This window comes from Mytilus trossulus, chromosome 7 (genome assembly GCF_036588685.1).
Source record: "Mytilus trossulus isolate FHL-02 chromosome 7, PNRI_Mtr1.1.1.hap1, whole genome shotgun sequence".
In the NCBI taxonomy this organism is placed as follows: Eukaryota; Metazoa; Mollusca; class Bivalvia; order Mytilida; family Mytilidae; genus Mytilus; species Mytilus trossulus.
Window position 1 is genome coordinate 13,726,434 of NC_086379.1, and position 72,089 is coordinate 13,798,522.

A 72,089-nucleotide genomic window follows, 5' to 3' on the forward strand; every position below is an offset into this window, starting at 1 on the left:
TTATAAAGCCAAACAAGTACAAAGTTGAAGAGCATTGAGGATCCAAAATTTCCAAAAGTTAATTGTGCCAAATACGGCTAAGGTAATCTATGCCTGGGATAAGAAAAGCCTTAATTTTTCGAAAAAATTGTAACAGAGAAATTTATAAAAATGACCACATCATTGATATTCATGTCAACACCGAAGTGTTGACTACTGGGCTGGTGATACCCTCGGGGACGAAACGTCCACCAGCAGTAACACATACATTACATGTGACTAACATAGTATACATAACATATACATAACATATACATAACATATACATAACATATACATAACATATATACATAACATATACATAACATATACATAACATATACATAACATATACATAACATATACATAACATATACATAACATATACATAACATATACATAACATATACATAACATATATAATATATACATAACATATACATATACATAACATATACATATACATAACATATACATAACATATACATAACATATACATAACATATACATAACATAAACATAACATATACATAACATATACATAACATAAACATAACATATACATAACATATACATAACATATACATAACATATACATAACATATACATAACATATATACATAACATATACATAACATATATACATAACATATACATAACATATACATAACATAAACATAACATATACATAACATATACATAACATATACATAACATATACATAACATAAACATAACATATACATAACATATATAATATATACATAACATATACATATAGATTCTACCACTGCATCGAGTAAAAAACGATATTTATCCACTCGAGACAGTTAAATTTTCAAATTTAAAGTCCGAGCCGCCTCGAGAGTGGATAAATATGGTATTACACGAGATTTGGTGGTGGAATCTGTTTCTCTAATGATTTTCTAACATTATACATACATATACATAAAATATACATAACACTATATAACAAACATAACAACATACATTGTATACATGTATAACACATACAATGTCATACATACGTTCACACAAAAGTCGTACATAACATAAAATAATGACATAACATATGCATAACACATACATATAACATTAGAAAACACATCATGCACATAACTATATGAGCAGTAAGTTGTTTCTTTTATAATAAAAAAGTTATGTCTTTCGTTCGAAAAAGAAATTGTAAACAGCCACAAATCTGAATTTTGAGCAAAAATACAAAATTTCAACCTCATTTTACTCAAAAAGTAGCAAATGAAGGTATATTTTTTATTTACATATTTGATTTAATCTTAGCCTATAAGGAATGTTCACGAACTTGTAAACACAGGATCAAAACTGTATCGTATGCCCTTAAATATATATCAATAGGCTTAGTGTGCACCATTACAAGGAGGAATATAAACGCTTCGGATACGAATATTGTAAATATTGAAAATATTATGTTCGTCTTTGTCCCCTATCTTCAAATATCCGGTCAAAAACTAGAACGCTTCACCAACCTTTGAGAAAAACTTCAGTTCGTTTTCTACTTTGTGAAAGATGACACACTATACAATAAACGAGGTGACATCAGAAAAATCCGATGTAACATTTCGTGGAATACCTTATGCTGACGCCGATAGAACCGGACATTGGAGTATATGGGCGATATCATTACTCTTTCAAGCGAACAGAGCCGTTAGTATGACGAATTCCTTTATGCATATGAACAAATTGCTCATGAAAAACGTCGGGCATGTAATAACAAAACAGATATTAGACATCAACCCATTGCTTTATAGATACACATACAAGACATCTATCAAGTTGAGATTTAAAATGGAAATGAAGGAGATCGGAAACTCTTCCATCATCTTCAGAACTGGTCTATACGACGGAGAGACCGGTTTAAAACTTGGTCAGAATGTACTTAAGTTTGTGCAGATCAACACAGAGACCAGGAAGTCATTGCCATTTCCAGACTGGTTTCAAACAAGTTTGTCTCACTTGAAAATGACCGGGAATTCAAAGTATACCAGCCTGAACAGAGCCACCCTTCCTGAAACACCTAAAAACTGTTTCCGATGGAAAGTTATTGTTCGTTACAGTGATCTCGATAAAAACATGCATTCTAATCAAGCCACTTACTTGAAACTTTTCATGGACTGTGCTACTAAAGCATCCACATCAGGATATTATCGCCATTTTAAAACTGATATGTGCTGGTTTAATGTGGAACATGTCTCTATTAATTATATCGGTGAAAGTTTTGTGGATGACGAACTTGAGGTTCATACCTGGCAAGATAATTTGGAAGATTGTAAAATATTCTTTTCGTGTTGTAAAGACAAAAAACGGATTACCTTCGCAGAGTTTAGATATGGTTTAGAAAGAACTAAGCTTCTTTCATCTCCAAAGTTATAGCTTCATGCATCAATAAACACACAACTATATGTAATTGGATACTTCTTATATACTATTCATTGAATATATTGGATTATAATCAGTTCAATCTAACTGATAATAATATGTTTAGTGCTCAGTCAAGAATTAAGTTCTGCCATGCAATTTATGCACATTTGTATGTAATACTATAATTCATATAAATATAACAATGTATAATGAGAGATAATATATTTTTACTTTACTTACATGTACCTCTGATAAGTTACAATGCAAACATGATATGTTGTGTGCACAACTGTGACGAGAAACAGAGATACTTGAAAAAAAGTGTTTTTTTAAAACAATTGAAAATACTCAGGGTTTATCATGTTTATAAATCAAGATGAGAGATTAATTAAAATTTATGAATACTAACCTGTGTCTACTTATTCTAATATATATGATATATATGCAAATTCCTTTATCATGTTTATTGAATGTATTGACCTCAAGGTTTTTTCTGTGCAACAATGACATGGTAAATATGCAAGCAGCATGATATTGGAAGAAATTTAAAAAAAGGTTGAAGTACTACATTTGTAGTACATGTATTTCCCGAGACTAGAGTATATATATATATCAAAATATTATTGCCAGGACTTTTCCAACTTAGCAGTATTAAAAATCCATTTCAAAGACTTTGATTTGCTTTTTTTGGCTATACATTTGTAAATCTATAAGCTATTAAATGTACATGTATAGTCATGATAGTAATGTAGCTATGTCCAGCATGTCCAGTGCTAGTTGGAACAGGGATGCTATATCTTTCAAAAACGCTATGAGATGTCAGTACTGTAGACAATGGTAGAGACTGTTTCGAAGCAAATCTTACCTTTTTTTATATAAATAAGGCCGTTAGTTTTCTCGTTTGAATTGTTTAACATTCATGACATTGTCTAACAGTCTTATTGTGGCCTTTTATAGCTGACTATGCGGTATAGGCTTTTTTCATTATTGAAGGCCGTACGGTGACCTATAGTTGTTAATGTCTGTGTCATTTTGGTCCTTTGTGGATCATGTGGATAGTCATGATAGTTGTCGCATTGGCAATCACACCACATCTTCTTTTTTATATTTAGCTGTCAGTATTTAACTGCTAGTACTCTAAGATCTATACTTAGTGTCTTTTTGTTGTTGGGATGTATATATATACCCAGTAGAGTCAACATGTTTTTGTTATATTTATTTCTATTTGTATCCATCTGTCGATGAGTAAGTTAGCCTTTTTAAAGTGATTTTTGCAGTCCTTTCTTATCATGCTTAAGCTTTAAGCCTTATGTTGTACTGTTACACCACTGTTCAAGGTTAGAGGGAGGGTTTGGATCCCACTAACATGTTAAACCACACCACATTCTGTATGTACATTAATCATGTTAATCATGATTTTATGTACTTGAGTTTGTCAAGTTGACCCAAGCCAGGATAGATCAGAGTCTGTAATTCAGTGGTTGTCATTTGATGCTGTGTTACATTTGTTTTTTATTCATTTTTTAGTACATTAATTAGGATCATAATAAAATTGTGTTCTCATTTGAATTGTTTTACATTTGTGATTTGGGGGTCTTTTATACATGTTATAGCTGACTATGCGGCATGGACTTTGCTCATTGTTGCAGGCCATACAGTGACCTACAATGTAAACCTGTTAATTTCTGTGTCATCTAGTCACTTGTTTACAGTTGTCTCATCAGTAGTCATTCCACATCTTCTATTTTATATTTAATATGTTTATATCTTTGTGAAAAATATCATGTTTTTCAATGTCAATTTACATAAATTTTCAAAACTCCATCCAAGTCAAATAATTTGCAAAATGTATGTATACTAACTGGTTTATTGGTTGATTTTAGGAATGAAATATTTGCCACTGAACATACAGAGAATGTTGATAAAACAATTATTCAATAAATGATGGTTTGGTTTGGTATATATGATCTTCAAAGATGTCAAATGTACAAAACATTATTTTTTTTATTTTTCTGCATTCTCATTGGCTAAAAGCAATGTAAATCTTCTTCGAAAAAAACGGCATTATATTCACCAGAGCAACAATCCTGAGATGCTAATGTAAGATTTGGAACAATGTCCTCATGCCGGTCAGACAGTTTTCACTTGACCTAGACCTTCTAGTAAGGAGCAAGAGCAGTTAGGTTCACACAGAAAAGATAATATGACAGCATTACAATGTATTACAGACTAGTAAATTTTTGTTAAGCGGCCAGCTGAAGCACAATTATGGTTGCAGGTTTTCTCGCTGTATTGAAGACCCATTGGTGGCCTTCAGCTGTTTTCCGCTCTTTGGTCGAGTTGTTTTTGTATATAATTAGCTGACCCAGTTCACTTTTGCAATTGATTTCAAATTGGTAAACAGTTTCTAGTTAATTTTAGGAATGAAATATTTGCCACTGAACAAAGAGTGAATGTTGATCAAACAAATATCAATTATTCAATCAATGATGGTTTAGATTGTATATATAATCTTCAAACATGTCAAATGTAAGATTTGAAACAATGTCCAGCTGTCGATGTAGGTTTGTGACATTTAAATTTCCATTCAGTTTTCTTTTTGGATTTGTTTTTGGTTAATCTTTTAATTTCTCTTCTTCTTGTTTTGGTTGTATTGTTTTACTTAGTAAATTTAACTTTATTGAATATTTGATGAATATAAGTGTACAAAACTACTCCACAACAAAGTTAATTTCTTTTTAAAAAAAAGCTGGAGTTACCTCCCATTAACCATGTATACAGAAACAAAAAATGAAAACAACACTTTTAAAATAAGTTTGAGGTGCTCTTCTGGATATATCTTCATCATGAATGTTCCCAGCTGATATTTAAAAGCCAATGATGTATACAAACTGTAACAGTTGATTAGTTATATATAACCAAAAAAAAATCTTAAATTAAAAGCCAAATTCATCTAAGTTGCCTGAAAGAATTGATGGTAAAATAATAAACATAAATTATTATTCATGTCTCATTTTGCACTCTCAGTTTTTAGACATAGATTCAAAACTATTTTGATTGTGTCATTGTCCAATTTCATTTATAGAACATTCAGGCTCAAGGAGTCAATAAGGGTCATTATGTAAGCTTGGATTATCCCCTTTATGGAAGCAAATAGATGCTAAACAGTTAAATGCAACCCTTTCTCAATTTTTGTTATAATGATCTATACTTATTTTTATTCCTACTTGTTCATTGAGTATCATGCAAGGTGGAATGAAGAGGGTAAAAAAGAACTTTTTTCTGCCCCTGATTTGCATGAACATAAGTAAGAACTGTATAAAGGAAATTATGAGAGATTTTATAGAGTCTGTTACTTTTGTGGCAGTAAGCTTGACATAGGAATAGTGATCCGGTGCAATGGCCTTTACTAAACTTCTTAAAAGCTTTATATTTTTATAGGTGGAAGACCTGGATGCTTCATACTTTTTATATATAGATGCCTTATGTAAGGAAGTTTTTGTCTGTCACATGCCCATTGCACTTTACACCTCTTTTTCATGGTGTAGCGACTTCTTGAAAAGAAAGTTAAAATTTATGAAATGTTAATTTCTCTCTTGTTATACTATGAGTAATAGGATAACTATATTTGGTATGTGTGTACCTTGCAAGTCCTCATGCCCGTCACTCAGTTTTCACCTGACCTAGACGGTCTAGGCTAGACCTACTAGAAAGGAGCAAGAGCAGTTAGGTTCACACAGAAAAGATAATATGTCATTATTACAGACTAGTAAATTGTACACATAGTTGTTATTAGGGGCCAGCTGAAGCACAATTCTGTGAGGAAAGTTTTCTTACTGTATTTAAGACCCATTGGTGGCCTCCAGCTGTTTTTCACTCTTTGGTCGTGTTGTTGTCTCTGACATATTCCCCATATCCAATCTCAGTTTTATTTTTAAATAATCCTATGCTTTATGAAAGCTTTGTGTAAAAATGTTCTCCGTGAATTGATGTGATTCTGACATTCTCATTTTCCCTGTGGATGGATATACCTAGACTAATACAAATATTTTCATTCTTGAAATATAATAAAGATTACTTTTCCTTGTTTACTTTTGCAATTGATTGGTAATCAGTTTCTGGATTTTTTTCGACATTAATACACCATGATTGCTCTTTTCAATTACAAGAAAACCAAATTTGTTTTTCAAATTTATATTTTATTAAATATAATGTCATTTTCAATATATATGTATATATATCACCAAAACATTAACAAGATATCTTGTCCAATAATCAACAATATAATTAAAAATTTCAATCAAAGTTTTAATCAACTTGTGAAATTTAACAGTAGAAACATAATGATAAAAAAAGACAAGCCTGAAAAAACTCCCACCAAAATTGGGAGTCGAAATGTTTCTTAAAAATTAACGACTGCTTCATAACTTTAAAAATTTGAAAAAGAATTGTCACTTTTAAGTCATTTTCACACACAATGATTCACATTACCTGTCTAAATTTAAACCTTTTAGAACAGCAACAATACCAAATGACTTTTACATTTATATCAATGATGATACATCTATCGTCAGATTTGTCGCTGGGTGGGAATTTGGGGGAGGAGAATTTTTAAATGATGGATTTCTCTTAAGATTTTTTTTTGAAACAGACTTCCTGAAGTATTTTTTTTAAACCTTCCATCAGGAATAATAAGTAATCACATTGCCAATTTAAATTAGAAACACATATAAACATCTGGGAAACGCACATTGACATATAAAATAAATTGGGTACAAATTGGAATTGAAAACATGAGACAATTTACAAAACTAATATCACCTATGTAGAAAAACAAAACTACCATGTAACAATGTAACAATGTAAAAACTAATAAATAACTAAAACAAACGACTAGATGTACAAAAATATAGGCAATTGTGAATTCATCATAAAATATAATATATCAATTTTCACTGATTTACTGGTAAAAAATCCAGTTTTTAATTGAAGTCTTTGAATTGATAAGCATACATTTAGATGAATACTCAATACACCTTTCCTTAAAATATTCTTTGTTGGATATAGTTTGTTCATCTCAAAGGTTCAAAATGTTCCCTTCTGCTTTTCTTGTAATGAAATCCCAGGTGTTAAATATCATATTTCATTATATACTATATAGTAGACTAAATATGATAAAAAGAACTGTTGACCATGTTCAAGGATTTCTCAAGTAAAGATAGTCTATGAAATTTAAGTGTAGCCTAAAGAACAAACTTTCTATAGACATGAATGCAGAATTTGTAATAATCATGGAATATTTTTCCCCCCCCTTATTCCAATAAAACTTGAACCCTGGGATATACATATTTATGAATGCCTAGTATTTCAATCATAGATGTTCCCTTGTTAAAACCTACATCCCACTGTTACTAGTTTATACATGCAATAATTTTCAACCTCTGACATCCAACAAAGAACTAATTTAAGGAACGCCCCAACATTATAACTATTATTTGTAAAAGATGTATACCCACAGATAAATTGTATCACAGATCGCATTTTTACATACATATATAAAATCTAACAATTAAGTTATAAACACATAACACAGAAATTAACAATTATGGAAGCAAATTGTAAGAATTAAACATCAGATGAAATAGAAAACCTAGCAACAATTAATGGACTCCAGACATATATACAAGTTGGTATATTTGAGACGGCAGATGAGTATTACATGTACAAGGGCAGATTCAGCCATTTTAAAAAAGGTTGTTCAGACCTTAGGAGAAAAGGGGGGTTCCAAATATATGTCCCAATTCTCATGACTCTCATTCAGTGATAATAAATGCCTAAACAATGATTCCCTTTCTGCATCACAATATAATAAGATCCTGAATTCCCACATTCTTGACTATTTGGCTATCTAACAATTCCCAAAAATAGGTTCTTCTGCACCTCAACCTATGAACATTATTAAAGTCTCTCATATTTTCAGTAAGCCTTTAGTGTATGTAACCATGTTGCTAGACTTTATGTAATTGCCACATTAAGTTTCATCCTAGAACAGGAAAAAATGTGCATTTGAATGGTGAACGAAACAAAAATTTCAAATGCAACATATATCTGTTCTTACTTCATATAACAGAACTGACTAACAGTTGTAATAAGTGCAACATGTAAATAAACTGAAGTACAACCATTTTCTCTGTTAAAAACTGGTGCAGAACTTCTAAAGAAAACAAAATGCTTTCAAGTCAAGCTTAATGTGCAGTCATAAATTTTGGAATTCACAATGCAATTACGAATTACATACAAAACAATGTTTAAACAAATAACAAAATATGAATTAACAACATGATAAAATACAAAAATAATGCAAAAATTACAATAATTGGATACTTTTTACATAGTAACCTTAGTCATACAAAATACTATCTAGCACTTATAGAAATTAGTATTGACACTTAAGAACAAATACAAAATGTTCAGATCGAAACAGTAACAGCATACAGACTAATACAATGTAACAGTACAGACAATACAAATAAATTATGATGCATTGTGGTAATAATAGAGATTTAACCACATATCGGCCTTTTCAAAGTCAAACATTTTTTTTTTCAAAATAAGAAGCATTTTCATTTTAGTAGTAGGATTAAACTGCTAAAATAAAAAAAAATAAAGGCTTTATTCAAAACAATTAATTTGATTAAAATGCTAAAATGCGTTTTATAAAGTAAAGATTATAAGAAGACAATAAATAACATAATTTCTGAAAATATAACACAACTGGAGAACTTATTTTGAGAGTATTTTTGAATTGCTTTTCTCATATGACAAAATGACTCATAATGATAATTTTACATATATACCAATTATTACATTAGACATTATCTTCATATGATTAAAAGTTATATCAAAAGTTGTAACCATCAGACTCAATTGATAAATTACTTCTCTATAGGCATATACCTTTAGCAAGTTAAAAAACACCTCTTCTGTCAATTAAACTATTAACTGTTAAATAATTGAGAAGCAACAATTAATCTTAAGATCACAAATTCCTATCATGATTAAAATGATGAAAGTCTCTCTCACTTTCAACATGCACAAACTATGCAGTTTTATGTTTTTTGTGTAGTTAAACTTAATATAATAATAACATCAATTTTTACAACCTTCTTTGAACAAATTTGATAAAGAAAGGTACCAAATATGCCTGAAGTACATATTAAATGCATGTCTATAACTGAAATTGTATAAATTGTTGCATTGATGAGCAGGGTTCAGCAACCAGCAGTAATTATTTATCTTATTTGGCAAGAGTTGTCTCCCATCACCTTGGTACAGCAAATCCAGTGATGGTAATGTCCCCTTGTCTGTATGATGGAATTGTGGGAACATTTTTCTTTGATTTTGATTTCCTTTTAGGCGTACTTGCATTGGATGAATCTAAAACATAAAATAATAAAATGTATACAAATTCCTACTTAGAAATTAAAAATTTGCTGCATATTTTTTTGGGGGGGGGGGTTTGATCCCAGATCCTGCTTACTGTTTTGTAAGTTTCCCGTACCCCGCTTACAATATTTACGTAGGCAATTCTCATTTTTTTGTTATTTCCTGTGTCCCTCTATACTCCATTTCCCATTTTACACAACATAATAATTTGACTTTACAAAAAGTTGGCAATCCTATGTTATGTTTAGACCCCAATGAGACCCACTCATATATATCAGTCCAGATATAATTGAGCATATTAAACTTTTGTTCTATTAATTATAAAATAGAGAATGGAAATGGGGAAAGTGTCAGAGACAAAAACCACATCAAAGAGCAGAAAAGAGCCAAGGCCATAAACATATCTTCAACAGGTTGAGAAAATCCTGCAGTGTCAGAGGCAGCATCAGCTGGCCCCTAAACAAAATGTGTACTAGTTCAGTGAAAATCGTAGAATACGAAAAGAGTTGATTAGAACTGTGTTCATGACATATGCAAAATAACATATTCTTTATTGGATGTATCTCAAAAGCTTTTCTTGATAGTGTGGATTCTTGTATTTCTTGGTGGGTACCTATTTTCCTGGATTAAGGAAAACTTTACACTTTTGTGGATATTTAATTTCGTGGTTTTGTTAATGTCTGCATACAAGTCTAGAAAATTTGTAATTTGTTGTACATTTAAATTTGTGGTTCAGGTGTACCCACAACATCCATGAAAAATTGGTATCCTACGAAAAATAATAAATCCCCAGTAAACCTTAATTACTGTGGATTCATTATTATTCGTGGGATACCAATTTTCGTGGATTTCTTTGGTACAAATTTTACCACGGCGTGTCTGCAGACTTCGGTAATACCACAAAATTAAATATCCACGAAAACGTAAGTTTCCCTGAATCCACGAAAATTGGTACCCACGAAAATAAATGAATCCACAGTAAACCTTTATCAGAAATACACAAAAACAAGTCTTTCCAGAGTTCATTGAATGTTGGATATTTATACTCAAGCTTACCTCTGTATCCCTGTCTCTTTGTTTTGTTTCTGTACCCTACAGGTGACAACAAGTCTCTATCTCCTAGAAACAGGAAGAAAATAACAAAATTATAAAGTGTTAGGAGTTCCATAAATTCCATTTTTTTTTAACGGCTACTTCTCTAGACATGATTGTATTACAAATATTTTTCCAATATCTGATAATTGACAATTAATTCAAATTTAATCAGAAGTAAATTGAGTACAAAATAAGTTTTATTATAACATATTGAACTCTAATTTCAGTTAAAAATAACTGTTTAATCTTTTCTTCAAGACAAAACCACAGTCTAAAAACAGTTATTTAAATAATTCAACATTCAAAATTGAAGTGAAAAAGAAATATCATGGCTTTTAGTTTTAATGAAAAATTAAATAAGTGATAGAATTTGTATATAAAAGCATACAGCTACAGTTACACAATAAATTTACGCAGTGTAAAGTGCCAATAAAAAAAAATATCACCCTCTACCCTGTACTAATTAACTTTCCACCAATCAAAAATTTGTGTTGCATAACTAAATCACCCATATTGTTTTCTAAATACTGTCGACAGTAATTCAAAATAATTGAATGGTGTAAGAACCTTAAAAAAAAAATTGTTTTGGTTTTTAACAAATTCCTGAAATTATCGGTATTTGTTTGAGGGAAAAATGGCATTAAAACTAGATTCTACAATATTTATTTTAAAACCATTAAACACCAAGTGATTATCTGCCCTTACTTAGTGATCATCTACAATAATCCTTGTTCTCTATCCTTTGTGACAGTGCTTTGCATGTGTCTGTCACCTTTATCTAACCTCTAACCTTTGACCTCACCTTCAGTTGACTTTGCCAACTCAGGAAATAGCCCCTTACATGCTGGGGTTAAGGTAGGATGTCCCCACTGTTCAATATCTGATGAACTTTGGCCTATTATCAAAGTTGTGAAATTAACAGTTTTTCTAGTTACACATTATTAATTTTAAAAAACTAGGATTAACAAAGTTAAATGTTCACAAACATACTATATTTGTCTATAAATTCTTATATTAAAAGATGAACTTGGCACATTTGAACATCTTTCGACTCAAAAATTAAAATTAGAAAGTATAGATGTTTGCAACTGCATGTACTCAATTGAATACATACTAATTTATCAATGTATTGGGCCATTCCAGTTTTAAATTTCTGACAGGTTGGGATGGATGGGGAGATTTTTTTTCCATACGTATCAGAAAAAATCATCACGAAAAACTACCTATCAGATCTATAAATTAAGACCTATCAGATGTAGAGTTTCTGTTCATATTGGGTGGATGGGCTTTCATGGGAAAAATTGACCTATCAGAATTTTTTACTGCAAGGATTATACCAATCAAAATTTTAAATACAATACCAGACAATGCATGATACGAAACTGTCTACCTTTCAAAGCACCCCTAAGATCTGACATAGGTAGATTTTGTAACTCCTAAGATGTAATTATTTTTAATTATTTACTGCTAAAGACCCTCAGAAATTTTAGCGTATAATTGTACGTGTCAGATGAAAAAAAAAAAAAATCATCCCTAAGATGTGTAAATTTTACACACCTCAGAAAGGACCATCCATTCCCCTTTAGTAGATATTAACTGGAATGGCCCATTGCATTCTAAAAAAAATTGAATTGAAAAGTTTAACAGGAAAATGTTTTCAATGTATTGCATTAGAAAACAAGAATGTGTCCTCAGTACACGAATGCCCCACTCGCACTATCATTTTCTATGTTCAGTGGACAGTGACATTGGGATAAAAACTCTAACTTGGCATTAAAATTAGAAAGATCATATCATAGGGAACATGTGTACTAAGTCTGAAGTTGATTGGACTTCAACTTCATTCAAAACTACCTTGACCAAAAACTTTAACCTGAAGCGGGTCAGATGGACTAATGTATGGACGGACAGACGGACGCATGCACATACCAGAAACCATAATGCCCCTCTACTATCGTAGGTGGGGCATAAAAATTTATTTACTTTTTGGCTAGTATACCCAAGGCTTAATCAGTAAATACTTAAAATACACTCAGTTTGATTATTCAATAAATTACTGATACATACCTGTGCGGGCAGTATTGACGTTGCTTTTTTCACTCAGTCTTCTCCCTCGTCCAAACTACAAAATTAAAAAAATAGTTATAAAAAGAGAATCTTTAATATCTAGTTTGGTTTATTTATTCAGCTTCAAACTAGTTGATTTTAATTCTATAATAAAATTGTAAATTAATTATTTATTTTTTAAATTTTATATGACAGCACTCAGGAAGAATGCACATTAAAATTAAACAATCCTGGCAACGACTCTTTAATAAGTCTGCAAGTGGCCTGCTGGCTAAATTTTTGTCCCTTCCCAATATTTTATCATTTTATTAGTGCAAATATTTTTTAACAACATGACGTTCATCAAACAATCCAGCATACTGCACAAATCAACATTTATGCTTAGTACATGTATCTCATAATTATCTAGCAATAAAGTTTGAATGAATTGCTGACATTGTTTCTGCTCCACTAATAAATAATTCTCTTTAATAACTGTAATATATCAAAGTTAAAAAAAAAAAATGGTATATATGCAAAATTAGAATAATGAAATAATGGACTGGAAAAGTCTGGATTTTTTTATTGATCAAAATAGCTTTAAATCAATACATACTTGAGAGAAATAATTTAACCATTTTGAAAAAAAAATCAGTATCCAATAAATTCATCTGTACCTGTTGTGAGTAACCCAGTTCATTTCCACGAGTTCTTCTATTTTTCTTTAGATCAGCCTCTCTTTGAAGTGAATTCTTCTGACCTTGTCTGATTGGTGGAAGTGTACTATCAGAAAAAGAACTATTTTTAGTATTATGTGATAAGTTATCATCACTTGGATCTTTAATCATTGGTAAAGTCGTATCCGAAAATTTCTTATTATGTTTAGCTAACATATTTTGCGATAAATAACTATCGTTTGTCAAGTCTTTTTCACTGTTAGGTCTATATAATGACTTTGTGTCGCCATATTTTTGTTCAATTATCGTCCGTTTTTTGGCTGCCAAAGCAGCAATGTTTCTAGTTCCAGTTGCGATAACAGTCCTATCTGTTTTCTCCCCTGGGGTAATTCTAGGAGTTGGTGTTAGAGGAGGGTCATCAGGACCACTCACATTAGAATTATTTCTCCAAATTCCAGATAAAGTTCCTTCTTTAATCCTCCTAGCCTGAGCACTCTGGGAAAAGAGCTTGTCCTCACTTTTTGCACTGAAATGAAAAAGAAAAATAAGTATTGGATTGTTTGTTTCAAGATTGGTTGGAAAAACACTTGTAAAAGATTGATTTTTGTTTAACGTCCAGTGGCAAATATTTAAAGCGTGTTCAGATGAGTCAACGTGTGTAGTATCAAGAGATTAAAATAAAATATGAAAGTGGTATAACAATGTTCCCTCATTTAAACTTGAGACTTCATTCTTGTATTGAGATGTCCTGTTGCCATGCACTAAAATCACCATTCTAATGCAACAACGTTGGTAATGTTCATTTTAATTGGATAATGTCACTTTCTTACATGGCATCAATTGACAATTGATGCTATGGGACGTACGTGCAAGCGCAGACGGCATATGACAGATTTTAAATACATGTTTTAACGTTGTTTTCTGTCAGTTTCATTAGAATGGAGATAACAATATTGTATTTTAAGCTCCGACGGCATCAATTTGGGATTTTGTAGGCTATTCTTGATTCATGTATATACCTTTTCTTTCCTCTTCTATGATCTTCCTCCTCCGTTAAAGCACTCATATGATCTGTTTCTCCATCACCATACAATCGTGTACTAGCTACTGATGGTACCTATTTCAAATATTTATAAATAGCATTTTCAGAAGTGTTCTTTTAAAATTATACTTGAAGTTTTTTTATTTACAAGTATTTATTTTTTATATATACAATGAATGAGAGAATTTTGGGATTCCCCAAAAGAAAACATTTCGGCCATTTTTTTTAACTGCCTCAGAGTTTTACACAAAAACTATTTTGGCAGCATATTACTTTTACAATATTAAAAATTTGTAAGGATTCCGTGGAACCCAGGGTCTCGCCTACTTTTGCCGTTAATCGCACACTCAACAAAAATGAGGAAAAAAATCAATAAAAACATTCGAGTCGAAGGTTCAACAAAAATCCTAAAGATATGTTGATTTAATTGACCAACTATTCAGAATTTATAGGTTTCCATTTTTCATATTAGAAAAAGTCTTTTTATTTCAAAAGTTAATGATTGTCAAGTAATATTTGATGCTGACCATTCTATAAACAGCAATACTGTGGATTCATTATTTTCATGGGTACCAAGTTTTCGTGGATTGAGGAATGCCTGAATTTTAAGCAATATCTGATTTTGTTGTTTCGCAAAAGTCTGTATACAATTTAACGAAAATTTGCAATTCCTTATATATCTAAATTTGTGGTTAAAACTGTACGAACAATTGGTATCCATTGAATAATAATGAATCCACAATAAATTGATAACTTCTTGAAGAATCGCCATACCTTGCTTCTGTATTCTGGAGTTAGATTAAGAAGAGTTTCCTCACTAAACAACATACGATCTTCTTTCTCTAACTTATATAATTCCATCAGTTCCTCTAAATCTCTTGTAAATGGTATATTGTTCTCTGTAGAGGAAGATGTTATACTTTTAAAGTTGGAAATGTTTGATTATGGTTCAATTTGGCCTATTTGGCAATTGATTTAAAATCAGGGAAATCTTCCCTTGGGCCATACTTAAAAATATTTTGGTTTGCCCAAACCCTACCCAAAGGTTGAGACGGTGGGTAGGTAGGTAGGCATTTTCTTTATTTTTCTTAAAAAAAAAAATTGAAGTATCAGATGTTTATTATTCTTCATGCCTATTTGATTAAAAAAAAACTTCTTCAAATCAGGTCAATAAAAGAATTTGAGTAGGCAGCTTTTTTCTGGGTAGGTACATTTGGGCAAACAAACCTATTATTTATTATGGCCTTGTTTATATATTTTGAGGAGGATAAAATCAGGCAGAAGAAAATTCAAAAATAAAAATTGTTAACCTGCTATTAAAACCCCCACTATAAAGCGTTTATTCCTTATCAGACTGAACCCAGAGTTTTTCTTGTACAATTAGGGAAGTTATGAAGTTTACAAAGTCCTCCATAAATTTTCGTAGAGCTTACTGCCCATTCATTTCTTATTTTATCTTTGAAATCACCTTTCCTGCATAAATATGAGTATATTAAACCAGTTAATTTTTAAAACTAGAGCATTTAAAAACAAGTGCAGTGTATTTGCCATAACTTTAATGTGTTACACATATAATACCTAGTGAAAGCCCTTATTTTAATGAAATATTTCTTGACAATTTAACAAACTGTGCTTCTGAATGTCTGATGCACTTAATAATTATGTATCATGAACAAATTAAAATGAATCGATCATAATTCAAAGCTTTACCTTCTAACAAAATTTTCTGTTTTCTGATGATCTCATCACAGAGAGTTCTGTGTTGACGAAACCTTACAATAACCATATCTTTCTTCTTGATTTGAAAGTCTCTGATCAGACAGGCGGACTGTCCCTCTGTATTTTCTATTTCAAGTTCATGTACTTTACACATCAACATGACTATCTCTGTCTGGTCTTCATCGCTGATTTTCTGAGGTACAGTCTGTTAAATAATTAATGAAAATCTGAACAAATATATCTTTTTGTTTTATTACTAGCCAACAGATATTTTCAATGAAAAAGTCATAATTTCTGAAAAGTAATGAAAATAATTCTATGAATAAAAGGAGTTATGGGATATAGTTCAATCAGACAGCAATGCAATCACACAAACATTCAAAAGTTTGGTTTATTTACAAAAAACAAAAAAATTGTGAATTGTTTTGTGTATATGTAATAAATTTGTTCAACAAAAAAAAAATCAACTTATGTTTTATACACTGCATGGAACTTGTTTTTTATTGTAAAATGTTAGAAATGTTTGAACTTTTCCATTAAGGGAAATCATTCAGAGTATCATTGAACTATGTCAAGGGAAGTAACTGCTACTAACCTCTTCTAGTTTTCTTGTTTTTGATTTAGCCTGTTCAAGTTCTTTATACACTGTGGTTCTGATTTTCTCAGTTCTGTATTTTTCATCATGTAAAACTTTGATTTCATCCCTTGCAACTTTAACTTCCTCTGGTTCAACTATCTCATCTGATCCTATACCAGCTAGCTCCATAGATTTAGAAATTTGTCCTGAAAAAAATCAAAATAGTTTTAGCTGTAAGTTTATAGTTATTCTTTTAACTTATTAATTAAAATCAAATATGACAATTCATGACCTTATTTACTATATCCCTTTCAGATCAAATATCAATAGAACAATTAATTCCCCCTTAAAATTCATATAATAACTTTTACAAACCTGCATTGTCACCCCCTTCTTTCCGTAATGATGACTTTGCTCTTTCTGCTTGCCATCTAAAATACAACAAATTGATTAATCTTATGAAATTTCATTAAACTGACAATGATAACCCTTTTCTAAAATACTATTTTCACATACTGTAATATTGAATTCAGCAAATAAACTGGATTATCTCCCATTCAACATATATATATATTACAGACATCCCATCTGAATGGTTTTACACTAGTCATTTTGAGGCCCTTTATAGCTTGTTGTTCAATGTCAGCCAAGGCTCTGTGTTGAAGACCATACTTTGACCTATAATGTTTTTTCTTTTACAAATAGTGACTTGGATGGAGAGGTGTCTCATTGGCGTTAACACCACATCTTATATCTATTAGATTATATATTTTAATGTGCATCTTAGCTAGTATACAACAATCATGCAAAGTTTCATCAATATCCATCAAATGAGGGTTTGTGCATATGAGGTACATAAACAGAGGTACAGAGACCTGACCAGATAGATGTATAGACAGTCAAGGGATATCCTAGATATCCTAAAACTTTGGAGTAATTATTTCCCTAGCATATGTATCAGTCCAGTAAATGATTTTGGAAAAGACCTGCATCAGAAGTGTTCTATGTGTACTGTAAATTCAGAAATTATTGCGAGGTTTTTATTATTGCCAAAAATGCGAGAGTTGTAAACGCAATAATTTAAACTCGCATTTTGAAACATTTTATAGGAGTTAAACAGGATTTTTCTCAAAATCGTAAACATTTAAATCGCATTTATTTCTAAAATGACAAAATCGCAATAATAAATGCACGCAATATTTCTGAATTTACAGTATTAGATACTTATTAACCTGAAAATCAATTGCTCTTGAGACCGATAAATCTACTCACTCAGTAATAATCATCTGGTTACGATTCGTCTCTAAGCTAATCTCCATTGTGGCATTGTTCAGTTCCATCAAACTTTTTCTATAAAAGAAATAAAAGTTATTATATATTGTATTTTTGTATACTCTGTAAGTACTGTTCTCTGCTGTCTTTTGTTTGTAATATATTATATATATTTTTAGTTTGCCATAGCAGGTATATACCTCTTGCAAATAAAGTATTCATTCATTCATTTATATAAAAAAAACTTTCTTGTATATCTATGGTCTGTCAACACAGAGGTTCTTAGTTCACATCCTGCACCTGTCAGGTGTGCTCAATTCCAATCTTAGGATTGTTAGTTGTTCCCATGAAAGGTTAGTGGTTCTCCATGGGCACTCAAGCTTCCTCAATCAATAAAAACTGACCACCAGGTCAATAGCACAAATACTGCTTGAGTGGTGTTAAACACCAATCAATCAATTGTTCTTATTCATAAATACTTCATGAAATCCTAATTTTCAACTCTAATTTTTACACAGTGATTCCTACCTTAATTCCATCTGATCTTTAAATGATATTAAAAGTTGTTCCTTCAGTTTGTTTAGTTCTACTTTATCTAAGTTCCTCTTTGCTTCTAATACTTGAGCTGTAAAGAAAGATACAGTATGTTATAAATATTTAAATTTACCATGATACTGAGGAAGGAAAAACAAAGATGCCATTTTATCTTTTGAAAATTTAGGTGAGTCTTAGAAATGAGACACAATTTCCTGAAGATACTGAATATATACTAACTGTGTTAAATGTGTATAAAAAAAGCCTATTTTTCGGTGAAATACTCCAAAGTTCAAAAGAATTTGGTCCTTTCTCCCACTCCATAGCATTAATGGTCACCCATATAGAGAGAAAGTGCATTTTGTCTATTTTGTTATTATGATTGCACATACAATAACTTAGAAAAAATAAATCAAGTTTTGTATTTCAATTAGCAAGTACCATTATTGCTAATTATTTGTACCTGTAAAATGTGATACAAATTGTAAATTTTATTTTTTACAACAAAATTGCCAGCCGATTTTTGTATGTACCTTGTACAGCCTGTATAGACGATCCTCCATGAAGACTGACAGACGTGGTCTTATCATTCAGTTTAACTCTCAGTCGTCCTATCTCCTCCCGTAATTCCTGGATAATGTTTGTGTACTGGGCTATATGATAGGATACATCAGTCACATTCCTTCTAACCTGTAAGGTAAACAAACACATTAAAGATGTTGCATCATTTCCTCATTTCATTAATTCAAAACAAAACAATTTAGATCATTTGAAAAGAAATGTACAGTTTGGACTTTTTTTCATTACAGACTTAATCAGCTATATAATTTTTCTTCATTAATTTGAAGTTCAAGTGAGCATTAAAAAAAACTGTTTCATTTTGTATCTATGAAAGGTTTAAAAACAAGATAGAACACATATATGTTGTAATATCATTTTAAAATGTTTTAATTGAAGATAAAAAAAAAAAAACATTTAGTAATTTTCTACTCAAAAAGATTTATAAAAAAGAATTTGAGTTATCTCCCTTAGACAATCAATTGATACAGTAAATTTAATCTGAATTGCATGTAAATCTTTACTGCAGATATTGTCCATTTGACTTCTATATATTTGCAGAAAAAAATTCTTAAAAATTCATTTTTGAAAATTAATATTTTTTTTCTTGATGTGTGTTGATATATAATACATACGAACTCTGACTATTAATTTCATAATTTTGGGTCAATAAATAAAAAAGTTTCCCATTAGGTCTCTATGTTAATTTCATTTTTTGAAGTGTTGATTACCTGATGGAGTAAGTATAAGTAGTGTAACGGCCTTCCAACCAAAACAAAAACAACATACATGTGCTTTTAAAGTTTGTTTATTTGTACAATGTGACTTTACCAATTTAAATATTAAAGGACACCAATGAAAATAATCATCACTTCAGATTATTGATTTTATATCATTATATAAGTTGACTATTAACTATACACAAACTTTTCATGCTTTTAGCATGGTGAGTTGCATAAAAAGACAAAGAGGCTCTGAGAAGTGTTATTAAAAAACAGACTAAAGTTAATATACATTAAGGTATTCATTAATGTGCAAAATGCACATCTAGGAAGCAAACAATTTAGAAATATAATTTTTTTTTATAGTTGATAAATTCTGTCATAACTCATGTTCACTAACATAACATATGAAGGTAAACATATAAAACAATATTCATTTTCATATCCTCTGCCTATAATGTACTGTTTTACAAGTTTGTACTATATCTAATGTTTTTTAAAACAGAAAATGGAAAATTCAGAATCTATCATACATGTCATATAAAGAACAATTATAACAATCACATGACATGAAATCTTATTTTGTTTGTTGGTCAGTACAGGTCATCTTTATATTCAAATATACAAAGTCACATGGTACAAATAAACAAACTTTAAAAGCACATGTATGTTGTTTTTGTTTTGGTTGGAAGGCTGTTACACCACTTATACTTACTCCATCAGGTAATCAACAATTTAAAAAAATAAAATTAACATAGAGACCTAATGGGAAACTTTTTTATTTATCAACAAAAAATTATGAAATTAATAATCAGAGTTCGTATGTATCATATATTAATATACATCAAGAAAAAAATTATTAATTTTAAAAAATGAATATTTAAGAATTTTTTTCTGCAAATATATAGAAGTCAAATGGACAATAATTAAAATTCAGTGCTGATAAGCTGAGCCTATTTCATATAAATTGAATGTCAAGAACTAACCATTGTTTGAAATTAATGCTATTAATTATTTTTTTCTTGTGTAGGTGTTTTTTATTCTATAGCTGTTCATATTACTTAAGGATCTGGCATTGATTTATTTCTTATTGCCTTTTTATCTAAACCATCCCATACAAAAAATTTGAATCTGTTTATTTATTGTTGAAATTTTAAATTGTTCTCTAGTTTTTACAAATTTTCTACAGGCAAATATTTTTCTAAACCCTTTGTTCCCTGAAGATGTATACTTGCCTTTGTTTTGATGTGTTTTGCTCGATCTGCATACACCAGTGTATTTCTGGACTCCTCAAATTGTGAAGAGGCTGGACTGATATGGGCTATCATCACAGTTTTACAGTTTCCGCCTAATGCATCTTTAAGTAGTCTTGTTAGTTTACTGTCTCTGTAGTTAATGTACTTGTGTCCATTTTTATCACCTGAAAATAGAGACCAAATTAGACCATTTACCTGGTTTTAAAAAAACATGAGCAACACTACGGGTGTCCCATATGAAGCAGGATTATACCTAACCTTCAAGATCACCCCCAGTTTTTGGTGAGGTTTGTGTTGTTTAGTCTTTAGTTTTTTACATTGTGTCTTGTGTACTTGTATTTGTCTTTTTTTAGACATGGTGTACTCAGTTTATATTTGATCTATGAGTTTGAATGTCCCTTTGGTATCTTTTGCCACTCCTTTACTAAAGGTTAGTTGTTCTTATTCCAAATATTAAAAAGTATATGTTGTATATCAGCTAATTTTAACAGACATTAATTAATCAGATTAAAATAAAGCCTTACTTAAAGCATTGATGCAGTTTCCAAGAGCCAATAGAGACCGGTTTATATGTGCACCCTCTACCATACGTTTGCCTCTATTGTGTGTGGCGGCTGCTCTTTCTGAACCAGCTAAATCAACCATAAATAATTTGCCGACTCGTACTTCTTGCACCGTATTCCGTACTCGGTTTTGTTGTTTGACAATGACTTGGAGGACAGCATGAGATCTGGAAGAAGTTTTATTTGCAGCAGTAGGTTCCTGAGTTCTCTCTTTGTTTCCTTGGAATAACATATCCATAACCTACAAGACAAAACACATCCATTACCTATAAGACAAAACACATCAATTATCAGATATTAAACTATCATTAAATTTAGGCAGCTCGAACAAGGCTTTATGGTTTTAATCGAAAATAAAATCTTTTTGTTTCATACTTGGTCACCATTAAACTGTAATGCATTTAGTTAAAAAAAAAAAAGTTGTTAGGTAGTGAGCTGAGAACAAATGCTTATTGAAACTCTGAGGTAGCCCTTACAAAATATGAAAAACATGTAATACAAATATAAGTTATCAAATCAATAGTTTAAGATTTAAGTTTCTCAAAAACTAATTACCTCATTTGTTGACCTTGTAGTGACCTCAGACAGACCTGCCACCTGGACACCACCCTTAGCATCTTCTCGAAGGTCAAGGATACCTGATGATGGTTTTAACAAGTCTCGAATCATTTCATTATATATCTGAAATAGACAAAGAAATTTCAAATAAAAATCATGACACTTTTCTGCAGAGCTCTTGGGTTATATAAGTGTATCTGGTTGGTACGAATGTGATACTGTGGATTCATTTATTTTTGTGGATACCAATTTTCGTGGTTTGAGGAAAACTTGCATATTTGTGGATATATAATTGTGGTTTTGCATTCAGTCCTCTAGAATATTTGTATTTCGTTGAACATTTGCATTCGTAATTCCCCTGTACCCACATAGTCCTAACAAAATTGGTATTTAACGAATATTAATGAATCCACAGTATCAAAAAATCAAATAACATTCTCTATGTGCATGCATGTAGTTAGATCATATATGATAAGTTAAGAATCTACCAACAGTAAACAAAATATTCCCTTACAGGTAAATTCTTGGTAAACTAATTGCACTCTAGGGTAAATTAAATAGTGATAAAAATATCATTATATAAGAGTTTTTATAGGGTACTAATGATAGTTTGCTCTTTTGGTACTAAGCTTTTTTGCTGATAGCTGCAATTCTATCTGAATAAGTCTCATGGTTAACCACCTATACCAATCCTTGTAACCTCCAGTGGGATTTAAATTGTATACTACTAGATAAATTATTTGCTCTTATAAACCATAGTGCAAATAAGTGCTTTTCAGGCCATATGAAAATCAATCCCTGACCAAACCATATACATTGTATCAGTTTTCAATTTCCAAGAAAAGAATCTAATTTGTAATCGTTTCATCCTTTTTTTAAAAGTTTATAATAGAATATGAACAAATTAGGATTCATAATTTTCTTAAATATTTAATGAACCAAAATTTACAACTTATTGCTATAATTATTCACCTAGAACAAAAACCGATTTTAATCTTATAATGTAATATTCATGTTTATGATTCAATCTCTTGACAATTATCACTATATATGACAAATGGAAATATTATTGTCTTCCTTTCTAATACTTAAAATTAAATATTAATTTTCAAATAATATTGCACTAAATTCTATTCCCTCTAGATTTAGTCATAATTTGTAAAATTCTTTGTTATTATCTCAATATGATAATTATATATAATGAATAAGGAGATATGGTATAATTGTCAATGAGAGAAATATTTAATGTTTTCTTGATGATTTATTCAAAATGAATTTGAACTTATTTATTATCAACTTGATTCTTGCTATAAACAAATAATTTTTATGACTTTGAAAAACAAAAAGCCAAAAGATACCAAGGAGACATTCAAATCTAATGAATAAGTCATAAGTCAAAGAGAAACTGATCATGACAACGCCAATGATGACTAAAAAAAGAGAGGTCTGACAACACTAACATAGAATACTAAAGACTGACAAGAAACAAAGTTTTGTTGGATCAGATAAATGGTAAAACAGACATAAAAATATCATGGTATGAGTATGATAAATTTACATTGTATCACAAGTGATTAGAGTTAGTCCCCTTGAGTAGTACTTTCTCAAAGTCTTAAAACAATTTCAGTTGCTCAATACCATTATCGTCCTGAATATGCATGAAATATTTGCCACTGGACGTTAAGCAACCAACAATCAATCAATCAATCAATACCATTATGGTAATGCTCCAGTTTTAAGACACATTTAATTGGTAGTACTGATCAATATTCTCTACTATTATAACCATTCAGACCATACATTAAGAATCTGTATCACTAAAAGTTTTATATTACACTTAATTAAATGCAGTATTTTTATCAAAACTCCACAGTTAAAGCCCTTTACTCTACCATGTCTACTCATAAAAAATATCTTATTCCAATATTTGCTTTACCCTTTTATTATATAATACATGTAGTGGTAATTTGAAAACTATTCATTAGACATGATATAACTGCACTGATAGTCTATAGCTATGATGTATGCAATCGTCTTTTATTACATATACAATAGCTGTCATTTAACATGCTTAATTCAAATAAAATTTGCAGTCATTTCTTGCCAAATCTTTACAAAGTCTGTATTTTTACTAAGTGCTTTTAAATTTGTCGTCAATTAATTATTGCAGATATGACACAGCAATCCCATTTTTTATCCATCAGTTCTTATGGTTGTAATATTAAAAATAATTAAAAATTCATAAGAAGAATTATTTTTTTCAGATAAATCAATAATTTTTCAAAATTGAAGACAGAGCTATATTGTCAACTCTAAACAATTTATTTATAAATCTATAAAGAATATATAAGAATTAAATACATAATAGCTGTATAATGTTATTTAATCGTCAATTATAATCTAACCACTTAATATACGTCATGTTTAACCCTTATCAAGCCAATTAATGCTTAATACCTATATAAAATAAATTATACTCATACAAATGTAATTTGGAAAATGAATTATTGACTCACATGAAGTGAAAAGATAATTCAATCAAGTGATTTTGACATTCATAAATTGTATATTGGGCACTTGGACATGTGGACAAATATTTCTATCTTTAATATATGGCTTCAATAAAAGCAATTAAGGATAGATTTTGACAAGTTTGAGGTTTATTGTACAAGTAAAATCACTTAGTAAATTCAGCATACTAGGAGACGTTTATACTTTTTGTTAATATAAAAGACCCTGGGGGAAATCTGTATGGTCTGTTTTACGGGGACACCTTAAATTTAAAACACCTGTTCATCTGCACTACTCTGATGTCGCATTAGCATTATTTTGTCTGACCTGCAATTTTGATGAATTTAGCTGGTGACATTCTGAGACCTGACTTCTAATTTTAAAGGACTGTATATGTGACCAGCCTTTGAAAATGTTCAAAAATGTTCAAAACCAAAAATCAGTTTTTCAAGAAGAATAGTTACTAATATTGAGCACAGCAACATGTGCAAGGCCAGCAAATATTCTAAAATACTGACTGTACAGTGCATTTTTTAAACCTAAAAATGGATAATACTTAAAATCAAATTTGAAGGGCCTTAAATTTCCAACCCACCTTTATTTCTATTTCATCTGATTTTATTATTTGTTGAAATCTTTGTTTAGATTAAACTATTATTGCCTTATTTACATGTGTTCTATTGACTTTACACCTCACAGTTCCATTTCAATTTGTTTTTCTTTATTCAGTTTCAGGTATGAAATTCCAAACAGAGAACTTCAATCATTTGAAATTATTGAAATCCTTTAATTTAAATGTAAGGTTAACAAACATTGAATAATCGGAAAGTGTTTGTACTTAAAAGGCTGTTGCAATAATATTGTCCAATACAAACAAATCCTTTAATAAGCTGATAGTGAAAAATACCCTTGTAATTTGCATGGCAATAATATAAATACCACTGAGCCTATATGAAAAATATTTTACATGTTAATAAGATATAACACTTATCAAAAGGTTAGAAATAAAGACCAGTATTAAGTAACATTCCCTAATACAGCCAAATAACAAGTTACAATTAAGTATGTAGTGCTTTGAGCATGTTTTCTTACACTCAAGTCCTGTAATTTCTTTTATCCAATAAGTCCATTTATTTTCTTTACATATATTTATCTTGAAACGAAAAGACTAACGAGACGAAAGATAATCCTGACTAGCATAGAAAAGGAAAAAAAAGTTAAAAAAAAAGGATATAAATTATTGAAGCAAGAGCACATGTATATATCAACTTAGGACAAGGCATCAGTTGGGTGTCAATGAGACAGCAATAAAGAATAGATTTATCAAATTTAAGGTGGTACCTAACACTACAGGGAGATAACTCTGTAAAGTTAGCTAAACGTTTTAATTACGTTGTGTTGTAAAGGGAATGTTAAGCTTCTCAATGATCAAAATTGGTGTTTGTCAAACTGCTATATAACCAGTGTAATTTTTCTGACAAAACAGTTTGTTCAAAATTTTTGATTTTTTTTATATTTTTGTCAAAGGGTCAAAGTAAATACATTGTCAAAAATTTATGAAAATTAAACGAGCCAAATTAATTTTAGTGAAAGTGTTGGGTACCACCTTAACATGAGCTTGTACTCTGCATAGGTGGTCTCACTGTGACTTTGAGATGAAGAACATCATTCAATACCAGCTCCTTTAATGTAATCCATTTGTTTCAAATGTTTGTGCTTTTGATTTTGCCATTTGATTAGGGACTTTCAATTTTGAATTTTCCTCACAGTTTAGTATTTTTGTGTTTTAACTTTTTTCTTTTAGCATTGTTTAGTTTTCTCAAGTGCATATAGAATGTATCTTAAATCCATTTCAATTAATAGATCTTACTAACGCCATACAACATTTGACAAATAAAAAGAGCCCGAGCACTTTATTTAATATGAAACTTATATAAAACATGAACTCTAAAGCTTGACATTAAATAATGGTTTATATCAATTTTCGTCAGGTAATGAAAAGTACTTTTAGAAATCAAATTGGAAATAAACATGGTCCCGATGAAAGCTTCCGTAATAAACAGTACAAAGTATTACACACAGCCTTAACTGACATCAATGGTCGTTAAGGTCAAGGAAAGGTGTTTTAAAACTTCTTATATAATACATACATACAGTCAAAGTCTATAGTGACCTAGTTCAACTTAATCTGCGGTTTTAAGGTGATACAAACTTTTTGTAATCGTAGAAAATTAAATGTCTCTATCTAAAGAGTTTTTCGTTACGGTAGTAAAGTTTAAATATATTAAATTTCCTAATAGATACAAATAGCACAAAAATTAAAAGTACAAAATTTAAATTTATAACATAAAGCTTTGACACAACCTCGTCAATAAAGATTGTTCTTTTAAATATGTGTCTATTTAATGTGTCAATTTCTAAATGGCTCCAAGAAAGGTTGTAAATAAATTTAATAGAGACCACCAAATATCAGTCACGAACAACAAATTCTGTAAAATAAGACTATATAAAAAACACTATCATCATAAGACTGATAATCCTCTATGATGATGAATCAAATAAAACCAAGAGCACAATGACCCAGAAAATTGAGACAGAATAGGGTAATATCCCTTATTTGTACAGGTTTTATCCAAGAAGAGACCACTAGAATTCTGTCTTCTGATTACCTCAGATTGCCAAGTCTATCACTATTATTAAAGTTTGATTCTTTTTACCACTAGTTAGTTGTTAAAAATATATAAAAACGATAAAAAAAAAAAGAGGAAGATAAGCAGATATGTTGTTTCATCTGAGGTTGGATGAGACAGCAATATATTCCCTATTAAGGAACCATTCTTCAGTTAAAAAAACATGAAAGAAATATTCTATTTAATTTATGCTTCTGGTGGACTATATTGTAATAATTCATTGAATTCATTATTTCTGAACAATTTTGATTTTGCCTTATTCCTCAAGTTCCAACGGATGTTAAGCAACCAATAATCAATCACGTTTGAAACTGTTATATTCCTGTCAGTCAAGTTTTACTTTACTTGTTATTCATCTTCTACATTCATTCAAAATTCATACTTGCTCATTTCAGGTGAATGATTACTAAGAAATCAATTGATCATCAATGCTGTAAAGTTAAATTTCAAGGCAGAGGCATGTTCTGTGTTAGGAAAATAAGTTGTTACCTCCAAATAAGACATGGAGACTTTGTATTTCATTTCTTCTTTCGTTCTGTCCATCTCTACAAACAAATCGTTAAGTCCCCGGGCCATGATTCCTGGTTCATCATCTGTGCCCAACATGGTGTATGTTTTTCCTGCACCTAAAAATATAGAGAAAAAAGTCTTTCAGTCCTGAATTTATTTAATAATAATTGTGAGGCTTTTAAGGTCTTATATTCTTGAATATAACATAATAAAAATGATTTTGTGAAATTAAAATTTTAACTTGAAAGATGTGTTTTCACTTATGTTTGCATGAAGTACATACATAGTATGATCATCATGTATCCTTTTAATTCAATGAATTTCCATCGTCTTATGTTAGATAATTGAAAATATATACTTTATTCTCTAAAAACTAAATACAAGTTTACAGTGAATACATATGTTTGATTTGTCTATAAGAAAACTGACAAAAAGTATGAACAGGCATTGGCAAAGTTAAGACCAATGAGTGGACAACCCAAAACATAGCACAGAACCAATGACATATCTACTTCTGGTTTGGGAAGGTAAAAAATGGCCAGAATAATAGTGAAATAAAACCTGATTGACTTAGGTGTTACCAAGTAACCCATCAAGTCCTCGATTGGGAGTTGTAGAAATTATGCACTAAAGCATATGGCAAAATGAGTACTATTGAGTAAATCATATTTTTTTGGCAGGGTTTTCTGATAGGATTAAAACAACCATTCAGTCAGACAATGTTTTCAAACTGGAAATGATATTCTTTGAACAGGAAAGCCTTGAATAAAATAAAATTTCACTCAAATCAATTTTTAATAGTCATTATGTTACAGTGAGTCAACATTGTTTATCAGAATGCTTCTAAATATCGATATATCTTTTTCTTTCTTCTTCATTTTTTGCCAAATGACAAAGCAATATTTGATTGAGTTGTAATAAAACTTAATGTACCATTCAGCATAATATCTCATAACTTCCAATCGCATCGAAATACATCATTGCACACGAAAAGTAGAATTAAATATTAACATAATATTTTTATGAAATACATATTAAATGCTAGATTAAACAAGCAACACTAAATTTATGTTCTTCCAAAGTATTGATTTAAAACATCCTATATGAATTACTAATGCGACTTTTTTTCAAAGGATGACAAATGTGAGATCCTTGGATATTATACAAACATAAATAAATAAAAAGGATTCATACATGCAAATGTAACTTCAAATGTAAAGAAAATGTAAATCACCAGCCTAACAAGCGAGTTGTTGAGGGTTACTTTAGTGTAAATGCTTGCCAACTTTTGAATTTTCATTTAACATTAATGCTCACTGCTTTTGTGCCAAAAAATTCAAATACAACTGTACGATTGTACATTTTCCTTTTCTTTGTGGTAAAATACTTTACTTAGTGTAATTGCACATTAAATGTTATTATAAGACACATCCATTAGGGCATTAGGACGATTGAGTGTATCTGAAATATACACCATGATATTATGGATTATGCATATTGATAGATTTCAATAATTCAGGAAGGGGATCTTTTAGAAATTTGGCCATACTTCATGGTAAAGCATGTCAATAAAAGATTTAAATAACAATTTATAACATGGCATCATTCTTTAAAGAGTCAGCTCAGTCATGTTTTGGCTTGATTATTTAGTTCAAGATTGTAAATGTTTTAAAATGAGGAGAAAGTTGAGGAACTGTCAAAAAGTTCTAGTTTTGATGAACTTCTATTACTGCATTTTAAGTTTTTCCTCAGTGTAAAAGTAAGTTTGTTTTAATTAACAAGCTATTCATCACAAATAAATAATATTTACTAGTTTTTGGATTTCCATACATTTTTTAATATAAATAATTTATGAAACCATTTTGTGAGATAACGTTAAAAGTGAGCAACATAAAGACATGTCCATATTGATACATGTTTATTCTTTCTACTGTGTGTCATGAAAATTGCCAGACTATATTTTTCTTACTAGAAACATTTCTGAACCACCCCAACCTAAGAAACAAAGAGAGCTAATTAGGTCTACATTTTTTTCTACATAACCTCCATAATTTTATGAATTGTAGGACTAATTACTTCTCATGGAAAAGCTGAAAGGATGATGGATATCAAGAGTTACTTAAAACCTACCAGTTGCTCCATAGGCAAACACTGTAGCATTGTAACCATTAATGATATTTGGCAGCAAAGATCTCGTTGTATTCTTGTAAACCTCATCCTGAAAAATTAGAAATAAATACTTATATTTACCAAACTGAACACTCTTACTTTTAATTCATTATTTTGTACATAAATCAGGCAGTTAGTTTTTTACATTTGTCATTTTGGGGCCTTTTAAAGCTGACTATGTGGTGTAAGCTTTGCTCATTGTTGAATGCCATGGGGTGACCTATAGTTGCTAATTTCTGTGTCATTTGGTCTCTTTTGAAGATTTGTCTCACTGGCAATCATACCACATCTTCTTTTTTAATACTTAGTATATTTTCCGCCAGTTTCATAGCTTTCACTTTTTGGAAAATTTTGATTAAACTTATATTAAACATTGTTTAATATCAGCACAGAAGATGTCTTTGGAGGGGTGAATAGTTGGATTAATTGTCAAACTTCAAATCAAATTCGACTTTTACATGTTTAATAGGAAATATAACTTTTAAAAAAAGAGGTTCAAAACCCTTGGCCTTGCTGATGTATGTTTTGTTCACTCTCACTCTTAATTCTAAGAATTTCTGGTCACAGAACATGTCAAATTTAACATTTTTCTATTTTTAAGAGATTATTCTGATATCATAAAGTACCTGACCACTTATATTCTATGAATATTGTTTTCTATTTTCATTAAACTTGAATATTTGTAGTGTTTAATGCCTGAAACTCCACTTAATCACGTTCAATGCAATGATAAAGCTCTAATACAAATATTTCCATTTGTTTTAACAGCAAAAATCCCTTTATCATGTGCCAGATCAGAAAAAACAAATAATTCTGACTAAATATCATATAACAATTTTGTCATTTATCTGAACAATGCCATTGTTTTTGTGTATTTAAGAACATATACAATTTGTCTTCATAGACAATAGTTTTGTTTTTGTGTATTTAAGAATATATGAAATAGGTCATCAGAAACAATAGCTTTGTTTTTGCATTACATGCAAATTATATGTTTTATCTTTAAAATCTTAAGTTTTTTGCACACTTGGATAATTGACAATGATCTTTTAGATAATTATAGTAATGTCACCTTGATGAAGGGTCGAAGGGTTGAAATTAAATCCACAAGGTTTTTTTAGTTTATTTAGATTAAGTCTTATTTTCGAAGAAAAAAATGTATTATTTTAACTGAGGGCAATTTTGAATTTAAATATATTTGATTGAGAGAACAATTACAGTTGAGACTGGAAATGGGGAATGTGTCAAAGAGACAACAACTTGATCAAAGAGAAAAATCAACAAAAGGCCACCAATGGCTCTTCAACTAAGGGAGAAAATCCTACAACCGAAGGAAATATATTCCATAAAAAATGTGGTCAATTAAAAGATTTCTTGAGGAAAAGTTTAAACTGAACACTACATGAAATGTTGTGTGGCTGTATTTCTGATGAATACAATAAATAATAATTTATAATAAGACCAGAAAAGAAATTATATATTGTAGTACCTGCATATGCAACACATTGATTGTTGATTGTAAAACTGAGATCATTCTTAGGTATACACAATATTAGTCTTGTTATTAAATATTGATATTATAAATCTAAATTATTAATTAAATATATACATCAAATATTTTATGGAGAAAAAAAATAGTTGTTCATAGTTGCTTTTTTCATTTAGATCATGGCATATTTGTGCATTAAATGGAGACCTCTATAGGATTTTTTTAGTATGTTTAAAAGTTGCACAGGAATGCACTGAGTGAGTTTCATGTTAGATATTGCCTCATATCTTTCCAAAATGTAGTCTTTATAGGTTAAATTTATGTCTTGTTGAAAGAGATTTTACATCATAATTAATGATACAAAATAGGGTGCATCCAAGACATGGTATGTAGAACAGCTGGGCCAGATCACTTATTAGGACAGCAACCTTTCCTTCCTAGAGTACTTAAATTTACTCTCCTGAACTTTAGAAACCAATAAATCAAATTCCTCGGCTGCAGATTCAAACAAAAAGTGCCATTTTAATCTCCATTACATGAATTTTATTATTGTCTTAATAGGAATTTCCTTTTGAATTTGAATAAATTAGATAAAATGATCAATGAATCAATGACTTGGATATAAGTAGCTTTGATAGGTCAGGTCAGTAATCTTTTCTTCCATTGTTATAAATTCAGTCAATCTCCTTCACAAAACTTATAAATGCTAAATAGATATAAGAAGATGTGGTATGAGTGCCAAACAGACAACTCTCCATCCATGTCACAGTTTGTAAAAAGTAAACCATTAAAGGTCAAAGTACAGTCTTCAACAAGGAGCCTTAATGGCTCATACTAACCAGCAACCTATAAAAGGGCCCCAAAATATTGAGTGTAAAACCATTCAAACAGGTAAAAAACAAGGGCTAATTTATATAAATAACGAGAAACAAGAAACACTTATGATCCAAATCAACAAACAACAACTACTGTACATCAGTAGCCCTTTTCACAAAAAATCTGAAGTGTAAAATTAATCTTACGATAAAAATAGTTAGTTGAACCGTTAAGGAATATTTTAGTCTTACGAGAAATTTTACACTTAAGATTTTTTGTGAAAAGAGCTACTGATTCCTATTTTATCCAATCACAAAACTTATGAATGCTACATGTACATAAAGAAGAGGCAAAGAATATATATTGCCACCTAGATGTCTTTTTGTTTGTTGTGGCCTTGAGTTGGTTTTTAAACAATAAAAATTGAAGCTTGAAATATTGTAGACTTAATTTCTTATTTTCTCAAAGCATCTAGATGGCTTTTTGGTCTTTGCGGCCTTGTGTTGTTTCCTAATTGATGAAAATTGTAGCTTGAAATATATATTGTAAAGACTTAATTTTGATTCTCAAAGAATATATATTGCAATCTAGATGTCCTTTTGTTCATTACGGCCTTGAGTTGGTTTCTAATTGATAAAAATTGTTTATTCCATTTCATTTGAATAGAGTTGTGTTCTGCATCATGAGATGTAAATTAACGCAATAATCTGTATCAAGGTTGCATTAAAATATAAGACTGCTACAAAAGCTTCTCATTTTATCATTGTGTCTACATCTCTAGGTTTATAAAATTATGGAATATTATCAATATGTAATTTATAATTTCATGGAGATTTAATGACAATGAAATTTCCAATTTAATAATATCAAATAAATAAAATCGATATTTTTTTTTTATTCTATTCAATAAATTAGAAAAATTGATTGTGAAAATAAATCCCCCTTTACAAATTTTATTCAATGGTGTTTTGAAACGTTAACCACTGAAAATAGTTTGTTGTGCAGATTCCATTTGTTACAGTTAAATTGAGAATGGCAACTGGGAATGTGTCTAAGATACAACATCTCAACCTTAGAGCATAAAATAGCCCAAAGCCACCAATGGGTCACAAAAAAGAGTGAAAATCCATCATCCTTACCAAAATTGTGTACATGTACTAATAAGTTCAGATAAAAAAGACATCCCATTTAACTCTGAAACATATATACAAATGGATTAAAATCATTAAAAAATTATGTATAATTTCATGCAAACTTCACCAGCCAAATTAGTTTTATTCAGCAAAATACAAAACTGTGCCAAAAATGAATTCTTGGGATTAGGATATTTGAAAGGAGATCAACATCTATAGAGAAAATTATGTCAATGATACAGAAATTAAAACAAAAATTGACAAAAATAGATATTTAGAGGATATAACCTATAATCTTTACTTAGTGCGACAAGTCCTTACAATGTTATTGAGGCACGTTTTAAACTTATGAGTTTTACAAAATGTGAATCAATTCAGTAGAGAGAAGAAAACATTTACATAAAATGAAGTACAAGACACCCAGATCTTGTGTTTAAATCTTTGAATTTTATTTTCCATAATCTTCTTAAATGCATTTTATATCTTAAAAATTCAAACACAATTATTACTGTTCAAAATTGAAGACCTTTTCTATCCTTTTGTTATTGAGTTTACTAAAGGGGCATCTTATTGAATGAATTGTTGACAATTCAACAAAGTACAGATCAAATATCATATAAATTTGATTGATAGAAGATTTACCCTTATCGTGTTTATTGATTTTAAAAGTCAATCCATTTTATAAACAAACACTTGAAAAAATTCAATATAAGTATTTGAACAGTACTCTTACTATAAATACATATATATGTACTTAAAGATCAGATTCCAAAATATTAACAATGCAACCATGTTTGAATAAAATCTATCATTTTCTTAAGCAAGAATCTTTAAAAATCTGGACCAAGCACTTAAAAAATACTTTTGAAAGAAAATGTCTGAACTTTTAATTGTTTAATATGTACTTAATACTGATAAGCAATTTATAAAACACTTTTCACAACTATTTGCGTCATCTTGATTTGTCTTTCTTAAGATTGTCTGATTTTTGACAAGATACATTTCGTACGTCAGAAAATCACACTATATTAACAGCCATGATAGTGATACTTTCTTTTTTAGCTATAATTTTAAGCATTGTTCATCCAAAACCCTTCCTTATTTATCTTTTTAAAAGAAACTTTAACGTTGACCTTTTTGGGTCAAAATACAATTGAGAATGAAAATGGGGAATGTGTCAAAGAGACAACAACCTGAACAACAAGCAGAAAACTGCAAAAGGCCACCAATGGGTCTTCAAAAGTAAACATGTTACTAGGTCCTTACTTTTCTACCTAACAACAGAAACATGATGGACAAACACTCTATAAATTCGTATTTCAAAATTTACTAATATGAAGAAAAACATAATTGTTTATTACAAGTTTCATGACTAAATAATTACACTTGAAATAAAAGTTTGCTTTAATAAATAAATTAAGTTTTGTTTTAAATCAATTCAACTGATTTCAAAGTTCATGACCTTATTCAATAGTAGTTTGTAGTCAAGTAGCCTATATATCTTTTATATAATTCTCAAATAAGGAACTATATATAACCTCTGAACTTAATAAAAACCAAAATAGTAAATTTTAAACTTTCATTGACCAACAAAGCATTCAGTGACCGTAATGGATAGTCCCTCTTATTTACAAGTACAAATAAGTTACAATATGGCCAGATTTTGTATAAACATATATCATGTATTACACTCTTAAGTACAGCTTGAATACTTTTCAAATAAAGCAGGTCAAGAATACAACAAGACAAGGGTGTTAAAAACCTAGCTCAAATAATAAATCAACCAAAAGGGAAAATTTCAATAAAATCAAACAAAAATAGGTCAAAAACATGCACAACAAATCACATGGGATTTAGTGGTCCATAAAAGGAAGATAGTTGCTCTATTTCATTAATACTTTATCAGCCCATGTCAAAAAGATCTGGCTTTATTGCTAGGATTGGTATACAATTGATGAGATAAATAATCAGATTTATGGAAGTGAAGAGTGATAACTTTCAAGATATTTGTAAGGATTTCAATGGAATTAATCTATCCAAGAATATTATCTCTCAATAATATTACAACTTATATCATAATTGCTTCTGATAACTATAGTAAACTATATTTGTATCTAAAATGCAAGAGAATCAGTTTGTCCCAAACATCTAATCATGCCCTTATACTGTGGCTCCATTATTATTCGTTAAGATATTTCATTACTTCAATTGTTTTTCATAATTCAATTTGAAATTTAATAACTGCAGGTTGATTATAGGTTTATTCAATTTACAACCTTAGAATTTCCAAAAAAAAACCTATTTATGCAATAAGTCTGATTTTTGAAATGTATCATGTGTATACTACGTTTTTGATTGAAATAGTTATTGATAATTTCATTATACCATAGTGACACACATTGACACACTAGCATCTAATGATAATATTACAGGTGTCATACCGTGATTAATTAAGTAACACTAGAAAGCGAAAAAATTAACTCTGGGATTATTTATTACATAATCAATGTATTGTAGGTCACAAGGTCTTAATTACAATTAATAGTTAAAATAAATCATTACAGTAAGAACTTATATAAAGAACAATAAAATGTCATTTTTTTTAAAGAGAAACTCAGGAGGGGACTAGATTTAAGGGGGATATCCTAGCCTACATGTTGTTGTTTTCTAACGATGAACAATATTTCGTTAGTTATTGATGTATGATTCAGCTGTTTCATCGAGTATTATGAAATTTGTGGAATATATCCATTGTTAAGGACATTTTCACACCAGTCATAATCCATAAGCTATATAAGCTTCTCATGCTTATGAAATATTACCAAGATTTCATTGATTCTTAAATGGTGAATTTTCTTCATGAATGCATGTATGTTTTACCTGTAAGGCATTGCTGTCAAATGTACAATCGAAAACAAACTGTTTTTCTCTAGACCTGTTTGCTCGGAGGACATCGTCATGATCTTCCATAGGATCCATAAGTACAACCATCTATAAAATACAACAAATAACACATATTAAAATAACATTTCAGCAATTAATTTATGTTTTACTTATTTTCTTATTATTCATACACCTCTCTACTGCAAATCCTGAAATAAAGGCAGCTAACTCCTATTTGTAATAATTCTTGACATAAATAGACCACTTTCAGATAAACTAGAAATAATGTCTGTTCTGTAGGTACTTAATGACAATTCCCTAATGATAGCAATGCTGATTGTCAATTTTGAGATTTCAATTTGCCAAACAGTTTGTAAAATATACAATTATAGTTTTTTAACCACTCCCTCAACATTGGAATGGAAGTGACAACGCCCCTAAACGCACAAATGACGTTCACTAAAACCAGAGTTTTTTGGGAAAATGCATCGAACTTGAAAGTTGTCTATTGACTTTAAAATTTCTGATTCCAGTAATTCCCATGACTAACTATTTATATGCTAAAGAAATTAATTCAAGATGTACAATTGTCATATGATGCCATAACATATGGAGATACCATATATTATACAGCATTGTCATAACTCAATATGTGGAATATGATTTATACAAAATATTTTGTAAACCTTATTTGTTTTCAAATTCTCATACATATATGTGAGGCTATGATATAATTCCCTGTTTACCAGGATGATATAAGAAATGTCTGAGAGCCCTATACATACATGACATATAATTCATATAATGAACTTGCAAGATCTAATGAAAATAATTTGTCTTAATGAGTTTTGCTAAATATTTGATATAATCACTAGGTGTATGCATGTCCATTTTTCACTCTTAATGAATTATAAATATATAGACTGGGGCCCTGTGTGTAAATTAAGCTTGCAAATGTTTAACTCTCAATAAAGCCTAAATTCATGACTTATCAATAAAATCAGGAGAAAAACTGAAGATAGTTAGGTGTGAAGATTTTTTAAGTAGAAGATTATAATATCACCACAATTATCAATATAGGCCAAAACTTCACATTCGTCCGCAGATAAAAATATGACAATCATATTGTAATATCTATATATTGAAAAGTCCTTGAAGAGAACAAATTTAATGTAATATTGTATTGCTTTTAATTCACCTGACTCATAATTGAATTCTCGTGTCTAGATAATCCAAACAATTAACTTTGCCATGGATTGTAAAATCTATGACAAGAATTTGTAAGGCGTGAATTTCTGAAGGGTTTTGGTCACTATAGGGCAGAATTACACTAGATAAATTCAATTTTATTTCACCTGATTCATGAATTATAGTTGTGTAACAATCATTCAATAAATTGACATCCCACGGACAGTAAAATGTTTTCGACAAGAATTTGTAAGGTGTGAAATTCTGCAGGGTTTTGGTCACTATAGGCCAGCATTGCACTCACATAAACTAGATTTTATTTCACCTGATTCATGGATTAATAGTTGTGTAACTATCATTTAATAAATTGACTTCCCACGGACAGTAAAATGTTCGACATAAAGAATTTATAAAACGTGAAATGTAATAACTTTGTTATGACTCCATACTAAAGCTAAGACACTTCATGTAACAATTCTTAATCTAGCATCTTACTAAATGTTATTACTATTGCTAACAGTGATCATAACACAGACTTGCATTGGGAGGAGAAATTGTAACACAAATTTATAGTACATACTATATAAGGCTAGGTGAAAAACAATTTACGTGATTAGAGTATCTATGCATATGCCTACCTTAATTGTATTCCTTAAAAATATCTTTTATGTTTTTATTGACACTTTTTGTAGCAGGACAAAACTACAGATGGTCTTCATATATATAGTAGAAGTAAAAAAAAAAGAGCAAAAATATAAAAAAAAAATTTACCTCCCCTGTTTTTTAAGTTGAGGGGGAAAACAACAGTGTTTAAGTTCCTGCTGTACAACTGTACAAATTGTGGATATAAACATATGCATAAAAATAAGGGGATTGGTAGGATTGCCTACAAGACAACTACACATGGTGACAAAGGCTAAAATGAAACTGATGTACGTAATTACAGACAATCTAATTACTGCCTTCTATAATGAGAAAAACCCATACCATATAAGTCTATTTAACAGGCCCTGACAAGAAAAATATGAAACATTTCAATTGAGAAAACTTACAACCTAATTTATAACATGTACAACAAACCAATATACTAAAAGCAAATATGACAGACATGAAAAACATACTAGTCTTACAGCAATTTACTTTTTGACAATCTTAATTTGTTTTTAATTAAATGAAAACAATCCTATAAAGAATTTGTAAACAGTGGAATGAAAGTCAAGATTTTAATGTTAATGTTGGTCACCACACAAAACACTATATCATTTTAGCTGATCAATTTATGTACGGGTATACGTATCAACATATATTTATGAAGAAAAGATTACCATTTTATGTTCATCTTTCTTTTAAAGCTCATGCATTTAATCATAAATTGAGAAATGGACTTGCTATGGACAAAGAAATTACAAGAATTTCTAAGTCATGGGATGCTAGGATGGCTTTGGTCATCAAACTATGGATGAAAAATGCTACTGGTATTTAAATTCAATATGTATGTAAAATTTACTAAAAAGACCACCCTAATATGAATAATTTTATGGGAAAATCTAACTGCTGTTCTTTGTCATATAGATGGCATAGTTCTTATTTGACCTTTTAAACTTTTTCCAAAAAATATTATTTAGAAATTTTCCGAATGGCTTGTAAATTCTTAAAATAAAATTTCAATAGGCATGATAAGTATCTTTGAATATATCTATGTTTCTATTGCTTCCGAAGTGCAAGTCAGGACAAGGTGTTAATTTATATTTCATATATTTTATTTTAGTAATCCAATTTGACAATTCGTAAAATTTTAACAGGTTTCAAATTCGCCTTTTATATATCTGCACAATAAAATATCATTAAACCTTTTTCGTCAAGGAAGATCCTTACAATTATATATCTTAAACTGTTTTATGGCAATATTAAAATCTATGATGAAGCCACTAAATATGCATTTTCATAAAATAAGAAGCATTAAATTATCAGCACTTGCACATTCATGTGACAATTTTATCTGTTTTAAATTGACAGAAGAGAAAAGTAAAAGATGAACAACCCTATCAAATATTGCTTAGAATGCCAATTTAGTACAGTAGAATTACAATATCAAAAGAAATTTCCTCAAAATATGATAAACTTATTATAAGTAACTTCACATAAGATTTGATAGTGCAGAATTATGAAATTGAAATTTCCAACCAATATTTATATTCAAAACCATTAATAAAAAAGAATGTGGCCACAGGGTGCCATGGTGTCCTGCAATACTATCACATGCATTACCATGTTAAGTGGCATACAGTATTAAAAGTTCACACCATAATGAATATATAGATGCAACATGCATACTAAGTTTGAAGTTGATAAAACCACAACTTCATTGTAATATATTACTAAAACTAAGAAAGTGTAAAAAACAATATAATATGTTAATGCTTAAACCAACATGTAAACCTGATAAGGGGCTTCAGAGTGTATTTACAAAACAGAAGGACTAACAGATTGATGCAAAGACTAGAAAACATAATGACCTCTTCTAGTGTAATACAGTAGTTGAACTACTTAAGACAACTTTGCAACTTAGGCCTCATGGATTAAGAATGATTAATGAAAGACTTCTAATTACAATTAATGAAATCATGGTTCAAGTGTATCTTCATGTTTTTTAAGAACCGTCAGTAACAAAATGGCCAACCTATTCCTAGGAAATTTGACATGAAATGTGTGCTTTATTATTTACTTTCAAATATCGAATAACTTTTAGAGGATGTCTAATTTAAAAAGAAAAATAGTGATATGCGCTTAATCACCAGTATATCAAATTATTTCAAACAAATCCTAATTCATTAGCATGCATAGATATCCAAGTTTTTACGGAATAATCTCATCTGCGTGCATATTCAATACTCAAAGTAAATATACATATGCAATCTATTTCAAAAGATATTGACGACTTGCATGAAATTAAGTAATTTATCTTCTTAAACAAACTCAGATCTTTTTACCAATTAGAATATCTTCTACCAAGAGACAGGATTGTCAATAAAATGTTTTGTTTGATCCTAAAGCTCTTTTGAACTTTTGTTCACGATACAATTCCTTTTTTCCAGATTAATTCTCTAGATATATACTGTATGACAATTACATAAGAACACAAGGACTTAGGTGCAGATATATTTTAGATGTGATAAAATATAAAAGTAAAATGAGTTGCATGTATAAGATAATAGTGTTCAAAGGTATAGCGAATTACAAATTTGACAAACAAATGTTTAAAGATTTGTTAAAATATGGCAAGGGTATACACATGAATTCTTATACCACATGTTTTGTAACGTTCATTTTGTTTGGATAATGTCACCAATTTTCATGGCATAATAAAGCACTAATATGAACTTATTTGCCACCATCAAATCACCAATTACTGCTGTCAAAGCTCAAAATACAAAATAGTTCTTTCCTAAATGTATAAAATTGTGAATTTGAATATGACTTAAATTATTTCTTTAATATTTGATGACTAAAAACTTTATACATTTTGTAATCAGGAATCAATGAATATTTGATTTAGAAAAAATAGAACTTGTGCATTTACATGTCACTAGAATATAGTCTTTCATTGTCAAAAGCAATTAATATAATGATTTCTGTGTCATTTGGTCACTTTTGGAGTTGTTTTCTTGGCAATCATTCCAACATCTTTTATTTTTATATGCTGCTAATGCAGATCTGAAATTCTAAAAGTGAACCAACATCTAAAGTGCACCTGGTGATAGAACCGTAGGGCAAAACCAGCTGGCAAAACATGTACAGTGTAAACATTGGTACCAAACCTTCACCCTTATCTGAAACAGTAGTATAACATCCCAACATAGAAAGACACATGCTTATATGTAGATGTTGAATTAATATTCCAATTTCCTTGTTCAAAATGAAATTCAAACATGGGTAAAAAGGAAAGGAGGAATGTTCCCCCTAAAGCCCCAAACATTAACTTAAGGTGGTATGAGTGTCTTCCTCCATCTGGGATTGTAAGAAACAGAGAACCAAAGGTCCATATTTTCTATCAAGTTAGCAAAATATGATGCAGGAATGCAGATATTTAATGTGAATTTTCATTTAAAAGAACCAATTTATAAGAATAACAAATATTAATATTTTTGCAAATGTTAATTAGTTTTGGTTGTTTTTAATATTTGTTAAATTGGCATTTCAAGGGGAGGTAACTCTTAAACAGTGCATTTTCTGAAGGATTCTACATAAAATTTTCTTAATTTTAGCCAGAAAAAACATATGGTGACCCTATCTTTTCTTTTGATATTCTCAAACAATGTCTGAAAGCTATCTTTCTTAAGTATTTGAAAATTCTATCATTTTGTTTAGTTTCTAATCACAAAATGGATTTTTTTTCCTGTATAATCCATACAAAATGTGTCATTTTGTCACGTCCTGTAGCTTGAGAAAATGCACGGTGACCTATCATTTTTATTATATAAAAAAGAAGATGTGGTATGATTGCCAATGAGACAACTATCCACAAGAGACCAAAATGACACAAACATTAACAATTATAGGTCACCTTACAGCCTTATATTTTTCAACATATATCAATAGATACTACGTTTTGGCAAAGTAAGAACAAATTATAGCATTTTTATTTTAGACTACCATACCACCTTAAGTATTAGAATCAAGGATTTCACAGAGCTCAGCCCGATATGACAGTATAAACTTCTAAACATTTTTAAACATAAATTAACATAAACATGTGATAAAGTCTGATTTAAAAGTACAAGCTGATAGTTTCAAAAGAATTGAATGAAAAATACATAAAATATAACAATTTCATAAAGAATTGAAAGAAAAAACTAAATTAAAATTGCTCAAGTTTATATATTGAAAATGTACATGAACTAATAACACTTCATCAAGGAGTGTTTTAATTAGTTTTTACGAATTAATAAGAACTTATCATAAACCTAAAATAAACAATAGGACATAATACCGAGATTTTCCAAAGACAATTCTATTATGCCTACTAAATAGTCTGTACTGACTTAACTCCATGTAGGGTGTTAGAAGGGTCAACAACTCTGTTAGACACTCACGAGTTTTATATCAATTAATTGATATTTATTAATATCGACAAACTGGACCTAAGTTAAATTGATTTTTGTAAGTACAGGGTTTATATAAAAGATCTTAAGTGATTATAGATCTATAAACAAGATTACGTTATATAGTGACAAAGCTCGTAACGGCAATTTGTAAACTATTGATCCTTTATCTGTCTATATACTTCTGTGTGGCTAAAAAGGAGCGGGTTTATTTCATTTGTATCTTTGTCCGCTTGCTATATATAGCTAAATGGGGTTTGGAGGGAAGCGTAAAATTTTCCACTGAACTGAGATTTTGACACTATATATGCCACAATCATGGCAGATTTTATATAAAAGAAATATAGTCTTAAGAAACATGTTTGTCTAAATCTGATCGGCAGCCAACTGCATATGATTTTTTCACAGAAAAGGGGGAAGGTCATACATTATCTAATTAAGCACTGTGTGTGATTTATAAATGGTTGTGGTTTTATTTCATTTATTTATTTAATTTCCAGAGCAGTGGTTTTCCTAAAGGTTTATCCAAACAAACTTGTTTTTGTTTTCTTTCTGTCAATGTCCTATGAAAGGTAGAACAAAAAATTCTCATTTTATACATATATGTATCAATGAAATATCAAAATGCATTATGGATAATTCATATGGCTATTACCCTTAAGTTCTTAAACTGTTTTCACAGAATGCTCTTATCTCAGTACAAAGGCTTTTGACCTTTAAATTTCATAGATTCAGATTCAGGACACACAATAACTTTACAATATGAACCTGATTGAAGGACCATTTAAAAAATATATTCAATAATAATAATTAATGAATTAATGAGTATGTTCGATAATTATTTTCCCAGAAGAGTCTTTTCATGGACATGATACAGGAATTACCAGGAACTTTAATAGCATGAGAAACTATAATACTTTTATTGGAACATTGAAGTTCATCCCCAGTTCATAATGTTCATCATAGTATCTGATTTGTTTGTCTTTTTCTTTTAAAAATTCACTTTGCATTTTCTACATATATATAAGAGTAAAAGAAGAAATGTGTTGAAGACAGTACTTTGACCTATACTGGTAATTACTTTAGTTAACTGTGACTTGGATGGAGTCTCAGTTGTCTCATTGGCACTCATACCACATCTTCTTTTATCTACTGTAAATTCAGAAATTATTGCAAGGTTTTTATTATTGCGAAAAATGCGACACAGTTGTAAACGCAGTAATTTAAACTTGCATTTTGAAATATTTTATATGAATCAAAAAGGATTTTTCTAAAAATCATAAAAAATAAAATCGCATACAAGTCTAAAATGACAAAATCGCAATAATAAATGCACGCAATAATTTCTGAATTTACAGTATATATATCAATGAAAAAAACAACCCTACAACACTTGTAAAGAAAAAACACCTAAAGTCAATAAAAGTTCTTCAACAATAGACTTATACTGTGTTTGATAAGCTCTAAAATGTCAGTCTATAAAAAATATTGAAATTTGTTCCCATTGTTGAAGGCCACATCAGGTGATCTTTAATCGCTTAAATCAACTGCTAGATAGTTTGTCTTCTTAGCAATCGTACCATATCCCATTATCTTATATTAGCTGAGAGCACCAATTTCATCTCTCTTTTTTGAAATTCTTTGGTAATTCATGTTTTTTAACAGTTTATTCTTACTGTTTTTTTCAAACAATTCAAAGCTAAACATGGGTCAAAAGTTTTTATCTAGGCTGATATTGTTTATTTCATAACTTGAACTTATTTTCACTTTGTTATTAAATACAATAATTGAATAAAAAAAATATAATTTGTATGCAATTCATTTTAAGTTTGAAATCTCTATAATTAAAATATATTCAACAATTGAATTATCTATTTATTTTACCCTATCAAAGGAGTTTTTATTGATATATTCAATATAGATTTCCAATAATAAATTTCTTTACCATCAAAGATTGTGATTAAAACTGTATGTGATGTTTATATGCTAGGAATATGTTATAATTTCTTTTCTCTATCTTCTAATCAAAAGATACATAAATAGAAAATGTTATATCTTATTTATGATGGGATGAATAAAATAATATAATCTCGCATGAAATATAAACTTTTAATTATAGGACTGACGAGGCAAAAAATAAATCCAATTTGAGCAAAAGTACAAGAAAAAAGCACTGAAATTGACATCTCAGAAAAAGTAATCCATTTCAACATGAAAACAACAACGGGATCAAATTTCCTGTTCTACACAGAAATATTTTCAAGGTCTAAGACAGTATTGATCAGATTGTCATATTGTTGTATTTGTTTTTTCCATACTTTATTTCTTTGGTAATGCTAAATGTGTTTATGTTGCAGTTTTTCAAATATGTTTGGTTTTAGATTAAGCATTCACTTACATGTCATGCATGTACTTATGAGTACCCTACTTTAGAATTAAAAAGTATAAACAATTGTAACAACACGGTATATTCAAATACTAGTACATTGCAGTAGGCGCCAGTCCATAAAACCTGACTTAATCAAACGCCTCATGTGGCCTTAAGTCGCCACTGGGGATGAAGAGGATAAATAAGTACAAAATGTAAGTAAATCAACAGAACTAATGGAAAACAATTCCTGACTTGGTGAAAGCATTAATATTGTCTCTGGAAGGAAAATGGTGAGTTAAACTGGTAATATATATATACATGTAGTTTAAACCCCAACTTATGTGACAATAAGGGTTAACACATTTAGTTATTTAGGGTAAGAACAAATGAAGAAAAAGGCTTTTGAACCTATAACTTTATCAGTCAGGGGTACTACTTGTACAAGTGTATTTTATTTACTTGAAGAAGTAAAATAAAATATACACATATAAGTAAATTTGTAGGATACTTATACAAGTGAATTTTATTTAATTGTATAGGTAAAAAAAAATATTGGCTGAGTTATGTCCCTTAGACATTCAGATTTTTTTACTTGTAGAAGTAAAAAAGTCATCCTATCTTCTTTTATTGAAATATTTGGATTTGTTTGCTCTAATAGAATTTTAGATTATCTGCTCTTTGCAGATGTCTTTACTAATCATTTCAGTGCAATTTCATGGACAATGAAAATCCCATTTGTCTGTTATCTTCAGAACACTGCTCATTTACAAGCCCCCAAGGAGCAATTTTTGAAGGCCTTGCGCAAATACTGAAGATCTTTGCGCAATCAGTTTCTTTGTTGAACTAATGAGATGAAACATTGAACTTTAATTAAAAAATTTGAGCAAACCTTGGAAAAATCATTAAAGGCATGATTTTACATCTCAAAACTTGAGGATTTTTGTTGGATTGTAAGAAAAATTTACTTATACAAGTAAATTTTTGAGAAAATGAAGGGGAGATTATTTAAACATTATTTATTTACTTATATATGTATATTTTTTTTTACTTCTTCAAGTAAATAAAATCAACTTGTACAAGTAGTACCCCTGACTGTTTATAATACCAAAAAATGAAGGCTGACATTGTTTTATTGGATGAGTTAAATGATTGTTTGAAAATGCATAAGGAAATGTAAGGTGTTGTCTGATTTTGTGTTATTAGAAGAAAAAAGTTAACCACACAAAAATATTGACCTGCACTTGATACACATAAATTCTGTAAACATGGTAAAAGTACTTTACAGTTAAAATGTCAGCAAGTGAACAATTTGACATTCAAGGCATGATTCTAATGCTATACATAGATTCTTATATAACATGCTATAAGCTTCTTTAATACCTTCGCTTGTACTTTATGTGCAATACTTTTTGCTCCATTGTAATTTTCATCTTCGTTCAGAGGTCGTATCCTTAATGCTACCTAAAATAGATATTATACAACATGAACAAAATCTAAGATTGATCAGTAAAATTGAGAATGGAAATCATGGAAATGGGGAATGTGTCAAAGAGACAACAACCCGACCAAATAAAAAAACAACAGCAGAAGGTCACCAACAGGTCTTCAATGTACCGAGAAATTCCTGCACCTGGAGGCGTCCTTCAGCTGGCCCCTAAACAAATATATACTAGTTCAGTGATAATGAACGCCATACTAATTTCCAAGTTTCCAGTCATTGTTTTGCAATTTAATTCTTTTCCTAAGCATGCTAAGTTGGATTGTGAGTATTTTTATTATATGGTCATTTTTATAAATTTCCTGTTTTGTCATACAAAACTTTGAATTTTTCAAAAAAACTAAAGATTTTCTTACACAAGCAATGACAAGTCTTACCCCAGGAGTAGATTACCTTAGCCGTATTTGGCATCACTTTTTTGAAATTTTAGGTCCTCAATGCTCCTTCAACTTTGTATTTGATTGGTTTTTTAACTGTTTTGATCTGATCATCACTGATGAGTCTTACATAGACGAAAGGCGCATATATGGTGTATTAAATTATAATCCTCATACCTTTGATAAAAGGTCTACTACATTTTCGTACCCCCCCCCCTCTTTTGTAAACAAATAAGCACAATTTTTTTGTTTTTATAGAGTAGAAATCTTCCAGAAACAAAAACTGCAGAAGTGAGATGAATGTAAAACGAAATGGCACGAATATGCATTGATATATGTAAAAAGGTTAAAATACATGTGATAAACTCCGAATTATGGATTATAGGAAATCATCAGCATGACCAGTAACAGCTTCCCTATGTTTTAAGGTGTACATAGTTGCTAAAAACCCTTTGGGTAGTGCTCCACATTTAATGGAGGAATATACAAGAAACTGAACTAAACAGCTGCATGAGAAGAGGTTAACTATATTATGCACCAGTTTGGCTATCCAGTAAATTTATACTATCTGTTGCCTTCTTTCTTTGTGAACGAATCATTCTTCGTGCTTAAATCAGTAATACAGGCATGTATATTTTCTTCGTCGCAACAATATTTTTTACGACCGGAAATCACTTTACTAAATGTAAACTCAAGTACGGTACTGCAGCAATGCGGACAATAATGCATGTTTGGAATTTCGAGAAAATAAGAAATTTATGGTTTGTTTCTAAAGGTTTCAAAATTGATTATAATGGGTTTAATTTGTCCGGATATATAAGTGTTAATTTTGTTATACATCTGGACAATATTATAATACTGAAAAATATGCATGTATTAGTCAGGGCTAGGATTTGTTTAGCCGTATGGTCTTACAACACAAATCCTTATTAAGCTAAAGTAAAATTTTAAATTAAAGGTCTATATTATATTATCAGCTCATGTATACATGTTTTTTCTTCAACTAAAACATTTCTATTCGTTGGCAATGATTGGGAGTCGTTTGCATGTCTTCACCCCAAACTTATGGGATTTGTTTAAAGTAGGAATAACACATTTATCTAGACCTGGAATTATATAAAGTTTTTTTTCACGGATTAATAAAGGAATAATAGGCTGAAATAGTTAATAAAGCATTCATATTGAAAACATCTATAACAGTGACAGCAAATATTCAAATGTGTTTCCTGTAAATAATATGGTTCCGTAATTGATATAAATTAAACAAATGGTTTATATAAAATAAAAGTGTTATTTATTATCTTTTCAAAAAAAATTAAAGTGACGGGAATACTATATTTATTGAAGATGATCTAAATAAAATTAATTAAGGCTGAGCCTACAGTAGTCGGACCGAAGTGAAAAAATGAAGAGCAAAAATTCTAGATTATCTTACCGTTAGGTTTTGTTCCCCTCCCCCTTTCGTCGTCGTTTTGGTGTCATTTGCAGGCTGCGCCATGGCAATTGACCATGAAATTATTCCTATATATGTATTTTTCAGGTATATTCCATCCTAAGTAATATAATTATTAACAGAACTGATATTTAGATCCCACCAAGCAGTTAAATCAAAGTCTAACAACTGCTTGTCACATTTTTCAAAATAAATTTAAACCGTGACATTATCAATATATCAATTTAAAACGATTTGTTTGACTTTCCGTAAGGTACACAACAAAACTAACGTGTCGAAACGAGATCCCGTTACGGTTAGGTAATTCCCAACGCACCAATCAGTTAAGTTATTGATTTCTCAGGTGTATACAGGTATTGGTGATAATCAAACTACAATTAGGTATCATAGATGTACGTTACAACAGAAACAATACATTTGATTGCTTAATTGATTTTGGATGATTTTTGACGTCATAACAAAATAATTAACATAATTTGTCCGAATGTAATCAAGTCATTTAGAACGGTGTGACCTGTATAAATGACGTAAGTATAATAGGTACAGCGAGATGTATTGCACCGTATTTTTGATGATCCTCTTTGATAAATGTGTGAATTTAAGATTAGAAGAAAAAATTATCAAAGATAAAAAAAAAATCGTGTTTCTTTTATTCTAAATTATTAAATGAATGATCTTCAGCTATAGCAATGATACAAGTATTTTTTCCTCCTATCTTCTTTTATATGACTGACAGAATTACATCTGAGTCTGGTGAAATAAAAAAAGTTATGGAATGGAGTGGATTAAAACTTTTAAAATGAGTATCTATCCAATTTTTTGATGAAATCAGCATCATATTCGAATTGAAAGCCAATTCCTATCGAAATTATTAAGACAATTCCAAATGTAGGTATTTGAATTTCACTAATAGGAACAAAATGTAACGGCATTTGAACATGTATAGTAAACTGAATAAAGTACTTGATATATTTTTCAACAAGATTTTTATTTTTGGTATATTAAAAACATTTATTCATATAGCGATTTTATAATATTCCTAGAGATAATATGCCCATTAAACATGCTTATCTGGTTGTGCTGGATATGGAATATATTTCCTGGTGTGATCATGGAATTGCTCTCTTTTCTTTTATTACGAGTACTAGAAATTGTTCCCTTTCCAAACACATTACAATGCACAACACTTTTCTTATGCGTTATTGTGAACCATATGACAGTTTGGGCCTGCTGCCACTGCCAGCTGGAAAATTTACATATTAATTAAGATTACTTACTATTTATTTTATTTATAACGTATGATTTGGACACTTACTATACAGGCGATAAGTGGATTTAAAAAGATGATGTATGAGTGCTAATGCATGAGACAACTCTCCCTCCAAATCACAATTTGTAAAAGTAAACCATTATGGGTCAAAGTGCGGTATTCAACACTGAGCCTGGTGTCACACGAAGCAGCAAGCTATAAAAGGTCCCCAAAAATTACTAGTGTAAAACTATTCAAACGGGAAAACCAACAGTCCATAATTTACATAAAAAACGAGAAACGACAAACATTTATGAACCACATCAACAAACGGCAACCACTGAACATTAGGTTCCTGGTGTGTGCATGCTACTAGTAGGTAACAACGTTGAGCCGTTATATTTGCCCAAACACGCATTATAGTCGGTTGTCACAGTCTGCAGTTGCAGGTTTTTGCACTTCCACCGCCAAATGTCAGAACGAAGACAGGGCCTTCGAAACACATGTAAGTAATGCAAGTAAGTCCATCATTACTTTGGAGAAGAAAGACAATAACAATCAAAACCAAGGAGTAAACAAAGACTCGTAAATCAAAAGACAACAACACAACACATCAACAGTTATAAATAATAATTAAGAAACAACACGTGTTCCACTAAAAACCGAGAGTGAAATCAGGTGCTCTGGAAGGGTGAGCATTTCCTGCACCGTATACGGCACCCGTCGTGTTATTTCAGTTTTTTCAGTTCGGTAATGATGGAATGTTATTATGACTGAGGAAAATATCAGATATGATTTCTGACACACTTTTGTCATAATGGCCAATCTGCTCATGATGTCGACCGTAAAATGTCTTGAGTGATGACCTTAATTTGATTGATTTATAGCCCTGTCTTTGCAACTTTTAAGAAATCAGTTTTCCTCGTTCAACAAAATTAACGTACTTTGATCTAGCTCTAGAGTAACGTTTCAATTGAGACACATATACTCCATATTCTGGTGCCGCTGAGATGTTGCTACACAGACATGGGCAGTTGACTATAGGAAAATTAAAATCATCGCGTTTGTCATAAGTTTTGGTATTTAACCTATCATCAGTAGTCATTTCAAGAAAAAAGGTCTAAATGTGAATCATCACGGAACAAAATTTTCGGTAAGACAAAAGGCATTTAATTTTCTCAGGTTAATTTTGAATTGTCCAGCAAATCCAGTTTGAACTTGTCCAATCTAATGACGGACAAATCTATGACGTTTACTCCCGGGGTGGGGTGGGGGAGGTATTACTGACTATCCTTTAGGTTATAACTGTGCTGACATCACACTTGTAAAATCATATCCTGTTCTAACCAGAAAACATTGGAATATATAGTTACTCTGTTCTATAAGAAATATTGAAAAACATATAAAGAAGAAGATGTGGTATGATTGCCAATGAGACACCCGTCTACAAGAGACCAAAATGACACAGAAATCAACAACTATAGGTCAGCGTACCCTGTTCTATACACGCTCAGAAAATGTATACCTTGTTGTAGACCATATACAATAGTTGCAGTTCTAGACTAGGGTTCTAGACTTATCTTAAACAGTTAAATAAGCGATCTTGTTCTAGACAAATACTTTGTTTAAAAAAAGACCCTGTTCTCACCAGCAGGGCATGAAAAAGTGAGCCTGTTTTGCGGCACACTCATACCACTTAAATATAGGAAGTAACCCCCAGGCGTATACGTTACATATAGCAGGGTCTAATTATAGCATGCATAAATTCATTACATAGTTTTGTAAAGATAATTACGAAGATGATTTAACCACAAGTTTCTAAAAAAATAAAAGAATTCATGAACATTTTTTCTAGACTGCACAGTTACTAACACAGTAACTTGCCAATTGGAGAGAATGCGCATTTTTGCAAGAAAGAAATTCCCTACATCCATTTAACAAAACAAAAACAAAAAAAAACCCAAAGGAACGGCAACAAAGTCCCACATCGGTCTCCAAAACAGAGCCCTTGTCACATTTTTGTGCAGTAAAACAATGTTTAAGAAATAATTGATGCAAGCTATACTTTATTGTAGTTTTAACATGGGTAGGCAATACATTCGTGATTGTTTTTGCCCGAGCGATAGTGCGGGTTAAAATAACATGAATATAATGCCAACCAATTTTAAAACTATAATAAAGTATAGCTTGCATCAATTTTTTCGATTCTGATAGGACAATTTAGGTATTTTCTATGTCCGATGTGTATAAGTGTAAATTTTAAGCGATGGTGTAGGCTCTTCCATAACCGCCCTTTTTCTTTAAAAGGAAACAAACGGCTGACACTCTGATTTTTCAGAGGGACGAGTTTTGACCAGCCAGTATGAACGGTTGTCGTATTTAGGTCAAATATGTCAATTTCCGAATGCAACACATTACAGTCATAATGAATTACTAACAATATGTGCATCTTTTAATAGTTTTGAAGTGTTTTAAGTTAATGAAATATATTAAATGCATGTTAATTTGATAAAATTCATTATTCTGTCTGCAGTAGTCAAACATACGTGCAAAAAATAAATATTAGATTTAGAGCATGGGTTTATTCATAAAGCGACAGAAGCACGTCATATTAGAATCACAAATAAAAGGTTAATACATTTTTGCCTTGATTGAATCAGCCTTCATGCAATAATTAAATTTTAAAGTCATATGCAGATTCAAATGTCATACACAAACTCGATGTAATGACCATATTCAGTAATCTTCGGTTGGTAAATCATTTTTTTAAATTTGTTTAGTGATACATCCAATAGTTATAATGTGTATAACTAGAGGCCCTAAAGAGTTCGTGTTGCTCACCTTGGTTTATGTGCATATCAAACAAAAGGCACTCTCTAGAATATACTTCATTACAAACCTATATTTTGTTGATCTTGTTTTAATGATGTTTTAGTCTGTTTAGTTTCCCTCTATGTTCTATAGCTCAAAACACTAAAGAGGGTGAACAAAAGCCCCATTTAAGGGCATTCACTCTTATGAAGAGTGACAGTCTACCTCATTTGTTGATTATCTTTCATTTTTTGCTTTGCCCTTTGTCTATATGCCTTTTTATGTTTCTTCATAAGTTCATTACATATATGACGTGGCTCTGTACTTATACATCTAGTCATTTTATTATTGTACTATGGCAAACTTATGTTATTTTGTGCTTCTTTGTTACATTTTTTTTAGTGATTAAGATTATAAAACACTGTTGACTGCTGTATATTTGACATTTCCACCTATTATGTCTGTTTTTTTGGCTTACCGCATCGATGTTACCATAGTGGAATTGGATGCGACTGACATAAGTGAGAGGTTTAGCTAGCTATAAAACCGGGTTCAATTCACCATTTTCTAATAAGAAAATGCTTGTTCAATGTCAGGAATATGACAGTTGTTATCCATTCGTTTGATGTGTTTGAGTTGTCGATTTTGCCATTTGATTAGGGACTTTAAATTTTCCTCGGAGTTCATAGATATAGGAAGATGTGGTGTGAGTGCCAATGAGACAACTCTCCATCCAAATAACAATTTAAAAAGTAAACCATTATAGGTTAAAGTACGGCCTTCAACACGGAGCCTTGGATCACACCGAACAACAAGCTATAAAGGGCCCCAAAATTACTAGTGTAAAACCATTCAAACGGGAAAACAACGGTCTAATCTATATAAATAAAACGAGAAACGAGAAACACGTATATATAACATAAACAAACGACAACTACTGTACATCAGATTCCTGACTTAGGACAGGTTCAAACATTTGCAGCGGGATTAAACGTTTTAATGGATCCAAACCTTCTCCCTTTTTCTGAAACAATAGCATAACATCACACCATAGAAAAACATACAATAAAATATCAAATGGCAGACTTAACTCAATCAAAAAACGTATGATTACACAATGAACGAATCAATTTGATCTGCGATATCTGAATACAAATGCACAGTAAATTAAATATTAAAGACAAACATTCATGACCAAAAAGCTAACAAACAAATTCAAACACACTGAGAAATATTTAACCAATCAATGTTTTTTTCAGTATTTTTGTAATTTTACTTCTCACTATATCGTCAAATTTCGACTTTTTAAAAGATACCCTTAAGACAATTACGACTAAGTTTGGTTAAATTTGGCTGAGTAGTTTCAAATAAGGTTTTTTTTTGTAAATGATATACAAAATTTAACAAAAACTTGTGACAAATTGACTACAAAGGGTTGATCATGTTGACTTATTCGTGGATCTAACTTTGCTGTACATTTTTTATGTTTACAGTTTAATCTCTATTTGTAACAATGTTGAAGATATTAACCCAAAACTCAAAAGCTTACTTAAAGTTACAAATTCAGGGGCAACAAACCAACAACGGGTTGTCTAATACGTCTGACAATTTCTGGGCATATAGAAATTGACCTGATGAACAATTTTACCGTGTGTCAGATTTGCTACAAATGCTTTTGTTTCAGAGATATAAGCCAAAATCTACATTTCATTTTTATGTTCTATTTTAGCCATGTCAGTCATCTTTGTTGGGGGACCGGATCATGGGACACATTTCGTAAACTAGATACCCCATCATCATTGTGGCTAAGTTTGGTTAAATTTGGCGCAGTGGTTTCAGAGAAGAAGATTTTTATTAAAGTTAACAGACGACAAATGACGAAGAAGACGGAGGACGAACGCCAAGTGATGAGAAAAACTCACTTGGCCCTTTTTGCCGGATGAGCGAAACAGGTGAGATATAAAAAATGATAAAAGATCATATAAAATATAAAAAAAACCAAAGGCACTTGCACATATTGAATTAGAGTCGATGCCTAAAATTGCTGTGAATGATTAAAGAAGGCAATAACTATATACCAAACTCACTATTATGACTAAGGAAGAATATCAGATATGATTTCTGACACACTTTCATAATTACGGCCAATAAGCTCATGATGTCGACCATAAAATTTCTTGAGTGATGACCTTAATTTGATTGATTCAAAGCCCTGTCTTTAGAAAGCATTAATCCTCGTTCAACAAAATCAACGTACCTTGAGCTAGCTCTAGATTAACATATCAATTGAGACACATATACTCCATATGCTGTTGCCGCTGGGATGTTCCTACACAGAAATGGAAAGTTGACTATAGGAAAATTAAAATCATCGCGTTTGTCATAAATTTTGCTATTTAACCAACCATCAGTAGTTATTTCGAGAAAATAGAATTATAGAAATGAATAGGATGCGAATAGAATGATGTACTTTAAAACAAATTTATGTGATAAATTAAGGTATTCAATACATGCAATATACAACACGAAAAAGTTCAGCAGAAGTTGTTTGGCAGTAGGATGCTTACTGGCATATGATCAACCTGAGCAATTCAAAAAGAGGCTCTAAGGAGCCTGTATCGCTCACTTGACATTTTGATTTACAATTGATGCATGAAATAATGCAACTGTTATACTCTTGCCTTAGTTTTAGAGATGCTAATTGTGGCCAAGTTTGGTTAAATTTGACTTGGTTGGGTTGTTTCAGGAGACTTTTGTCAAAGATTACAAAAATTTACGAAAATTGTTAAATTTTAATTTAATGGACAAGAACTCATTTTGTGGTCAATTTGCCATTTTGATCATGTTTGACTTATTTGTAGATCTTACTTTGGTGAAAAATATTGCTTTTTCAGCTGATCTCTATCTATAATAATATTCAAGATGATAATCGTAAACTACAAAATTTCCTTAAAATTACCCTTTCAGGGGCAGCAACCCAACAACGGCTTTTCTTGTATGAAAATTTCAGAACAGATAGTTCTAAACCTGATGAACATTTAAATCCATGTCCAAATTTGCTCAAAATGCTTTAATTTCCAAAATATATGACAAAAACTTAATTTCATCCCTTTGTTATTTTTTTTGCCATTTCGGCATTCTTGTATGGCAGGCGGGATCATTGGACATATTTTTAAACTTGATACCCTTATAATGAACTTAACCAAGTTTGGTTAAATTTGTCTCAGTAGTTTCAGGGGAGAAGATTGTGTAAAAGTTAACGCAGAACGACGGATGACAGACGCCAAATGATGAGAAAAGCTCACTGGGCCCATATGGCCAGGTGATCTAAAAAGGAAAACTCATGAAATTGTAACAAATTCACTTGTAATTGGACGAGAAGTGAACACTTCAACATAAAAAAAACGCTTACCGAACGAAAAAGCGTTTTTTTTTAAATTCAACCACCATTCGTCGAAATATGAGCAGAGCAGTTTATATTATTGCCCATAATCTGACTTTTTGTTCCTAAATCTTAAAAAGCTCAACCTACAACGGGCAACTTTTGTTTGTTTCTTTCTTCTTCTTTTCTTCAGCATAGTTGTGAAACAATACCAAAATAAGCCATTTCATTCTCAATTTTTATAATAAAGTTTTCGGTTTAAGAGATTTATTGTTAGGTTGCATTCATAATGAGTTGTAATGCTAAAAGTATACCTCAGGTAAAGAAATTAATGTCTCGTTCACACGTACATTTAATTCATACAAATTGAATTCGAATCGAATTCGCTAATCGCGTTCACACACTTTTCTTTTTAATTCGAATTGATTCGAATTCGCTTATTCGTGTTATCCAATTCGCATTAGAAATACGCTTTTATAAATACAAATAAAAAGTAAACGCTGTTTGGACAGTTTAGCGAATTTGACGCGCATTGCAATTTCGAATTAGAATTGACGTTAGGACGTTAAACGTTTCGAATGCGAATTATACTAATTCGTATTAGGTAATGCGAATCGAAATTACATGTGAACCTGAAATGAATTCAAAGACAAAAAGTTATCTGCTTAAAAAATGATAAAGTTGTAATGCAAATTTTACTTAGCTTAATTCACTCAGAACCAAAATCTATAACTTGAAAAATCCTTCTAGATTTTGCATAATTTTCATATGTTCAACCGTAAAGCAAAATAGCAATTGACATATTAAATATTTACATATTTATTGCTGATGAAAATAATTGTGATAAAATATTGCAAACTTACTTTCAAAATTATTTATGATAAACTATTGCAAATTTACTATCAACATTAATTAATTTTACCTATATATTTTATATTATTCATGTCCCCCTAAATTGTAATGTATCAATTTGTGATAAATTGCAGAAATTATATATTTGTCAATTATGAAATTTAGAGGAGTGCACGTTATAAATGGACCAGTACGGATTATATTGACCAATGACGAAGTCGGTGACTCAATATAATCTAACAGGTCCATATAACGCATTTTACTGAGTGAAAAAGGTTCTTAATGTATATATTATATATGTAAATAGTCTAAGTTTGAAAATAATATTGACTCGATGTTACTATTTTGACTCGATGTTACTATTTTTACCATGGTAAAACAGAGTCAAGATCATTTTTTAAAATTGTAACGTCGAATTAATATGCAAAACAAAAGTGAGAAATATAGATTATGTATGGAAAAATGTGACTAAATCAACCAATGAGAATCAAGAAAAATCAAACTATATGTTTTTTTTAGTAAAATCAAAAAAATACTGAAATCCGAGGAAAATTTAAAACGGAAAATTATCAAATAGCAAAATCAAAAGTTCAAACACATCAAACGAATAGAAAACAATTGTCATATATTCCTGACATAGTACATGCTTATTATTATGTCGAAAATGCTGAATAAAACCTGGTGTTAAAGCTAGCTAAATTGCTCACTTTTATGAGAGTCAAATCAAAATTCTTATATTGACAACGATGTGTGAACGAAACAAACTGACATATCGGGAAAAAATGTCAAAAATAAGGTCACAACAGTCAATACCGTGTTATAATCTCAATCACTATAACGCAAACAAACATGTAACAAAAAGGCAAAAAAGGCATAAAGGTAAAGTACATTTTTAAAAATAAAAGACATGAATACCAAAATTTACCATAGCACAATAACACAATGACGGGATGGAAAAGTATAGAGCCACGTCATATATATATATATATATATATATACTGTAAACAAACTTATTTTCGCGAGCGATTTATTTTCGCGATTTTCGCGAGTAGAAAAATAACGCGAATATAAATCGTCGTGAATATGTTAGTCTTTGATCTTTCCTTAATAAACTTCATCAAGTAAATCAGATAATCGCGAATTTAAATAGCCGCGAAGTAGTCAAGACAAGGTAAAACGCGAAATAAAGTATCTGCGAAAATAAGTTGGTTTACAGTATATATATGAAATAAACATCAAGAGGAATATAGACAATTCGATGCACATTAGCAAAAATGAAAGACAAGAATAAAATTTGTTGTACAATAGCACAATAACACAATGACGGGATGTATTAGTACAGATTTGTCATATGTATAAACAAAAATATAAAATATCATTAATTAATACGATGAAAACCGCCCTAATACTAAAACAGCGGCATGTGTCATACTGGAGACATCGGCCTGGTCATATAAATCACGTTATCTATATTGCTTTAAGACCCAGTCCAATATTTCCAATACGGACTTGCAATGAAACCTAAATTACATGTAAACATATATATTGTGCATGTAATTCAGGATTCATTGCCAGTCCGTATTGGAAATTTGGCCCCATATTCACATCATTGCAAGTCCGTATTGGAAATATTGGTCCTATATTCACATTTGATGTATGTAATACAGCATTCAGAACAAGTCTGTATCGAAAAAGTTGGATTATTTAATAAAAGTATTCCAACAAACGTTAAACCAATAACATAATGAAGAGCTGACGATCTTCAAGGAAATCAGCGACAGATACAATATGTGATCCCATCATGTGTAAATATAAATGTTCTGTCCGTATCGAATTTAATATATCATCAAAATATTACGATAAGCAACGTTTACCATAGTTTCATGATAAACACGTAATTCACTATAAAAAAGGAAATTACAATGACCTTTATACAAAACAGCTTTTCTTTGAAATCCATTATTCTTTTTTTTATTCAGATGACTTTCGTCCGTCTTGTTCTGATCTTCAAAAGTGCAAAGATAGATAACTCAAATTGTACTCCTTCGTTTTCAATACTAAGATACCACTTTAACATAAACATATTTAAGTCTTCTGATTCAGATGTATAACACAATGACTTTAGTTAGCTGTTAGTACTCACGTTCTTTACTTGTACCTTGTGTCTTATTTTTATGGCATGAAACGCCAGGTCTCGCTCATTTCTGATGTTCATGCGACTCTTAAAGTGTTTGTTTGTTACCCTGATTTATTTAATTTGAAAGGCTCGGTACATGCTGTCAGTTTGTTATTGTGCTTTGGTAATTTTTGGTATTCTGGTCGTTCTTTTTTGCGTATATGCTTTGTCTATAAACTTTTTTGTTTTTTCTTTGTTGACATACTTTCTTTTTATAGCGATCAAGTTTATAAAACAATGTTGACTGATGTTCCCCCTTTTTCGAAATATTTACCTAATATGTCTGTTTGTTTATTGTTCACACATAGTGAGAAGTTTAGCTAGCTTTAAAACCAGGTCTAATCCACATTTTTTTACATGAAAAAATACCTGTACCAAGTACAAATATGATTGTTGTTATCCATTCATTTGATGTGTTTGAGCTTTTGATTTTGCCATATGCATAAGGACTTACCGTTTATAATTTTCCTCTATATTTTTGTTATTTGATTTGTAAACATCTGTTTTCAGTAAACTGCTATCGCCTTATTTCGACGAGTCTATCTTGCACCTTGAGAACCACATGGATTTGAATTCTAATACTTTATCAGGTTGTGTATCACTACTGTAAATAGTGTTACAAATGAAAGTCGTACGGGATAACGTAAGAACAATCATCATGGGTTCTAGTTTAGTGATAACTATTTTCAAAAGACAAAACTTTGATGTTAATAATGCTTCTTTTTTAATTGTGGAGATATTTTTTCATTGAGAGGGAATACAATTTAAATTGTACTACTAAAGCTTGGATGGATCAAACGTTTAATTATTGTTTTAACCAAGTAGATGTTCTCATCTATAATGTTTCATTTTGATAAAAAAAAATGATTGATAGCGTTCAAAAACTAAAAAAAAAATGTGTTTGCACAAAACATTAAACCCTTTTTTGAAGGTAAATGGTTGCTCCCTAAACTTATCACCATTTGCAACGTAAACCATAGTTTCATGATAATCATCGTTGTCTTGAGATCCGTTATTCTTTTTTAATCAGATGATTGTTTTATCTTTGTATGTCAAACAAAGGAGGATGTACATATTCCGTTTCACTTTAAGATTTTTAGGTTTTTCACTTTTGGGTCGTGTCTTCTAGTCTAGGGATATCCTTCTTTTTCCTTCTTGTATGAATCTTCTTTACGATTTTTTTTATATTTCGACGAAAAAAAGCGTCCCCAGTGACCTGCCGAGAAACTTCTTTACCTTGTCAAATTCTTACAAAAATGTACATCTTATAATATATTTCAGTGATCTGAAATAAAGGATACAGAATTGCTCCATACCTTGACCTTTTTATCAATATTGACGCAGATAGACGAAGTAACACTAAAATCTATGACAAACAGAACTATTTCAACTTATTAAGTATCAAGTTTCCTTTTTTCAGCACTAACATGACCTCTGTCCCATCGTATGATGTTCACATATCTCAGTTGATAAGCTATGCTTGTGCATGTTCACATTATACGGACTTAATATACACATCTGTGCTCCTTACACAGAAACTGCTCCAACAGAGTAATGGGGACGAATATTAAACAAGACGCTTTGTAAATGTATGGACACCATCACTATTTGGTTGATATATATATACGACATTTTCACCACGCCTTAGATTGTGGTTTACCATCTACGTCGTCTAGTATGCTAGTCTGTTTTTCCGAGTGAACATTCGAATAGACGTGTCAGTTTTTATACATCCAATATTTATATATTTATTTTTGTTGTTTTATTTGTAATTCTAGAAGGATACTTTGTTATGTCTTATCGTTTGTGGTTTTGATTCAATTTGTTTCTATATGTTTAGAAAATACAAATAATTAAACCATTACTAATACATTTTATATTAAATATTTTTGTAATGGTTAGAAAGTACAAAAAAAAAAGAAAGAAAATCACAACAATACTGAACTACGAGAAAAAATCACAACGGAAAGTCCCTTATCAAATGTCAAAATCAAATGATAAAACGCATCAAACGAATGGACAACAACTGTCGTATACCACAAATAACACCATTACAAATTTAAGTTATATCCAGGTTTTAGAAATTTACCTGTGACATCAATTTTTGTAACGTTGATACATTCGTAAGATACACAGTTCATAATTAATTTGGACTGTTGTAAATTAATTTAAGGGGGTCGTAGTTTTTCTGTGGTTTACATGTTTAAATGTCCTGTTTTTTTGTGTATATTTCCCTGTCCAGAGAGTTCTTGTATTTATTTGTACTGTGTTCCTGTAACGCAATGCTGTCAATTTTGATGTAATTTTAACATTGTCATATAAGCTGGGGATTTCGCTAGCATAAAACCAGGTTCAACCTACCATTTTTCTTAAAATATCTTATAGCAAGTTAGGAATATAGCAGTTGTTATCAAATAGTTCGTTTCTGTGTTTTTATTCGTTTGTGTTGTAGCAGTTCAGTATTTATTGTGTTCCGTTGTTTCCCTCTGTTTTGGTTTAATGACCTGGATTTATTTCACTCATATCGATTTATGACTTTTAAACAGCGGTATAATACTATTTATTGCCTTTATCTAGATGGGTTACGATAGATTGGCTACTTGCAATATAGAAAAGTTACTTTTTAATGCGAAACACATCTCTGTAAAGCAAAACAGCTGATTTGTTTTAATCTTTATTTATACACATTAAAAAGTATACAAATGAAATGCCGGGGAAGAAATTCAAGAACACAATAAACGCGTTTTTCATGTATTTAAGCCCTTATACTGGAAAAAGCTGCTTTAGTTCATAAGGTCGTTTATTTGTATCACCCAAAATTGACAGAATCCCTAAAAATTATAGCTAAAATCTTTATATGTATGTCCAGAAATTGTGCTTAAGATTTTACGGTAAGTACAACTGCTACAAATAATTTATAAACAATTTTAGTTGTTTCGTAAACATCATGAAATGTATTTCTTTCAGATTGAAGTTAGTATAGAACTGTCAGTCACTACTTCTATGATACACTTTTAGAAGACAAAAGCCGTCATAAGACACTTTAGACGACACAACCCGTCATTCGACACTTTAGAAGACACAAGCCGTCATTAGACACGTTAAAGACACAAGACCAGACACGTATCGTCGCTCACTTAATTTATTCCATGGGAATCCATCCCGGATAGAAATGATCAGAATAGTTCGAATAAAGTTTAGAAAACTCTGATCCAGGCGTGTCCGGATGCTTGTAGTAAACTGTCTTCCCCTGTGTCATCCATCCAGCCATCCAGCCAAATGTTCCGACGGTCATTATGGTATGATTCGTAAGTGTTAACATTGCAAGATCCACTGGTGCTGAATTTCCTTCGACAAGGAAAATATCATCAGTTTGTGGAATATTCTTTTTAGTCCATTTCATTTTAATTGAAAATATCAGAAATAAACACTTTTTATACAGATTTCTGAAATAGTCCATGGCATGAATTATATACTCTTTCGGTGCATTGTTTTTACCAAATTCATCTGTATCATATCTTTCGAATCTACGTATATGAACCCCTATTGTTGTTATACCTTGATAATTTTTGTGTTTTGAAAGAATATTATGAAATTGAGATTTCGCGTCATGTAAAATATTATCTTGAAACTGAAGTATCTGTCTCAGTTCATTCTCATAGTGTTTCCAATATCTCCAGGACTGGAAAAATCCTAAAAATGATAAATCTTCGTCATTTGGTAAATGTTCTAATTTTTTGTCATATCCACAAGCAAATCCTTTATCCTCAATCAATGGTAAACAACCACAAATACCTGCATTTAAATCATAATTCTTCCAATGATATGGCACTAATTTGAAATACTGTGTTAAAATATGTTCTCTTGTTAATACTAAATGCATGTTTTTCTTTCGAGCAATAGTGTATCCGAAACAAAAAGCAAACATTTGATTTCCTAATCCTCCAGCGAATTTTACACACACAGATTTGTTTCTTTTGATTCCTATTTTATCCATATGAGCAATAGAACTGCAATTATATTTTTCTGAAGGATCTTGGTAGGGTGAACCAGGAAGAGACTGTTGGTTAAAAAATGTGTAATAAATACCTGTTAAAAGCATGCAAATGACTGTAAGTTTTCTCGCTGTTCCTGTTAAAGAAAAAAATATGAGTTATTAATAGTTGTAATTTGGCAACCAGAACTATTTCAATTCATTAGTTATAAAACTTTGTTTTTCTTCATGAATAGAAATCAAAAGTAAAACGAACTGTACAGAGTTGCTAGAAAGTAACCAATCACGGTATCACGCCTTAATACTAGAATATGTCTAATAACTTAAATTTTCCTTCACACGTTACTCTCTAAACTAACGAATGCAAAGCACAGAAGTCCTAAATGCCCGATATGTTCGCCCAAACTTGCATTAACGAAATGTTATTACACAATAATTTGTTATATAATAGACTTCAATATTGTTTGAATATATATTTCCGCTTCAAATGTTATGCAAATAAAAACCAAAAAATCAGTATTTATAGTTTGAAAGTTGTAAGAATGTGTTCTCGCCTTGCCCTGTGCTTGGAAATAATCAACTCGAGTACATCATCGCACTTTGACTACGGAGACAGGTATTTTTTTAAAAAGTGGAAGACTAAGTAAGAAATTCCTTTTGCCATAAAATCTTAAATTCAAACAAGCTTGTATAACTCAAGTGGCACCTTAAGTACAACACTGTCATTGTTTGCAACGCCTCACATGTCGTTCTGAAATCTGAATCTCTCGAGAATTTGAAAGGCATCATACTCAAATGTGATATTTAACAAAACAGTGACAGCATGTTTTAAACTTTTTCTTTAATATATCATCATTAAGTTTTACTCACTATTTTGTAGGAGACGATGACAATGGCCACTTATGTTCCAAACATTTATGTGTACCATTCTTACGTATACTGAAAAAAATATAATCCATAAAATAGAAATTGCATTCACAGATTACATATTAGAATAATGCGAGATAGAGTCCAGCAAGTTGTCAATTTTTTCTTGTCTTCTTATTACCAAATTACGATTAATTCGAAGTTTATAGACATGTTAAAATAAGACACATACATAATACTTGCTGAAAAATAAATGAGTATATATTACAAAAAGTCTTTGTTAAGACCCTGATATAAAGCGATGTATTATGTTTCTGGAAATTTTTGTATTTGTTTCGGAAGAGTTGAAAAGTAGAACAAAAATAAAATATTAAAAATATAACCTCTGTGAAAAAACACACCTGTACAGAACAAGCTGGGGCCGAATTTGCCAACCACACCCACACATATATATTTGATAGAAAATGTTTACAAAGTAGGTGGTTATATAGGATGAAATGATTTTGAGATAGTATAACAACTTACGAACTTTTGAATTAGAAAAAATACACAATCAAAGTCACCAATTCGGAGGCAGTCGAATAAAGTTTGATATCGATGCGTATACAAACAGTATATAAACTACAGCGGTTTATGGTTATTTAATACGAGGCTCTGGAACGTATCTGTTTTCGTATCAAAGATTTGTTTAATTTGGCCATACTTCGATCTCCATTCCGTATTTTATGTCCTTTTTTTCTTGTCTGTTAACGTCAACCGGTCAATATAATATGTTTATGACTTATATTATTTTTTTTGGCGTATAATGGTAACTGTCCAAAATGTATCAAATTGTTAATTGTTTTTGCGTATGTTAAAGTAGGATCATACGCCAGTCAAATACATTGAAAACTAATATGCGCAATGTAACTTGATCAACAAAAATATTTAAAATTAAATAAGAAGGGTATCTCAATTGCGACTTTAGAAGGTATATAAGGGGTGACCTTTTGGCTCTATCGGATGTGTAAATATTACTAGTTACATAGTTTGCTAGTGACCTAATACGGTATCAATGGGGTTAGTAAATTTCATATGGGATGAAAGCGAAGCTCGAATCCCGATATGGCATTTACTGACCCCATATATACCGTATTACGTTACAGCAGACTATGTAACGATTTTATCTTACCGACTATCTTAACATGTAAAATTTAGATTAAATGAGCCTGCAAGTCTTCAATACAGCTAGCATTAACATGATTAAGAAACTTCTTCCTTTGAACCTTCAAAAACAGTTGCATACAATTACAACTTGTTAGATTTACATATGTTTTATTCTTTGTCTGTTGAAACCTTTACGATTTCTTCTCAGCACTGTTTTGTTTTTCTAAAGGGACGTAACACCACTACTTAACGTGTATTAAATAAGCCCGCCTCCTTATTACCTTATATGAATATAAAGGGACGTAACTCAACCACTAACCGTGTATAAAATAAGACCCGCCTCCCAACTCACCTAATATTAAATATACACGGTTTCCACGAGGACGATTTTAACCAATCATATATTCCTTAAATGTATAGGAGGTAAGATAAATATATATATAGTAATAAAGGTATATCTTCACTTCGTCTATTCTCCACTAGACATTTGCGAAAACTCGAATACACCTACGATTAGGATTACGATTACACTTACAGGTAACATTTAAACTTTGGTCGTCTCAAAGTGTAAATACAAACTATCGTTCAAAACAAATGCTATCTCTTTTATGATGATTTTAAAAGTTGAACAATTGAGTTTTCAAGCAAAACATGTATCCATAATTAACATATTTAATACAGGCGCCGATCCAGAGAAAAAGGGGGGGGGGGGGGTTCCGGGGGTTGGAACATCCCCTTTTTTCGGACGATCAATGTATTTGAATCGGGACATGTAGTTGGACCCCCTTTTTTAATAATGGTTGGATCCGCCCCTGTAATATTGGTCGTTGTGTTAAACTATAGTTTAAGTATGCCACTCTTAAGCATGCATATGTTGAAGGCCGAACATTACTTTTATAAATTGCTATTATAATAGGGAGTTGACTCATTGGCGCTGATACTACATCTTCATATATCTTTATATGAAAAAATTAACAAACATCATTTCATAAAATGATCTGACAACTGAGATTTTTATTTGAGGAGAATGAGAATCAACAAGTTGTTGTTTAAGAACTACATGTACATGTATATATAATATTTTGCGTGGTTTTTCATTTCCCTTTCGGTAATTTTTTATAATCTAATTAGATATAGGAAGATGTGGTGTGAGTGCCAATGAGACAACTCTCCTTCCAAACAACAATTCAAAAATTAAACCATTATAGGGTAAAGTACGGCCTTCAACACGGAGCCTTGGCTCACACCGAACAACAAGCTATAAAGGGCCCCAAAATAACTAGTGTAAAACCATTTAAACGGGAAAACCAACGGTCTAATATACTTTATCTCAATCGAGAAAACAGTTTGTTTAGTAGTCTTAATTTACGTTTTCTCTTTTAATAAATATTCAAAAGTATACGAAAAAAAAAAACCACAACCAATTTTAGCCTTCTTTGGATGAATGGCAGGACTTACAAGGTGGGTGGGGAAAACTTCCGTTTGCAGTAGGGCTATTGACGGAACTTCAACTGAAATTTATAGGCCGATAACAGAACCACAGGAACAATGTTATTCGGGACACAAACAATATCACTGCATTCATACACAAGTTGTTATATCGAACGAAGGCAGTATATGTTATGGAATGTGTATTTCTTGGACATCAAAACGATGCTCAGCAATATATGTTGATGCGAAATATTTGACAACAATTACCTTTCCCGGATGAGCTATTTCTGCTGGGCGACAAAATTTATCCTAACAGACATCCAGTACTGACAGCTTATACTAGACAGCAAATTGTTATAAAACCCAGGAATATGCAGAGAAAATGTAGAAAATTAAATAGACTGATAACCCACTATAGAGGTAAGGTTGAACACGCAATCGGAGAATTAAAAAAATATAAAGTTATTGGGACTTTGTGGAGACTTCCAAGACAGCGATTAACATCTGTTGTGACCATATGCGCTGCCTTCGTTTGCCGCCGTAAAGATTTATTTACATTATAAAAAAAAAATCATTTTACTATGTATCTTTATTTGTTGTTTTTTTCATTTTGAGATGACCCTTTGTTTTTTTTAAGTGTAATCGTAAGTCTAAGGTGTAATCCTAGGTGTAGACCTAGTTTCCGCAAATGTCTACTAGTGGTACGTGTAGTAAAAGTCGATTTTTACCAAAAATATATTGCTTCATATTATGGCCCGTTGACTCTTAGTTATTTTAAGTTCTTATCTTTTGTATAATTATACTATTTAAAAATGTATAACACACAGGCTAACGAAATTTAAAAAAAAATTAATATAAAAAATGAAATTACTTACCAAATCTGATCGAAGAGAAAAAACAGCTGACAATTCTCCAACTGGATCCCATATCTATGTAAATCAAAAGAGGCAAAACATATGAATATATATGAATAAAACTCAATTCTCATGAATTCATTACAGAAGATTTCTTTAATTTGTCTCATTTGAGACTTCAGACATTTTGCAAAAGACATTCGTAATCTCCTAGTTTTTCTTGTATTTGCATCAACATTTTGATTTTATGAATGAATATTTTGACTTTATGAATGAATATTTTGATTTATTAAATGAATATATTTTGATTTTATGATTGGATTTCATGTTTTCATAAATACAGAATTTATTGTTATGAACATGTTTTTGTTTTTACAAACAATAACTTGTTTTTATGAACAAAAAATCTTTAATGAACATATATTTATTCTTTATTATAATTTGTTTTAATGAATACATATTTTGATGTATTGGATATATATATTTTATTTCTATGAACAAATATTCGTTTCTACGAGCAATTATTTCATTTAATCAACATATATATTTTTTATTGTGAAAAATTTCACACGCAATAGTTGATCTAGTAGAATAGACATTAGACATTAGACATTAGACATTAGACATTATTTTATTTTCCAATCATGGGCCCTTGTCAGGCAAGATACAAAAACTATTGCTATTTTTTAGTTTCCGTATTTTGAAATAAACTTAATATCATATCCTTTTAATATTAAATCGGCCTCATTGCACTCAATGTCTCTTACTATAATTATATCCTACATTGCTCATATTAACAATTTATTATTTGAATAGCTATCCTTGTGTCATTTGTACATTGTAAAAATGATATACATGTACGACAGCTTTTCTCCTATTTCGAAACGGGTACACAAGTACACATTCTTTATTTTCATACAATACGCGAATAATGTGTCTATCCTGCAATTTGATATATACGTTTTGTTAATTTTCTTATCAATCGTCGGCTTTGGTCGGCTTTGTTTTTAATGGAATCAACATTACTTAAATTGAATTGAACTTAACATATGAATATAACCGGTCGATCACAGCAAAAGCTGGATACCAGAAGACTATAGATGACATATATGGCGGTGTACAGTAATTGGTCACTTCTTCTATGTGTTAGAATCTTCGACGAGGCCATACGCATACATAGCGTTGTTTATCGACAATGAAATACACATAATCGAATCAAAGCAACATTTAAATAACCAGTAAAATTACCTGCTTTTAAAATTTACATCGATTCATCATTCTCTTTTACTATAATACAAAATAGCATGTACATGTGCCCCCAACCGGAAGTCAATGCAGTATGGCTTTTTGCTTCATTGATTGTAACCAGTAAACATAGGAATATACTCTGTTAAGAAGTACTGCAACAGTCAATCATATAAAGTCAGAGCTCACGCATCTAACATTTCAATAGCTATATATAGGCAGGAATAGGTTGCACACTTAAAATTTTGTTTATTTTTAAATTTACCGAATGTTCTTAAGTGTGTTTCTCTACAGTTTCATGCTTAGTGAACTCCAAAGAAGTGTCTTTATTTGTAATTATGATCTAGATCAATAATGAAAACATCTTATTATGTTTCGTTTAAGTCGATGAGTATCTTTGGAAATACAATGACATGCTTACCTGGGTAAAATGTACGGTTAGTAGTGTGCATTGTATATTTGCATTGATCACTGACGTATTTTAATCGAACAAAGCTTTCTGATTTCCTTGTGTATGTCTACAGAGAAATCCGATACAACCGTTTGGATATCTGATGTAAAATAATGACCTCTTTATTGTTGGAAGTAGTTCAAATGTATAAAATAAAATAATGAATTTAAATTAAGCTAACCAGTATTTGAAATAATATATCTAAAAAAAATCAAATTTAAAAGAATGTATGTTTATAAATTTAGCTAACATTTAAAAAATGTATTTTGAAATCACTGAACTAGTATATATTTGTTGAGGGGCCAGCTGAAGGACGCTTCCGGGTGCGGGAATGTCTCGCTACATTGTAGACCTTTTGGTGACCTTCTGCTGTTGTCCTATCTTTGGTCGTGTCAGTGTCTCTTTTACACATTCCCGATTTTCATTCTGAATTTTATTAAACTTAAATTTAGATAATGATTTAATTTATTTTCTTATAATTACTTGTTAGAAGTATTCAATTAGTAAATAAATAGAAAAAAAGCAATCTTTGTATTTGATTTATTGTCTTTTTTCATAAATCCGGTTTCTACGTGTACATTAGAAAATGTATGTATCAAGTCAGGAATATGATAGTTCATATCCATTCGCTTTTCTTTAAAGAAGGAACTATATCATGTTTGGTTTTAATCCAATTGGTACCAATAGGAGCAGATCTTTCATAGGTTTGTTTGTTTATTTTGTGACATATTTATTGTGAAGCGTTAATTATCAATTTCTGATTATAGAAGCACAAAAGTTATTTTTTATGCTAAATTTTGCTTAATATTCCTACCAATTAATTTGTGAGAAAAACAAAAGTAACCGAAGAAATATTATGCCCAAATAAACAAATACATATTCAAATAATTCTGCGCCTTTCAACATATTGTTTGTAAAACATGTAAAATGCTGTCAAAATGTAGTTTTGCATAAAGTTATAATAATTGTTATATTCACTGATCAATTTATGTGTACGTTGAGAAAGCCATAACTAACAAAAAATATGTGTATATGAACCCAGAGAGGGTGGGTATGGGATAAAGGCAGTATAAGTGTTCATTTTGTATTGAGCCCGAAAACTAACAATTGTGGAACTATCATATAGCCCTAATGATTGCTAAAATTTACGTCACATCAAAATTCTCGGTATCGCTTTCAAAGTTAATTAACTTTCTATATCCTTTTTTTATATATGTTTTTTTTAAAGGCTAAATGAAAGGTTAGTCTGAAGTTTTGAGCTTAAACTTTCACGAATGATATACATTTTGTACTTCTGGTGATTTTGTTTTGTTCTTTTAAATCAATTTTATTGGTTACTAAAGAACGGATTTAGCGCTAGGTGATTTTATAGACTAAGTGGTTTATTTTTAGATTTGCTTGAAATTATAAGCTTTTCTAAACGTGAAAAAGATCAACACGAAACAGTTACCTAAATAGTAAATGGATGTGAAAATGATGAAACATATCTTGTTAAACTAAGAAACATTACTGGTAGGTACAATATTATATATACAGGTTTGGCTAGCTATAATATAAGTTAGGTATATGACAGTTGTTTTTCATTCGTTTGATGTGTTTGAGCTTTTGATTTTGACATTTGATTATAAGGGACTTTCCGTTTTGAATTTTCCTCGGAGTTTAGTATTTTTGTGATTTTACTTTTATATACAATTTGTTTTAACTTGACACACGCTCAAATCGAAAGTCTTTGAAAAATGAATGATTAAATGTTGGTGTTTTATGTGACACTTTCATCAGTCTATTAACATGATTAAAGAAGAAAAGATGTTTATTTCTATTAAATGTGCCATAAAGAGCATATAAAATGTACAATATAAGACATTTTTAAGACACTAACAGAAAAAACAAAAAATATGGCATATAAAGAATTTGTTTTATTTTCAGAGACAAAGCAACAAAATCTGACAAAAATTCCACTTACATGACAAGCGAACTTACTTAATTAATATATGAAATTAGGTAAGTGAAATACAGGTAATAGTAAGTCGTTTTCAGATCAAATAAAAAAGTAAAGGTAAAAATGTAGTTGCATTACTACAGTAAACAGTAAAAGTCTGGGTATGATGACATTTTTAACTATCTAAATACACAAGATTACCGCATTGGAGCAAGTGACAATTCAAAATGAAAAATAAGAAACATGAATCATAGTATAACAGGATACAGGAACAAAATCAATTTCAACAGCTGGATAGTATTTACCTGTGAAATTTACTCTGGACACCCTGATGTCAACACTGTGAACAAGCCATTTATACCTGTAGGAATACTAACAACACCATCAGATAATATCATTGTTATAGATATGAACAATCATTCATTACATATACTGACTGACCAAGGACAAAGTATACACTACTACAATCTCTATGTCATGGGGATCTTACATCCATACTCTCTTGTTCTGTCTACAACAGGAACTATCTTTATATGATGTGTTAGTGAGAAAGAAAGTCCAAACACTACAAAAGGCAAAACTTTATGAGTTAAACTATTATGGATTCTAAAGGTTTCCCTTGCTTCGTCTTCATCAGGAACTATTTATAAAAGATGTACTAATTAATGCAAATGGAAATTTAGACGCTACAAGGCCAAACTTTATAAGATGGAATATTCTGGATTTAGTGATTTTTTTACATGCTTTCTACATGTTATATACAACAATAACTTTCGAAATAGGATGTTAGCTAAGAAGATTCTTAAAAGATAGGATGCGTTGGTTAGATTGCAGTCCAGAAACTTCACAGACCAAACTTTATGAGTTGAAATTAATTCTGGATTCTAGTGATTTCCCTTGTATATAAGGACCTATCTATTATTTAAGGTGTTGATGAAAGCATAAGTTTGAAAAGAATGGATTCTCATGATTCTTAAATTTGATTTAGAAATTAATCTAAAAATGGAATATTTTGAAACAAAA

General features: G+C 30.4%; 3 protein-coding genes and 1 long non-coding RNA gene across 5 annotated transcripts in view; 2 read left to right on the plus strand and 2 right to left on the minus strand.

The window, feature by feature from the left end:
- The first annotated feature begins 1,490 nt into the window (after positions 1–1,490).
- On the plus strand, positions 1,491–3,041 carry LOC134726841 (uncharacterized). Its single transcript, XM_063591244.1, has one exon. The coding sequence runs from the start codon at positions 1,563–1,565 to the stop codon at positions 2,424–2,426; it is 864 nt and encodes a 287-aa protein (XP_063447314.1). The 5' UTR covers positions 1,491–1,562; the 3' UTR covers positions 2,427–3,041.
- Positions 3,042–7,156: 4,115 nt separating this feature from the next.
- On the minus strand, positions 7,157–48,952 carry LOC134724661 (kinesin-like protein KIF19). 2 transcript variants are annotated; one of them, XM_063587815.1, is made up of 20 exons: positions 48,652–48,952; positions 46,722–46,802; positions 36,678–36,788; positions 30,321–30,408; positions 28,170–28,306; positions 22,477–22,602; positions 21,883–22,162; positions 21,338–21,522; positions 19,356–19,512; positions 18,817–18,913; positions 18,289–18,366; positions 17,392–17,447; positions 17,035–17,222; positions 16,431–16,644; positions 15,495–15,619; positions 14,698–14,795; positions 13,679–14,204; positions 13,023–13,077; positions 10,917–10,979; positions 7,157–9,851 (listed from the first exon to the last, which is right to left on the minus strand). In XM_063587815.1, the coding sequence occupies exons 1-20, from the start codon at positions 48,712–48,714 to the stop codon at positions 9,736–9,738; spliced, it is 2,844 nt and encodes a 947-aa protein (XP_063443885.1). In that variant the 5' UTR covers positions 48,715–48,952; the 3' UTR covers positions 7,157–9,735. The 2 variants fall into 2 exon arrangements, with proteins under 2 accessions (XP_063443885.1, XP_063443886.1); XM_063587816.1 differs by lacking the exon at positions 48,652–48,952 and adding an exon at positions 47,755–47,875.
- Positions 48,953–61,829: 12,877 nt separating this feature from the next.
- Positions 61,830–68,828, minus strand: LOC134724662 (galactoside alpha-(1,2)-fucosyltransferase 2-like). Its single transcript, XM_063587817.1, has 4 exons — positions 68,680–68,828; positions 67,453–67,506; positions 64,004–64,072; positions 61,830–63,270 (listed from the first exon to the last, which is right to left on the minus strand). Exons 2-4 carry the CDS (start codon positions 67,502–67,504, stop codon positions 62,282–62,284), a joined length of 1,110 nt encoding a protein of 369 aa, XP_063443887.1. The 5' UTR covers positions 67,505–67,506; positions 68,680–68,828; the 3' UTR covers positions 61,830–62,281.
- Positions 68,829–69,736: 908 nt separating this feature from the next.
- LOC134726842 (uncharacterized) overlaps positions 69,737–72,089 on the plus strand; it is a 2,364-nt gene continuing 11 nt past the window's right edge. Inside the window, exons 1-2 of the long non-coding RNA XR_010108654.1 lie at positions 69,737–69,831; positions 71,054–72,089. The exon at positions 71,054–72,089 is cut by the window's right edge and continues 11 nt beyond it. This is a non-coding gene — a long non-coding RNA (uncharacterized LOC134726842). The remainder of the gene's footprint in view (positions 69,832–71,053) is intronic.

Coding starts and splice junctions, on each gene's coding strand:
- LOC134726841 (XM_063591244.1), top strand. CDS start 1,563: ATGACACACTATACAATAAACGAGGTGACATCAGAAAAATCCGATGTA.
- LOC134724661 (XM_063587815.1), bottom strand. CDS start 48,714: ATGGCGCAGCCTGCAAATGACACCAAAACGACGACGAAAGGGGGAGGG. Junction 15,620..16,430: donor ACAGAAAATTTTGTTAGAAG/GTAAAGCTTTGA, acceptor CTTCCTCTACAG/AGAACAATATACCATTTACA. Junction 14,796..15,494: donor CTCCAGAATACAGAAGCAAG/GTATGGCGATTC, acceptor TATTTGAAATAG/GTACCATCAGTAGCTAGTAC.
- LOC134724662 (XM_063587817.1), bottom strand. CDS start 67,504: ATGGGATCCAGTTGGAGAATTGTCAGCTGTTTTTTCTCTTCGATCAGA. Junction 64,073..67,452: donor TTTCTCTTCGATCAGATTTG/GTAAGTAATTTC, acceptor TATTTTTTTCAG/TATACGTAAGAATGGTACAC. Junction 63,271..64,003: donor TCATCGTCTCCTACAAAATA/GTGAGTAAAACT, acceptor TTTCTTTAACAG/GAACAGCGAGAAAACTTACA.